This window comes from Hibiscus syriacus, unplaced genomic scaffold (assembly GCF_006381635.1).
Source record: "Hibiscus syriacus cultivar Baekdansim isolate YM2019G1 unplaced genomic scaffold, ASM638163v2 tig00021542_pilon, whole genome shotgun sequence".
Classification (NCBI taxonomy): domain Eukaryota; kingdom Viridiplantae; phylum Streptophyta; class Magnoliopsida; order Malvales; family Malvaceae; genus Hibiscus; species Hibiscus syriacus.
Window position 1 is genome coordinate 1 of NW_024062513.1, and position 59,525 is coordinate 59,525.

At 35.5% G+C, this 59,525-nt stretch overlaps 1 pseudogene; it reads right to left on the reverse strand.

Moving 5' to 3' along the window:
* Positions 1-23,741: 23,741 nt before the first annotated feature.
* On the reverse strand, positions 23,742-45,749 carry LOC120209991 (annotated as a pseudogene).
* Between the last annotated feature and the right edge of the window lie 13,776 nt (positions 45,750-59,525).

The following is a 59,525-nucleotide window of genomic DNA, read 5'->3' on the forward strand; positions in this document are numbered from 1 at the left end:
AATAGGATGTCTAGTGTGTTCCATCAGTATGATAAAATCATAATAGGTACACTAATCAAATGATAGTTCAGTAAAATCCATAAACCATACTGTAGTGGAGCTTTTTAAACTCGTATTTTTAAAACATCTTACAAAGAGTTACTAAGGGAACATCTTAGGGCCTGAGAGCCTACCCAAGAAAGTTTGGGGCCACGGGGCCTACCTAAGAACACATCTTAGGGCCGTAGGGCCTACCCGAGAATGATCTCAGGGCCGCAGAGCCTACCTAAGAGTCACATTAGGTCCATAAAAATTTTCCAGCTTGATCAGAGCTGACTTTACAAATCTGTATCTCCAAGATACAATTTATACAATGATACAAATCCATAAGCCATCACCGTTAAGTCGGTGCATCCATAAAACAGTAACCATGATTTCAGTGTACCACATATTAAAACAATAAAATAATTTTTCAAAATATAAGGAACACACTAGAGAATCCAAATATTTTTCAGATGCATTTTGTAGCTATCAATATGGATAACATGAACTTGTGCAATTTGATCAGATTCCAGGAATAAGATCTTATTGAAGATAATCGATTTCTAACCGATCTAATCAAACATTTCAGATTGATACTTTAGAATTCCACTAAGTTTCCATGTGCATCAGGAAAACGTTCAAGAACCTTTATACATAATAATTCTAAATTCATTTACAGCGAGTGATTCCATTACCTAAACAATTAGGGGTATTAAGGAATACTCTGAATCAGGATTTCAGCCCAATTGAACCAAATGAGGTATTCAGAATTCCTCTGCGTTACTTGCGTTTTCAAACATGACCAAAGTGATTTTAGATGAAAATATAGAATCGAAGATTCAAGTCATTTACAATCTATGACTATCGATCGTATTATCAACACTCGAGTTACACAACTCCCAAACTGACCATGTCAACAAGTCATTCATTATCCTTCCAGTGTATTCACTCTTTAATACCATAATGTAGATCCATAGATCATCCCATAATCATCGCTGAATAGATCTTCCAACGGTCTTTATTTCATTTCTACGTTTCAACGATATCAGGAAATACGGACGCACTTGATTCATGGTTCATAACCCATAAGGACAATTCATCATGTAAGTTTAACAGTGTTTCCAAACTCATCCAATCACCTATTTAATCCTCAGTCATTGAGGTTACTTAGTTCGTTTAGTAAGTAAGTCTATCCCGGTTACTTTAGAGTTTCCAGAATAATTCAGACGTTTCTGAATTTCAAATACATGTGTACTTCCTTTCAGTTCTATTTAGTCATATAATAAAGTCATTCTGGTATTCGTGGTTGATTTGTCTCACGAATATATATATTAGTATTGTATACGCTCTAGAGTTGAGCTGAGCCAAACACTCTCAGAATTATCATCGATCCAAATTTGAGAAGACGAACAAACATTCAAGTGGTACATATATCATTCAGGTAATGATATAGCACTAGCATTGGTTGATCACTTAAGTTGCGTTCCATAACTTTTACTGGTAGCACAACATCCATGTTTATTTGGATTTCTTAATTAATCCAAGACATTTACTTATTCTAGGTCATAAGGGCATTTTGGTCATTTGGTGCTCAATTTTTCTATTCATTCAAAACTTTGAGTATACCCATTTATTCTTGAGCTTGGTGACATTCTTGAGTCATTTCCATTCCAGGGGTATTTGGTCTTTTACAGATCCAATGTATTTCTATCTTTTCCTTACTTCTGATCTTATTATTTAATTTAATCTTATCACTTACTTCAGTCCTTTCAAACAATTTTGACCAAAAGAGAACCTTCGATAAATCATTCTTCATGTATTTACTCAATTCGGTAATTTCCAAGTTAAATGTCTTTTCAAATGTTACTAACGAATTTTCAGAAATTTTCCATACTAAGGTAGGATCTCAACAATCAAATCATTAATTTATCGATTTAAAAATAAATTCTCATGTTACTCTCTATTCAGAGTCAATTTGGACTATTTTCAACTCTTAAGGGCATTTTTGTAATTTTGCACCCAGTTACTTTTGGTATAACTCTTAACGAAATAAATATAGTTTAGAGATCCTATGCTTAATTGCTTACCGAACATTCTCGGATCTTGAAATGATTCCTTAACAAACTTCTAGTATCTTGCATAAACCCTATTGGGTTAAAAACCGGATATCCAAATTTTCTAAGCAAACTAGCATTTCTTATGCACATCTGTAGTTTTATCAAATCAATATCCTTTCAGAGTTATTAATCAACTTCCAGGGATTTTTTGTCGTCTTACAACATAAGGGTATTTCAATAATTTTACCCTACCAAAATATTCTCATAATTCTTATAAAAGTCATCTGAACCATAATCAGTTACCAAATTTTATCGTATTCGGATCGAGTGAGAAATTAATTAACTACACATATGAACCAATATTATCTTATTCAAGCATTTACCAATATCCACATGTTCCATAAAGCATAAAGAGGTAGTAAGTATTACCTCGATTTCCCGTGCTATACTGGTCGACCATTTAAATTTCATTCGAACGCCCTCTATCTTTAATTCAACCTCCAATATTTTCCTCACGATCCAGGCCATCAAAATTACTAACTCGTATCTAAAATTTCCCCTTGCCATAAAGATAGCTTATTAGAATTGAAATAATAATTTGGAAACCCAATTTGTATAATAGATACTTGTGGGGCTACTTTAATAATTAATCACTAAAATTAAGGACTGAACCGAATTAATTTGTACTATTGAGCCAAATTAAAACTAAAGGAACTATGAGACAAGGCCAAGTTCTTACCATTCCATGAGGACTCATGATGCGATTTTTCACTTTATTTTTTTTAAGTCACCTCCCACGTGATTTTTCATTGCAGTAGCTGCCACCTTGTGGAGAAGAACCATCTTGGCCTCCAATGGCCCCAAGTATAACACTTCCATTTGCACGAGGTCTCCAAGTCACCCAACACTCGACATATAGCACGGTATTTTACAAAGTATCCAGTAGTCGAACTCTCATCTCCATATATCTCAAGCCATGGACAAGACATATTAGCTACACAACCAGCCAACGGACCACCGTTTATAGCATAACAAAAATCTTGATCACATGAAACCAATTTGCCAGTGGAATTTATGGTCTAACACAAAGGCGTTTATAGAAGGAAGTTTGGGAACTAAAAAAAATGTGCAGCAGCTGGTGGTAGAACTTGATTGCTGGAATGTTGTGGAAGCTGTGTCCGAGGCTCTTTCCTGAGCTTTAGAATCCATCATCTTCTTCTCCAAAATGGCTTCAAACTGTTCCCCATAAATAGCCAAGGTGTTCGTCCCTTAATATCCCATGTTCCAAGTTTATAAAGACGATCGGGTTGAGAGACTCCGGGAACTGAAACGGTGCCACCATACGATGATTCTCAACTTGCCGTTCGATCCAAGGAAACACAGGTGTCTACCCTCACCTCGTCTCATATTTTGCTATGAAATCTTGGAAGAACCTATTATGACATAGATCAGTGGACATTGCTCAACTCAGCAATCATTCGTTAAATGGAAGAAGTAATTACCATGTCAATGACTCAAAATCAATTAGCAGTACATATTATGATGAAGAATCTCACAGCTTTCTTTCATTCTTACGCAAGTAAGCGGCTTGCCAAACATGTAGAATCCACAAAGCTAAATCCTTGGTCCTTGGATAAATCTCTATTCTTGAAACTGAAATCGAACGCAACCTGCTAAATAGTCAGGCGGAGTATGAATGAACATATCCGAGAAGAATTTCTGAGGACCTATCTCTAGAACACTCACATGGGATCTGTAATATCCCACATTAGCAGGTACCTGAAAAGAGTTGACAAGCAGCCTCAAGTGGGATGGTTCGGTGATGTCTCCAATCCCACTTCGTGAAAATCATGTCATTCCTTTGACGGCTAATAGTTCGGATCCACTGGAGATGTTGAAGGTATTGTTTTCTCAAGCTTTCTTAAGCAAACTGGTGTTGGATGAAGACCGATCTACCAAGATTTCTGGCTTGGCTTTCTAATCTCCTATTTATTAGTTTTTATAACCGGTTTATCTTTGAAAATATATTCCATTTGTATGGTTCTCTAATTTAAGTTATAATATTTAAAATATAAAATTCCCATCCATCCGAAAGAAAACTTTCACGTGAATTCCATAACCTCTTAAAGCTAAAAGAGTTCTGAATCTCTAATTTTAGTCTGTAAGAGATAGAGACACTATGGTTTAAGAACTATTATTTTTCAACTAGCAATAGCAAACAAAAGTGTGGCGATGGAGTGGTTGTACTACTTGCAGAAAGAGAAAAGAAGAAATGGATATGGATATATCAAAGCTGCATTTTGACTTTATGGGAACATATGTCTTATGTAGGAGTGGAAGTCCTCTGATACTTGTTGATTTAAAGAAGGGTAAATTTACACTTAGTTTCCCTTAATTTCTTCAACATTCCTTGGGCACCCAACATTGTTATTGGTATGTTATTTCATCTATATAAAAAAAATAACCCGAAATTTAGGGTGTGGCAATTCTCCTCCCCTTAAAAGAATTTCGTCCTCGAAATTCATTCATGTCACAGAATTATAGAAATGAAAATTCAATCAATTCGATCATATCTTCAAGTAGCTTTTATAGAAGTATCGGTCATCTATTAATCTTAAACAAGGTGAGTATACATTCTTATCAGTACTCTCCTCATACCAATAAAAGAATTAGAACGGAAATATCCTGGTAGAATCAATTCAGCCTTGTTTACAAAATTAGGCTCATAGAGCGATAACATATCCCAATTTCATTTCTGGAGTTGGATCAAAATTTTTCAGATGAGTAGCTCTTGCATGGCTCGTAAGAAACTTTACAGAATTCAAATAGATGTTACTGGTATTCTTTTATGCAAAGGAAGAGCCTTACAAGATAAAACTTAGATTTGGTCATTACAAAAATTTAGCCTTGGAGTTCCAGCTCAGAGAAATATGATTGTAGTCTAGGGGCATGTACTGATTACACATCTTTTTAAATTTGACCGGTCGGTCTACTTAAAAAATATTCGACTCAACCTAAAGCTCTGATACCACTAAATGTAACCCCCTCAGACCGATGTGGATAGCCCGATCCGCTCTAGAGTGTCACATTAGGGCCACTGGAGTGACCCACCGTAAAAAAATAGCGGAAAAATTAAAACTTTTCTTAAAACTTGTAAACTCATAAAGTTATTATGAGTACAAAATAAAAGTTATTAGTATTCGAAATAAACCAGATTTCCAGACTCATATATAAAACAAAAACAATTACATGCCCCTTAATCACATGTACCATACTTTGAAAACAACGCCGGAAGAGTTCCCTTACTGAATTCGATAGATGCACTAGTACAATTCTGTTACCTGTAATGGTGAGTAATAGAGTGAACTTCAGAAAGCTCAGTAATACAGAACTACCAGATGATGCTACATGTCATGCAGATAAATGGGAAGCCATAATTTCTTTATTGAATCAAACGTATACCAATTGTGGAATAATCTGGGGTTCCATTAGTAGTTCATCGAGTAGAAGCCATGAATCTCAGTTCATAATAAACCTTTCATACTATCACGTTTTCATGATGTCGAATAGGATGTATAGTGTGTTCCATCAGTATGATAAAATCATAATAGGTATACTAATCAAATGATAGTTCAGTAAAAATCCCAAAAACCATACTGTAGTGGAGCTTTTTAAACTCGTATTTTAAAACCATCTTATAAGGAGTTAACCTAAGGGAACATCTTGGCCTGAGAGCCTACCCAAGAAAGTTCGAGGCCACGGGGCCTACCTAAGAATACTTCTTAGGGCCGTAGGGCCTACCTGAGAATGATCTCAGGGCCGCAGAGCCTACCTAAGAGTCACATTAGTCTATAAAAATTTTCCAGCTTGATCTGAGTTGTTCTTTACAAATCTGTATCTCTAAGATACAATTTATACAATGATACAAATCCATAAGCCATCACCGTTAAGTCGGTGCATCCATAAAATAGTAACCATAGATTTCAGTGTACCACATATTAAAACAATAAAACAATTTTTCAAAATATAAGGAACACTAGAGAATCCAAATATTTTCAGATGCATTTTGTACTTATCAATATGGATAACATGAACTTGTGCAATTTGATCAGATTCCAGGAATAAGATCTTATTGAAGAATCGATTTCTAACCGATCTAATCAGACATTTCAGATTGATACTTTAGAATTCCACTAAGTTTCCATGTGCATCAGGAAAACGTTCAAGAACCTTTATAAAATAATTCTAAATTCATATTTACAACGAGTGATTCCATTACCTAAAAAATCAGGGTATTCAGGAATATACTCTGAATTCATAGGATTTCAGCCCAATTAAACAAAATGAGGTATTCAGAATCTTTTTCTTCTGCGTTACTTGCATTTTCAAACATGACCGAAGTAATTTTATATGAAAATATAGAATTGATGATTCAAGTCATTTACAATCTATGACTATCGATCGTATTATCAAACAACTCGAGTACGCAACTCCCAAACTGATGCATGTCAACAAGTCAATTCATTATCCTTCCAGTGTATTCACTCTTGAATACCATAATGCAGATCCATAGATCATCCCTATAATCATCGTTGAATAGATCTTCCAATGGTCTTTATTTCATTTCTATGTTTCAACGATATCAGGAAATACGGTCACACTTGATTCATGGTTCATAACCCATAAGGATAATTCATCATGTAAGTTCAACAGTGTTTCCAAACTCACCAATCACCTATTTAATCCTCAGTCATTGAGGTTACTTAGTTCATTAGTAAGCAAGTCTATCCCGGTTACTTTAGAGTTTCCAGAATAATTCAGACGTTTCTGAATTTCAAATACATGTTGTACTTCCTTTCAGTTTATTTAGTCATATAATAAAGTTATCTGGTATTCGTGGTTGATTTGTCTCACGAATACCCATATATTAGTATTGTATACGCTCTAGAGTTGAGCTGAGCCAAGCACTCTCAGAATTATCATCTATCCAAATTGAGAAGACGAACAAATATTCAAGTGGTAACTATATCATTCAGGTAATGATATAGCACTAGCGTTGGTTGATCACTTAAGCTGCGTTCCATAACTTTTACTGGTAGCACAACATCCATGTTTATTTGGATTTCTTAATTAATCTAAGACATTTACTTATTCTAGGCCATAAGGGCATTTTGGTCATTTTAGTGCTCAACGTTTTCTATTCATTTCAAAACTTTGAGTATATCCATTCATTCCTCAGCTTGGTGACATTCTTGAGTCATTTCCATTCCAGGGGTATTTTGGTCATTTTATAGATCCATGTATTTCTATCTTTTCCTTACTTCCGATCTTATTATTTAATTTAATCTTATCACTTACGTCAGTCCTTTCAAACAATTTGACCAAAGAGCACCTTCGATAAATCATTCTTCACGTAATTACTCAATTCGGTAATTTCCAGGTTAAATGTCTTTTCAAATGTTACTAACGAATTTTCAGAATTTTTCATACTAAGGTAGGATCTCAACAATCAAATCATTATTTATCGATTTAAAAACAAATTCTCAGGTTACTCTCTTATTCAGAGTCAATTTGGACTATTTTCAACTCTTAAGGGCATTTTTGTAATTTTGCACCCAGCTACTTTTGGTATTAACTCTTAACGAAAATAATATAGTTCAGAGATCCTATGCTTAATTGCTTACCCGAACATTCTCAGATCTTGAAATGATTCCTTAACAGACTTATAGTATCTTGCATAAACCCTATTGGGTTAAAAATCGGTTATCCAAATTTTCTAAGCAAACTAGCATTTCTTATGCACATATGTAGTTTATCAAATCAATATCCTTTCAGAGTTATTAATCAACTTCTAGGGATAATTTTTTTGTCGTCTTACAACATAAGGGTATTTCTGTAATTTTAACCTACCGAAATATTCTAATAATTTCCCATCCAAGTACCTTGTTGAGTTAATCGATTGACGGAATTGGCCAAGGGGGGGTGAATTGGCAACAACAATTTTGGTGGAAATTTTTGCAGAAAATTGAAATAAATTGCACAACGATTTAGAGTGGTTCGACTTTCTCAACCAAAGTCTACGTCCACTACCTTAGCTATCCACACTAAGGATTTTCCACAAATTCACTAATTTGTTTCTTTTGAGGACAAAGAGTAACCTTACAAACCCTCAAGAATTAAACCCCAAATTCTTGAGAACACTCTCTCCCAAAGAGAACAATAAAAATTTGCAAACTTACAAGGAAATCCTCACAAGGTAGATTGTTTGCACAATTCTAGAACAAAGAAAAGAACACTCAAGAATGAATACAATTGAGCACAATAAGTGTTCTTGAAAGAAAAATGAATATTGAATGAAAAATAGGCTTGAAATGCTCAAACTTGAGGTTTGATGCTTTCTCTTTGATTCTCTCTTGATTCTAATTGCTTGATGTTTCTTTTATTGATTAATGGCTTCTAAGCTTTCTTAAATACACCTTGAATCACTTCTGAACGTTGGGTCATTAATGAAATAATATCGTTTTAGTGTGAAATCAATTAATAAAACAATTTAGAGCGTGGGGGGAATCAGTACCCCTTAGGGGGAATCGGTTCCCTAAGTGTAAAATTCAAATATTTCGACCGTTACACAGGGGGAAATTGGTTCCCTCCGAGTATACTGGAATTCTCGGAGCCAAACCATTCAGGGGGAATCGGTTCCCTCTGAGCAATCTGGAATTTTTGGCTTTGAGATGGTTCGAAATATTTTGTAAAATCGTTTGAAATTATTTTAAGATTAAAACTTAATTTTACACTTGAGTAAGGATTAAAAATAACATTTGAAAGATTTGGAGTAATATTTGATATTCGAATAATTATATCGAATATACTTAGAAAATCTTTTTGGAAAATCTTAAAATTCATTTAACTTAAGTTGTTATATCGAAATATCAAATGTTTTCAACAATCTCCCCTTTTTGATATAACAAAATATTTTAGTAATTTTAAGATTTTGAAATTAAAAACGATGTTTTTGAAAAATTACTCCCCCTTACTTTAACACTTCTCCCATTTAAAATATTTAACACTTCTCCCCCTTTTTGTTAAATCAAAAAGATTCGTAAAAGATTTTAAACAAGGTTTTTTGAAATCATTTAGCCAATTTGATGATAGTTTAAGCTGCTAAGATCACAATCAAGAGAAACGTTAGCCATTAGTTTCATAATCAATATTTAATAAACAATGTGAAATGACAAAATTGGTCATAATGCAACTAATATGTAAATGATGCAAAAATAAACATTAAGCTCAAAATGAAAGTTAAAACCAAACCAAATATATAAGCATGTAAGTTCAAATATCCAATTATCCATCAAATTCAAACATCCAAAATAAAATAATCCATGAACATCAAAATGTTTCACAATTAAAAGTTTTGAGTTCGGGATGATAACCATTGACCCAAAGATCGAGTTTGATAAACAAATTACTAAGGAGACAACCATAAACCAAGGTTTCTATATTCTTGGAAGGAACAATGTTTATGGAAACTCACTAAAGATGATCTGTGGCAGATTAATAATTTTTTTTATGTTGGATACAATATATCCACCATATATCTATGTTCCTAAGGGAGGAGTACCTACCTCCGGATGGTCTAAACCACCAAGAGATCAACTAATGAAGGAATCTATCACGATGAGTTCTTACGGAACTCTCACTATCCTTAGACTATAGGGTGAATCCACAGTCTCTTTTTCATTAAACTTGAGTTATCTAGTCCAAAATGGGTAGCAATTGTGCCGGAATCAATAAAACTGAATTGTCCTAAAAGATAGGATCAAATTCCTATAATTTTCATATCGGCGCTCATTTTGGACACACACCACATTGAAATAGAAAAATGCGGACTAATTGATGATAAACCAAAGGTTTGAGTTTAAAGAGTTTATCAAACTTCTAGGATTTAAGAGTAGGAAGATATTGGAAGTCCATATCTTCTATAGCTTGAATCGAAGGGATACGTTTTCCCGATTTTGTATGACTCAAAAACAAGTATGGTACATATGATATAGATCTTTCTATGACTAGGTACATGAAACAAGAGTTCAAATGGTCATATTTGGGTTATTTGGATTGGGTGGAGGAATAAGAGGTCGGTTTTGACTTGAGCGACTAGACAATGTCCTAGGTCGTTTAGGATTTGACATGGTTTAAGAATCGAATAGAATATGTAACCTGCAAATTTAAACATATGTATGCAATATAATCAAATCCAAAACTCAAATGAGTCCTCAATATTTCAAGTTTCTCTAAACCGAATACTAAAGGGCAATGTTTTGAAAAACTATTTGGAAAATAATGTTTGAAAATCATAATACGTATAGTTTTTATGGAAACTACATAATTGAATCAAAACATCAATTAAAACAATATTTTTGATTTTTTTTAAATTAAAAGTTAATTTTGAAAAATTGAGTGTTTTTGACGAAATTGGTTGTAAATCATCATATAACCAATGCCCGATGTAATGTTAATCTTAGAACTAATCAAAACTTGTCCTAAGTTCAAAATAAATGAAATAGAGGATTTTGAAATATTATCTTGAAAATTTGGATTTTATGAGAATGTGATGTTGTTTGCAAGGATTAGAAGTTGAAGAAAGATCTAATTCCGACTTATATTTGATGATTTTGGAAAAAATGGAAATTTAAAGAGAAAGAGAGGATGAACATGTTTAAGAAAGAAGAGAGGGTTTTGAGAAAATATTGGGTTCTGCCCATGTTAAAACCAGAACCCCATGGGGGTATCGATTCCCCTACAGGGGAATCGTTCCCATTCAAGGGGGAATCGGTTCCCTTATGGGGGTATCGATTACTTCTGCAGCAAAATGCTAAAATCTGATTTTAAACACACAAATGCTAAATTAATTTTCTCTAGTGGTATTGGCAACTCATATATGAAAATTAATCATGCTCAAACAATCAAATTATTCTTTAAACGATATTTGAACATAAAATTAATTTTTCATCAAGAATCATAAACTCCCCTAACTAATAGCAATGAATGCAATAAAAAATTACTAATATAAGCATTTTTTCATTTTAAAAGTGCTAAAATTATTTTAAACACTAAGTGAAGATAGGTTGGTCAAACCTAATTCTCTCCTAAGTGTCCAAAATCTTTCCTTGTCTAAAGGTTTTGTAAAGATATCCGCTAATTGGTGCAAAGTATCAACAAATTCTAGAACTACATCTTCCTTAGTGACATGGTCTCTAATGAAGTGATGTCTTATTTCAATGTGCTTAGTTCTAGAGTGTTGGATGGATTTTTAGTGAGACAAATAGCACTAGTACTGTCACCCTTGATAGGAATGATACCTACTTCAATTCCATAATCAAAAGTTGTTGTTTCATCCATAAAACTTGTGCACAACAACTACCAGCTGAAATGTATTCGGCTTCAGTGGTAGATAATGCAACACAATTTTATTTCTTTGAAAACCAAGAAATCAGCACATTTCCAAGGAATTGGCAAGTACCGGAGTGCTTTTCCTATCTAATTTGCATCCTCCATAATCCGCATCAGAAAGGGCATGCAAGCTAAAGCTAGAGTCTCTAGGATACCAAAGTCCTAAACTAGGAGTGTCCTTAAGGTATCTAAAGATTCTCTTAACAGCTAGTAATGTGATTCCTTAGGGCATGATTGAAATCTAGCACATAAGCAAACACTAAACATAATGTCCGGTATACTTGCAGTTAGATAAAGTAGAGATCCAATCATTGACCTATATAATTTAGCATCTACACATTTACCTCCTTCATCTAAGTCAAGCTTTATTGAAGAGCTCATTGGAGTGTCATGAGGTTTGCCATTTTCCAGTCCAAACTTCTTAAGCATGTCTTTGACGTATTTAGCTTGATTGATGGAGATGCCATCTTTTCTTTGCTTGATTTGGAGTCCCAAGAAAAATGAGAGTTCCCCCATCATGCTCATTTCGAATTCACTTTGCATTACCTTAGAAAATTCTTGGCAAAGAACATCATTAGTAGAACCAAATATTATATCATCAACATAAATTTAAACTACTAATAAATTTTTACCATTGTGCTTTAAAAATAATGTAGTGTCAACCTTCCCTTTTGAAAAACCTTTTTCAATTAAAAAAATTGACAATCTTTCATACCAAGCTCTAGGAGCTTGTTTTAAACCATAAAGTGCTTTTGTCAATTTAAGAACATGATCTGGAAATTTTGAATCTTCAAAACCTGGAGGTTGTTCCACATACACTTCTTCCTTTATAAAACCATTTAAAAATGCACTTTTAGCATCCATTTGATATAATTTAAGTTCATGAAAACATGCAAATGCTAATAACACTCTAATTGTTTCCATCCTAGCTACGGGAGCGTATGTTTCATCATAGTCTATGCCCTCTTCTTGAGTATACCCTTGAGCAACAAGTCTAGCCTTGTTTCTCACTATATTACCACTCTCATCAAGCTTATTCCTAAATACCCATCTAGTACATACAGTAGATTTATTACTAGGCCTTTCAACTAATGTCCATACTTTACTTCTCTCAAATTGATTTAATTCTTCTTGCATAGCCATAATCCAATGTTTATCATTTAATGCTTCTTTAATATTTTAGGCTCTATGCATGAAATAAATGCAACATAATTACAAATATTTCTAAGAGAAGATCGAGTTGTTACCCCTTTGGATGGATCACCTATAATCTCACCATCCTTGACATAGTTGTACTCTCTTGGATAGATACTTCCCTTTCTTCAATGGTTGGATTCTCGAGGGGATCATGAGTTTCCTCATCTTTCGTTTCTTCTTTTGATGATGATTCTCCAACATCATGTCTAAAGTCATTTGTATTTATAATACCTACATCATCATTAACACAAGAATCCTTCCTCGGAAGGGATTATCATTGAAAACAACATGTATAGACTCTTCTACAACTAAAGTTCTTTATTAAATACTCGATAAGCTTTAGAATTTAAGGAATAACCCATAAAATTCCTTCATCACTTTTAGCATCAAATTTGCCAAGGTTTTCTTTACCGTTGTTCAAAACAAAACATTTACATTTACATCCAAAGGATGAAAATAACTAATGTTAGGCTTTTTATTTTTGAAAATTTCATATGGAGTTTTCTTTAAAATTGGCCTAATCATTACTCTATTTACAACATAACAAGCGATATTTGTGGCTTCCGCCCAAAAATATTTTGGCAAATTATTTTCATAAAGCATGGTTCTAGCCATTTCTTCTAAAGTTCGATTTTTCCTCTCAACAATTCCATTTTGTTGAGGGGTTCTAGGTGCTGAAAAATTGTGACTAATACCATTAGAATTACAAAACTCATTAAATCCAAGATTTTCAAATTCAGTGCCATGATCACTCCTAACACTAGTTATAGAGTAACCTTTATCGTTTGGATTACTTTTGAAAATGTGATGAATTTTTCTAATGCTTCATCTTTAGTACTTAAGAATAGAACCCAAGTATATCTAGAATAGTCATCTACCAAGACAAATGCATATTGTTTTCCACCCAAGCTAGTAGTTCTAGTTGGCCCAAAAGATCTATATGGATCAATTGTAATACTCTACTAGTTGATACGTCATTAATGGATTTAAAAGAAACTCGCTTTTGTTTTCCTTTAGCACAAGCATCACAGATTTTATCATTATCAAATTTAAGCTTAGGCAACCCTCGAACTAAATCACCTTGAGTTAGCCGTTGCAAAACACTCATACTAGCATGTCCTAGTCTCCTATGCCATAACCAACTATCATGTTCATCCTTAGCAACTAGGCACAAAGTAGTCATATTAATAGAATCTAAATGCACCATGTATATTTTCCTATTCTATGACCAACAAGCATAATTTGATTAGATGCAATGTCAATGACTTTACAACCATTAATATCAAACATGACATTGAATCCCTTATCACAAAATTGACTAATACTCAATAGATTATGCTTTAATCTATTCACATATAAAACATTCTTAATTGTATGGAAGTGGTATTACCAATAGTACCAATACCTTCAATGTGACCTTTTAAATCATCACCAAAAGTCACTTCTCCTCCATTTTTGGTGTTAAGTTCAATGAACCGGTTTTTGTCTATGATCATGTGTCTTGAGCATCCACTATCAAGGTACCATGAATTTGGATTTGTTTCCCGTGCCTTGTAGCAATGCTTCTTTTCCTACAAACATAGATTAATTTCTAATTTTTGGTACCCAAAATCTTTTGGGTCCATATTCATTAGTTTCCAAAATCCTAGTCCCCATAGGTATCCATTTGTGTAGGATATCCTTATCTTTAGTGGTAATGAGCTCTTTAGGAACCCATATACTTCTAACGATTTTTTTATTAGAGGTTCTTTGGGGACCTCTATGATTGTAGTTTTTAAAACTTTTTCTAACAAAGTTGGATTTTGAATTTTCTCCATTTTCAAAACGTTTTGTTCCAACTTTATCAAAAGAAGTTTTAAGATCATCAATTTTCTTTTGATGATCATCATTGACCTTTGAAAGTAAATTTTGCAAATCCAAAATTTTCTTTTCAAACTCTTCTAGTTTGATTTGCAAATCTTTGATTTTACTTTCAAGATCGTTGTTGGTTTTGGATATGAGTTTATTTTCAATTTTCAATTTTGAAACATCATTTTTATATTTTAAAAACAATTTCTCATAATCCATAGCCAACCCATTATATTCCTCTAATAACTCATCATAGGATAAATCATCAAAATCAGATGAGTTAGAGGTTACCATAGAATCTTCCCCGAATGCCATTAAGCACAAGTTTGCTACTTCTTGTTCCTCTTCATCGGAACCTTCTTCATTGCTCCATGTAGCCACATGAGCCTTGTGCTTATTCTTTGATTGACCCTTTCTCTTCAATTGTGGGCAATCATATTTGACATGCCCTGACTTTTTGCATTCATAGAAAATGATCGGGTCATTCTCTTTTGGTTCATTTTTGATGCCTTCATTTTGTTTGAATTTTCTTCCTCGACAAGGTCTCATAATTTTCTGAACCGTTTGGCAAACAATGCCATTTCCTCGTCATCGTCATCTTCATCCGAGTCACTCTCGTTTTTTGTGGATTTGAGAGCAACTCCAATGTTTTCTTCTTCTCCTTCTCCTTTGGTGTCTCTTCAATCTTATCAAGGTCCACCTCATCTTCAGCATCATTTCATGAGTGAGGAGTGAACCGATTAGCTCTTCAAGAGTTAAGGATGTTAGATCCTTAGACTCGATGATTGCCGTTTCTTTGATTGCCACGACTTTGGGAGGGAGTAGACTAACTTCCTCACAAGCTTTTCATTTGAAATGATCTCTCCATATGATTTGAGACCATTGACAATTGTTGAGAATCTATCCGTCATAGATTTGATATCTTCATTTGGTTTCATCCTGAAATTTTCATAGCTATGCGTTAGACTACTAATTTTAGATTTCTTTACCTCATCGGTACCTTCATGAGTGACTTGAAGTTTGTCCCATATTTCTTTGGCGGTTGTACAAGATGAAACTCTTCCGTATTCATCTGGTCCAAGAGCACAAAATATGATATGGATGGCTTTGGAGTTGAGCTGGAATATTTTTGTCTCTCCTTCACTCCATAATCTTGGATGAGTGAGAGGCTTGAAGTATCCTTCTTCTACGACATTCCATGCTCCCATGTCACTTGCTTGAATGAAGTACATCATCCTATTTTTCCAATAGGCATAATTAGCCTCATTGAAGAAAGGAGGCTTGTTGACGGGCATGAATCAAGACCGGAGTCAAAGTTTGAAGTAGAGGCCATTGATGACTTTGATTATCGATGTAACTCTTCCCGAATCAACTCAAGAGACGATTAAACCTTCAAATGAGTTAGTCTCTGATATCAATTGTTGAGTTAATCGATTGACGGAATTGGCCAAGAGGGGGGTGAATTGGCAATAAAAATTTTGGTGGAAGTTTTTGCAGAAAATTGAAAGAAATTGCACAGCGATTTAGAGTGGTTCGACTTTCTCAACCAAAGTCTACGTCCACTACCTTAGCTATCCACACTAAGGATTTTCCACAAATTCACTAATTTGTCTTTCTTTTGAGGACAAAGAGTAACCTTACAAATCCTCAAGAATTATACCCCAAATTCTTGAGAACACTCTCTCCCAAAGAGAACAATACAAATTTGCAAACTTACAAGGAAATCCTCACAAGGTAGATTATTTGCACAATTCTAGAACAAAGAAAAGAACACTCAAGAATGAATACAATTGAGCACAATAAGTGTTCTTGAAAGAAAAATGAATATTGAATGAAAAATATGCTTGAGATGCTCAAACTTGAGGTTTGATGCTTTCTCTTTGATTCTCTCTTGATTCTAATTGCTTGATGTTTCTTATTATTGATCAATGGATTCTAAGCTTGCTTAAATACACCTTGAATCACTTCTGAACGTTGGGGATCATTAATGAAGATAATATAGCCGTTTTAGTGTGAAATCAATTAATAAAACAGTTTGGAGCGTGGGGGAATCGGTACCCCTTAGGGGAATCGGTTCCCTAAGTGTAAAATTCAAATATTTCGACCGTTACACAGGGGGAATCGGTACCCCTAGGGGGGAATCGGTTCCCTCCGAGCATACTGGAATTCTCGAGCCAAACCATTCAGGGGGAATCGGTTCCCTCTGAGCAATCTGGAATTTTTGGCTTTGAGATGGTTCGAAATATTTTGTAAAATCATTTTGAAATTATTTTAAGATTAAAACTTAATTTTACACTTGAGTAAGGATTAAAAATAACATTTGAAAGATTTGGAGTAATATTTGATATTCGAATAATTATATCGAATATACTTAGAAAATCTTTTTGGAAAATCTTAAAATTCATTTAACTTAATTTGGTATATCGAAATATCAAAATGTTTTCAACATACCTTTGATGAAATAAATTATATGTTACAGATCCAAGTTGATTCCTTTATCACTATACACATAACTTGAAATTTTAATTCTAATAATCCATTAATTTCTTATAAAAAATTATATGAACCATAATCAGTTACCAAATTTTTATCGTATTCGGATCGAGTGTAGAAATTAATTAACTACACATATGAGACCAATATTATCTTGTTCAAGCATTTACCAATATCTACATGTTCCATAAAGCATAAAGAGGTAGTAAAGTATTACCTCGATTTCCCGTGCTATACTGGTCGACCATTTAAATTTCATTCGAACGCCCTCTATCTTTAATTCAACCTTCAATATTTTCCTCACGATCCAGGCCATCAAAATTACTAACTCGTATCTAAAAAAATTCCCTTGCCATAAGGATAGCTTATTAGAATTGAAATAATAATTTGGAAACCCAATTTGTATAATAGAATACTTATGGGGCTACTTTAATAATTAATCACTAAAATTAGGAACTGAACCGAATTAATTTGCACTATTGAGCCATAAATTAAAACTAAAGGAAACTATGAGACAAGGCCAAATTCTTACCAATCCTTGAGTACTCATGATGCGATTTTTTACTTTATTTTTTTTAAGTCACCACCCACGTGATTTTTCAATTGCAGTAGCTTCCACCTTGTGAAGAAGAACCATCTCGGCCTCCAAATGGCCCCAAGTATAACACTTTTATTTGTAGATTAGGTCTCCAAGTCACCCAACACTCGATCATATAGTACAATATCATTTATAAAGTATCCAGTAGTCTAACTGTCATCTCCATATATCTCAAGATATGGACAAGACACATTAGCTACACAACCAGCCAACGGACCACCGTTTATAGCATAACAAAAATCTTGATCACATGAAACCAATTTGCCAGTGGAATTTATGGTCTAACAAAGGCGTTTATAGAATGAAGTTTGGGAACTAAAAAAAATGTGTAGCAGCTGGTGGTAGAACTTTATTGCTGTGTCCGAGGCTCTTTCCTGAGCTTTAGAATCCATCATCTTCTTCTCCAAAATGGCTTCAAACTGTTCCCCAGAAATAGCCAAGGTGTTCGTCCCTTAATATCCCATGTTCCAAGTTTATAAAGACGATCGGGTTGAGAGACTCCGGGAAACTGAAACGGTGCCACCATGCGACGATTCTCAACTTGCCGTTCGATCCAAGGACAAACAGGTGTCTACCCTCACCTCGTCTCGTATTTTTCTATGAAATCTTGGAAGAACCTATTATGACATAGATCAGTGGGCATTGTTCAACTCAGTAATCATTCGTTAAATGGAAGAAGTAATTACCATGTCAATGACTCAAAATCAATTAGCAGTTCATATTATGATGAAGAATCTCAAAGCTTTCTTTCATTCTTACGCAAGGAAGCGGGCTTGCCAGACATGGCAAAATCCTCAAAGCTAAATCCTTGGTCCTTGGATAAATCTCATATTCTTGAAACTGAAATCGAACGCAACCAGCTAAATAAGTCAGGCGGAGTATGAATGAACAAATCCGAGAAGAATTTCCAAGGACCTATCTCTAGAACACTCGCATGGGATCTGTAATATCCCACATTAGCAGGTACCTGAAAGAGTTGACAGGCAGCCTCAAGTGGGATGGTTCGGTGATGTCTCCAATCCCACTTCGTGAAAATCATGACATTCCTTTGACGGCTAATAAGTTCGGATCCACTGGAGATGTTGTAGGTATTGTTTTTTCAAGCTTTCTTAAGCATACTGGCGTTGGATGAAGGTCGATCTACCAAGAGTTCTGGCTTGGCTTTCTAATCTCCTATTTCTTAGTTTTATAACCGGTTTATCTTTGAAAAATATATTCCATTTGTGTGGTTCTCTAATTTCCGAGTTATAATATTTAAAATAATAAAATTCCCATCCATCCGAAAGATAAACTTTCACGTGAATTACAGAACCTCTTAAAGCTAAAAGAGTTCTGAATCTCTAATTTTAGTCTTGTAAGAGATAGAGACACTATGGTTTAAGAACTATTATTTTTTTTATTGTAGGGTTCATTTTTGAAGCAACTAGCAATAGCAAACAAAAGTGTGGCGGTGGAGTGGTTGTACTACTTGCAGAAAGAGACAAAGAAGAAATGGATATGGATATATCAAAGCTGCATTTTGACTTTATGAGAACATATGTCTTATGCAGGAGTGGAAGTCCTCTGATACTTGCTGATTTAAAGAAGGGTAAATTTACACTTAGTTTTCCTTAATTTCTTCAACATTTCCTTGGGCACCCAACATTGTTAGGGTGTGACATTGCTGGTTACGCAGATGATTCGATTTTTTTGTGAAATTTGTACGATATTCATTAAATACCCAAGGCATCAAAAAGTACAAGGTTTTTTTTTATATATTTAGGTTCGTTTTGATAGAACCAAAATATATTAGACCTCGATAGTACCCAATGTGCAAGAGAGTGAGCAATCCTATTCGTCTCTCGCTTTGTGTAGAGTAAACCTAACCCGTCAACCCGATGTAAAATTATCGAATATTTTAGATATAAATACTTGATTTTATGGGTTAGATACATGAGCCGTTATTTCTGATGAGTTTTCGGGTCGGATCCGGATAACAAAATTATCCTTAATATGGTACCCGCCGACCGGTTCTCATTTTTATCATATTACTATATTTATTTTAAATTAGATTTTTCATTTATAATTTCAAAATTATTTCACCCTAACATTCTAAATCTCTATTTTTCTCAAAATTATTTCACATTAATATTCAAATTATTTCTTTTAATCTCAAATTATATAAGAGTTAGTTGTACTTTTATATTTTTATTTTATTTTTATCTTTTTAAATTTTATTTTTAGATTATATAATTTGGATTTATAAATTTTATGTTTATGTTATGTATTATAAAATTTTAAGTTTAAAATTTTATGTTTTTTCTATGTGGATTTTTTTTAAATTTATATAAATTAAAAAATAAAATAAATATTAACCGGATATCCGTGACCCAAAAATGCGAGAACTCGAATTTTATGGGTACTCAACTTACAAGTACTCTCCTCTTATGGGCCAGGCCACAGGCCAAGTTTTGATGACCCGAAAGTTAAGGGTACCTGGGATTTCAGATACCCGAAAATACAAGTACCCGAATTTGAACACCCCTAGTGTAAAAGACCTTGAAGTTCGAGTGGTGCGAAAGAGACTCATGGACGTCGTTCTATACCACTCCGTTAATGGAGATGTCTTCTTTACGATTTTTAAATGTAACATGGCTCCATTGCTTTTCAGCGGCCAAACGAAATCTTGAATGAAAGCTATTGCTTCCGTTGATTCGGCCGTTTGTGGGGACTCTAGTTTTCGTGCCACACCCCTACCACCATCCCATGATGATCGCGGGCTACCACACCAATTGTCGCTTCCCCATACTCTGAATAAAGGCGCCGTCCACAGATTTTGATGTTCCCAAATATAGGTCGCTTCCAAAATACTTTAGATACAGCATGTGAAGGGAGAGGGGGTTGCCTTGAATCGTTGTTGCTTCGGCAAACTCCAACGCAACGTTCCAAGCTACGTTGACCACCTCCCAATCGGATTACATCTCGTTGTGATGTACCCATATATTCCTCCTATTCCAAACATTCCATTGTAAAATTAGCATTGGTGAGAAGCCATTACAATCCAGTGACGCCCGTTCCATTCACTGCTTGCATGACGTTTTTGTGTCACAAATGATTCCATTATTCTGACCGGAGAGGGAGATGGAAGAGTCATTGTGCAATCTTTTAGAGCATGTAGCAAAGACTCCTTTTCTTTCAAGCACAGGGGACAAAAACCATCACCCATTCCAGTTTTTGCCATCTTTTCCCCGGTTGGTAGCGCGTTCTGACAGATTCTCCAGCCAAAAATACATATTTAGGGCAGCGTGGGGAGTTTCACCAAGGTCCTCCAAATCCTCGAGGTGTCTCATTCCGTTCTAGCCCACATAAGCAACCAATTATATCCTAATTTAGCAGGAAAGCAGCCCGTATTGTGGTGCTCCCGCACAAGATCTTCGTCGATGGGGGAAATAATCCTGTTAAGAATAAGCCTTTTATATGGTTAGCGATCGAGGAGCCTTTAACAACTAATGTTGAACGATGCCGGCATAAGTCAACTGCTAATCCTCTGCCCAATATGTGGAATCCCAGTGGAGACAGTTGTGCACGTTTTTCGAGATTACCGTGAAAAGGCTTTGGTCCCAGTTGGTTGCTCCTGGCTGACATGCCTCTTTCTTCTCGGCTCCCTTGCATGAGTGGCTCTCCACAAATATCCATGATTCACACTAACTTTCTAGTGTGACAATTATGGAAGCATCGAAATGTCTTCACTTCTGCAACCGATGGGGAGCACATTGACGCAATCTTCCATGGAGGGAGCAATCGTTTCCACAGTGCAATTGTTGCAAATCCTGCTCAAGTAATAAGGAGCTCAGTATGATTCAATGGGAATCGTCGGATGAAGGCTGGATTTGCCTTAATGCATATGCCTCGGTTTCTTCTGTTTCCTCCATAGGCACAGCTGGTGGCGTGCTACACAACAGCCATAGCACCTGGCTTGGGGGCTATACTTATGTACTCACAGCAGAACTATGGAGTATCTATATTGGCCGTGTATAAAACTGACTCGACTCAAAAAAATTCAAACAAAATTTGAATTATAAAATATGACTCGTCAACTCAACTAATTCAAAAAAAATTACTCGACTCGATTGTATTCATGAAATTTGATGATGATGCTTCCATGCATATTCTTAGTATAAAGGTATATCTTGTTCTTAAAGAATGCCTTGAATCCTTGATTTCAATTTACTTATAGCTAGGCATATCCTTACTGTAACTCTCACCTTACACCAACTTATGGGTCTTTAGAATATAGATATCTGCAGATGGCACATTTTTAACAAGTTTTGGACTTCAAAATCCAACTTGTGGAGACAATTGTTGCACCAAAGGTAGTTTCAACTTTCAACAAAACTAGAGAGGGAGAGAGTAGAAAATACCTTTTATGATATTGGGTTGGTACAGTGAGGTGTCAAAGCCTATCACCATCCAAAATATGTGGTCAATGTGTTCATGAGAAAGAAACCATCCACATGCTTGCAATTCATTGAACCAACATCCGATTCAGCTAAATCTTGGTTTTAAAAAGCGTAAAGCGCCCTAAAGCGCCTAGGGTCCTAGACGCCGAAGCGTTAAGCAAAAGCGATCGCTTTATGCACACGAAGCGCTAGAAAGGCCGAAATTCACAAAAAAATACAAAGTATTTATAAATTATCTTATAAATACTTAAATATCAAAGTGTCTATGCATATATTCAAAACTTATAAGTACTTAAACACCAAAATATAATTCTCAATTTACTTATAAGTTATAAACACTTAAATACTTATATACCATTAATCATACGACTATACGAGCATATTAATCTCAAAAGATGGTCTACACCAAAAGTAGTCTAAAGTGAGATGAACAAAAGTATTTTTCTAAACCCTCAATTCCTTATAACTAAAATCCTCTAAATCGTCATTGTCATCAACTCGGACAATACCATCTCCTTCATCACTAGACACTCCAATATCTTCTTCCATCTCATCTTCATCAACTAAGCATCTCTACGAGATGGTCTACTAGAGATAGGATTATGAGCAGGAGATTTTCCTTTATCATTTCGCGATGGTCCGACTCCATCATTCACTACTTTTGATGCTCTAGTTAGATAACTAGGCTCATATGCACCGAAAGCGTTAGCAACATCACTCCATGTCAAATCCTCACCAACAAACATCGTCTCATCATCAACTTCCATTCTTCCCATGAACCACTCATTGCTCTCATCAATATCTTGTAAAAGAATGGGATCGATCTCCTTACTTTTAGCTCGGCGCTCCAAGGCACGATTGAATTTCACAAACACCATATCATTCAATCTAAATTGTGTGAATCTATTTCGTTTCTTACTGTGAAGCTACAAGAAAAAACCAAAACTGGATGTTAGCAACATTATGCATATATATATAAAAATTTCCAACAATATTATTAAGAAAAAAACATGTAAAAATAACTTGTTGAAATACACTCCAGTTTCTCTCACAACTTGTAGCAGCAACATGACTCGAGTGAGATAAGAGGAAAATGATGATCAAAACTTGAGTCGTGAGTCAGGAGTCGTGAGCGTAAGGCCAAAGGCCAGAGGCGACATGCGTGGAAGATGATTGCTCTATGTGAATTTTTTACCGCTCAACCTCAATCGTTCTCTATAAATTCTTCGATTACCGCCTATTTCAATCGCACTTTTTACCCTAGCCCGCCTAAACTAATAGCCGATCTAAGCCTGATAATCTAATAGCCCACTAAACCCTAAACAAGCCCAAAAATCATATCTATTAAAACCCAAAATTATATCTTTTAAACTCGCGATTAAACGCCGATTACTACCGCTTAATGAATTCGTAGTGCTTTTGTTATGCTGAAACGCCAAGAGCCTCACTCGATTCACTTAGCGCTTTAATCGCGCTTAAGCAACGATTTTTTAAACACAAAGCTAAATGAATCAAGAAGACGACGTGGTCTTTTGGAACGCTATTGTTGGTTGCCATTTCTGACTTTTTTTTCCCCAATCTCAGTTTCAAACGGGCATAAATAATCAAGTAAATAAAATGTATGATAGAACCCGGAACTTATCTCAGTAAAATCATATGGCAAGCTACAAAAATTATAAATATCACAAACATATATCTCATTTCCATTGTGATTAATGAACTCTAAACAATCTTTTGTCCTAGGTAGGACCTTTTTTTGTTCTATATATATATATATCCTTTTGATTCTTTATCTACAATCCCCGTTTGTTCCTATCTATCATAAGGGAAATCGAAGTCATTTTCAGTGACTTTGAAGTGTTGGGGCTGCCGCCCCGAGCAATACAGATTCCACATTTTGAAGTAAGACCTATCCAGATTCCGCACCTGCCATGGTTTATAACTCAAATTGTCAAGCATTTATACTGACAGATAACGCAAAACATAATAACCAGCGGTGTTAATTAAGCTTTACCCAGCGTGCTGTGTCAAAAGAGGGCATGTTAAACGAGCTACCTTGAGTTTAATGGTAAGAGTCTGAAGCTTCTGTCTATTTAATGCCAATGTGACGGCCCTTTCTTCGTATTCCTTCATACTGTAAAAAGCAGGAAGAAATTTCAATAACATAAATTGATTAAAAGAACTATTAGAAATGCCAACTTGACCATGACTGAACATAATATTGCTGCATGCATATACCAATAATATTTACATAATCGCCAAGGACAACGTTAAACACCTACCTGTTCACAATCATCTCCTCCCCCAAGCCAGTTGCTAGACAAAGTGAACCAGCAACCCTTGCAGCCATTTTCTCAAGAGGTAGTGTCACCATAGGTAGACCAGCCCATAACACATCCGTGCCAGTAGTATGTGAATTGCATAAAGGGCTATAAAGAAAAGAGTAATGCAACCATCATTACGGAGCTGCACATAAAATAAATATTGTTAATGAAAGAGAGAAGGGAAGACAATACTTACGTGTCAAGACAGAGATCAGCTAAAGCACTGCGCCTGATATGTTCATGTTTCATTGCAACATCAGTGAAAATTATTTGCTCTGGCTGCACCCCTTGAGCAACAGCATCTGAAAAGATCAACATCAATAAAAGAAATATGAATATATAACAAAGGCAATATTTTGAAGGCTTAGTTCAGAAAAGAAAACAAAAATGCAGAAACTACATGCTCGCAGCCTCATTTCTCCAGCAGCTGGGAATCTGAGGAGCCAAAGGGCACTATTTGGTACACGCTTAAGAATATTACACCTGAGTGGAAAAAGAAGCATGTAAGTTCAATGAAAAAATATGGAAATTACATTCACTGAACTCGGGGATTATCCGCATATTACCAAGTATTAAAGATTTCAGGATCCATTTTATACAATTGGTTGAAACATGCAAAAATAAATTTATCTTCAGGAAGGCCATAATCAGATCGCTTGTGCTGACAATTTGGATCCAACACATCACGATTTTTCTGAAAGCAATAAAAGTTATAGAATCAGGTCTTTACTGTTATAAGAGTCTACTGCCAAATAAATAAATTCTGTTATACTTTACTAAAGAAAAAAAAATCACCTGCTTATAATCATTCACAAAGTAGCAATGAGGGAGATGGACAAGTTTCTCAGAATAAATATGTGCATAGCGCAAAGGTGAGACGAACTGAAAGCAAATAAATAGCAGTTTAGTTCAAGAACATATACATAATTGTAGGTTAACTTCACCTCGAGCATCAATTATTACCTCATCAGTGACCAAGTAATCAATGTAATCTGCACCAGTAGTCCCAGGGAATCCCATATAAGAAACCTGTATAGGTGCTGGTTGCATGGCGAAAATCTCATTCCTCACACCCTTGTATTATTGAGCAGAAATTATCTCATATCAGGATTTCATAAAGTTGATAATTCAGAAATGTAAAAATATAAAACTTTTTGGCACCTTGTGTTATTAATAAGACAAGCCAAAAAAATTAAAGAAATGAACTTGGATTCATTTTTAATTATCATATCATAGTATCACATTACTCGATATAGCCAGCCACTGAAAACAAAATTTGGTTCCTCTAAGATCTAGAAAATTAATCAAATCAACCTTTGTATAACCATTCAAGTTGATAAGAATCTGTATTCCGTCATTGTTAATCATTTTGGCAATCACATCTGATGTCATGGCAGAGACATCTATAAAATGCTCAGTTTCAGACCGGATATGCTGTCTCCATCCAGTGCCATCATTTTGACTCAAGGCATAGCAAAATACCTGCAAACATCATGTTAATCATGGCCAGAAACTTCTAGCATAATAAAATTAACCCCTAAAATAAGTAAAGAGAACAGCCTCTACATTCTCTCTATTATGCATGCCAAATACTGATCCCATCAGGTGTGACAGGGGGTGATTGCCAAAGTCACTGCTCACATAACCAACTTTGAGCCTCTGATTTCCATCATCACGCTTAATAGGAATTGGAACAGGATGGTTAAAAGGAGGAAGATCAACACGAGATGCAACCAAGGAGGAATGAGCAGCATATTTACGGCTGCAAGGTAAGAAATGTTACTAAAAAACTCTAGTTCGCCACAGAAAAATTACATAAGGCGAGTGCAAGCATCGGATCAATGGGATATGCAATAGCATGGAAAGGTTGCACACTTGGAAGAACAGACATCTGAGATAAAGGGATTTTTGTAGTTAATTGCATTGGGAAACAATACAGGATAGAAATGAAATAAGATGCATATCAATACTCACATTAATCTGCCTTCGGATAATGCCCTCAACTTCTGTAAACATTTTATCACGATCCTCCCAGCTGCACAAACACTGAAAATATAAAATCAAATTAGATCAGTTAATCCCAATTCAGTATGTTTCTCTACAAAAAGCCAGTTCATCAGTAAGACCAAGTTCCCTGGAAATAAATCCCAAAAGATAATCAACGAAGAAAACTGCAATAATCTTGGCCTCAGTTCACTCAATAAGTGATCGACTCTAAGAGCTAGGAGTAAACGGTAAGAATATGATCACATTGAAAGGTTAAACGCCAAGAAAGAAATCGGCACATCCAAGAAATACATCTAAATGTAGCTTTTGCCCAGATATGAATTCCATAGTGCATCAAAATTCAAGCCATAATACCTGTAACTTATGTAGACGGTTACAAGTAGCTTCAGGAAACTCTGGCCGTAGAAGCAAGGCCTGCTTATAGCTTGTGACAGTAGCCTCTGGACGCCCACTGAAATAAAATTCACAAGAAAAAAAACAACTCAAGAATCACCAAATTGCTAGTAAAAAGGCCTTTCCTTCACCCCCCCCACCCCAAAAAAAAAAGAAAGAATCTCAAATACATCATAAAATTTACATTGACAAGAGTAGGCATCTAATTCATTTTTCCTCATTTTGGATGAAAACCAACCGATGTTCTTGTATTTTGAGCTAATATGGTTGATCAATAAAAGATTGAAGAAATATATTTTAGGAGTTACTATTTAATATTTTAACACTTAGTGCAGGGAATGCAAAAAATTAAAATGACAAAAATCTACACAAAACAAAGAATATGAAAGTAAACAGCAAGGCATCATTGTTCATTAGCAAAGAGCAGGGGTCAGAAAGCTCAAAGATACTGCTATGAGCTCAGAAAATAATTCCAAAATGGAACAACATTTCAATTTAGGGAAACAAACTCCTCTTTTTTCCGAAGTACCCCAAAAAAAGATGCCACTGATCCTTGCAAAACCTTTTGACAAAAAAGGGTGCCAAGGAATGTTACGACTACAAGAAATTATGGAAACCAAGAAAATTACCTATCCTTATAAGCAGAAGCCAGATTTGCATGGGCCTCAGCCATATTTGGCTGAATATTAATAGCACAAATATAATCTTGAATTGCTTCACTCACACTACCAATCTCCTTGTAAGTATTACCCCTATTTACAAGTCCATCAGCTGCCACTGGATCAATCCGCAAAACCTCATTGTAACAAGATATAGCTTCCATGTAATTCCCCTATGGTATAAATAAATAAATAAATAACCATAAATATAGGGGCAAAAGAGAGGGCACTTAACACCCATTTAGTATCAGAAGAAAAAAAAACAGAAATCAAACACCATAAAACAACCTGTTGCTTATAGATTACTGCAAGGTTACTGAATGGAGCAGATAACCCTGTTGTGACAGCCAATGTAGCCTTGTAGTAAGAAGCAGCTGCAGCAAACATGTTCCTGAGAATTCCAAAAAAAAAATGGTCAGAATATCATTCACTAAAAATTCATCACAAATTAAATTTTAATCTTCAGGGATATCATACCATTCCATATTTATGTTCCCAAGGTTGGTAAGAGCTTGTGGATGGTTGGGTTGTAATGTGAGACATTGCTTCGCCAGTGAAGAGAAATGATAAGTTCAAAAGATCAATAACAGTAAATGAGAAAATAAAACTTAAGACAACCAGAAGAAAACCTACATTATAGCATTGAATTGCCTCATCAACACGACCCACATCTTTCAATGCATTTCCCTTCAAGACAACAATTAAAAGCAAATCCAAGTTAGCAAACAAAAACTGTATAGGAATGTCTATGATCTGACACAAATTTAGAAAACCAACCAAATTGTTGTAAGCTTCCACAAATCTTTGATCATAGGCAATAGCTTGCTTATAATGGAGGATTGCCAAATCCAGCTGTCCTCGCTCATAGTATGTACTAGCCAGATTCCCTGCACCATGGAGTCACAAAACTTGGTACCGCAATAACATAAATTTAGAATATCTTTAAAGTTCCGGATATCCCTAAGCATAAAAACACATACACAACTGTTGGGTCACGGTAAGGCCTATATATCACACTTTATCAACGTTGGCTGGCACCCAAACTTTTATACATGCAGTGACTTTGAGATTAATATGTAAGGAAGATAAAACATGTATCCCCCCAAACCCGGTCTGTAAGTTAGATCCAAACCTAAGTGGTCACATATCTCATTCAGAGGTTTTTTTTTTTTTTTTTATCTTACAATACATTATATTAACACAAACCAAAATTTTAATAATACAGATATATCCAAAACGATAGCAAATACATGTCACCAGATACAACGGAAAACATGTAGAGATATATGTTCGTACAAAATAAGTAGTTGATCTCCCTTGATGCCAAATCTGCTAGCTTACGGTCTGCTGTTATCTGAAAAAGATAAAAATTACAAAATGAGCTAAAAGGCGCAGTGTGCTCCATACAGTGTATAAAAAACATATTAACAAAATATTTTAATAAAATTTGTTTATGAAATATGTTTTGAAAACATGAACACTACCCCTATCCTTTCACAATCTGTTTGTGTAGGTTCCCCAGAACCATACACCCCGCACAACCAGTAAGGCTCTGAGCACACAGCCGAGGAACCTGCAGATAATCTTCCTCCAATAATATTCCCCCAATGATAGTAATGAACATGAATGTATGCGCGTAAAACAATGAATAATTCTTTAAAAACATAAGAATGTTTCAAGCTTGAAAACCATAAACAGAAATACAGAAATCAAAAATCAAACCAGTAATGTATGGTAATTCAGATGTTGGGTAATCAGTATTCAGAAAACGGTATAAAATACCGTAACCAGAAATCATATCAAAAATATACAGTAAATCAAAAATCAGATACACAGTATTCAGATATTTATATACTTTAAAACAATAATATAACACTATCAGGAAACACACCTGTAACAATCTGAGAAATCAGATAGGGAAGCCTATTACTGGTTTTGTTGATCACGCTCTGCTGCAGCACAAGATCCTCTTTATTGGAAACCTAATATAAATAATATAAATATTATTTAAATAATATACGAAAACCTACGGGTAATTCTCGTAGTACGCGGTTCAGGCTGATCTAACGAACGGACAACACCGGACCTAAATGATCTTTGCTCAGGTGAAACACGAGTAATTTCATAAAATATTTTTATTGAATCAATTCCTTAACCAAATCTCAATTAAATAATCAAAATATTAAAATATTAAGCCTTTTGGGTTTACAAGCTCGATTCGAGAATTTCGAGTCAGAATTTGACAAAACGGACTTCGGAATTAGATTCAAGACGTCGAAAAACATAAAGTATGACTTTCTGAAAATTTGAATTCTTGGTTAAAATCAAAGTCAACGGGTTTGACTGACGATTCAAAGACTTTCGGGTTTGAATTTTGTGAAACTGACCCCAAAAATAGATTTGGAACGTCGAAAAACGTCAGGATAGGTATTCTCGGAAAAGATTAACGATTGTTTAATGGCCGGTCAAAGTTTTGGTCAAAAAAGGTCAACAAACTGTCAACCATTTTACAGAAATAACACCCTTTTTAAAATAATTACTAAAATAGCACATTGTTCGAATTAAATTCCCACAATAGCACCCATTTCATATTAATTCCCAAAATGTCACCCGGTCAACGGTCAACGGGTCGGGTTAACGGGTCGGGTCGGTCAACGGGTCAGGTCGTAACCGGTCAAACCGGTTAAAAAACGATTAAACCGGTCATTTCGACCTTCCCCACGCGCAGTGGCAAAACGTGGGGTGTCTTCTGACTGCGTAAAATTCACGAAAAAATTTCTATAAATTATTTTGAGCGATTTCGAGATACTTACAAAGATCGGTTCAAATTTTTGAACGGCGGAGAGCTCGATTTTATCAAATCGGAAACTTTGACCACTTCACCTCCCCACGCGCCGCCGTCGACGGAGACCGAGGATAGCACCGACGGACTCGAAACGGCACAAGAAACACGATTGTGCGGGAGGTGTCGTAAATGGAGCAACGATCAGCGATGAATTTAAGATTTTCTCGGCGATTGAGCTAAAAAAAACGTCGAGGTTTTGACTTAAAATTCACGACGTTTGGCAGCGTTTCGCTTCAATTAATTTGAAAGGTTTGTTCCTCGCTCGATGATGATCACGATGGTATTTTTAAAACGACGATCGGAAGTCGAACGGCGTCGGAATCGAGGTTGGAAGTTGAGATGCGTGGGGTAAAAACTTAACAAATTGTTCTGTTATGAAACCAGAATCAATTTGCACGCATATAAGAAAAAAAATCTACCGACACTCCTTGAAAATATTCAGTGATTGGTCATTGAATTACCTCCACTTTTTAAAATAGGCTAAAAGTTTTAAAACTTCCAATTAAATCCTCAAATTTCACCAATTAACTTAATTAAAACCTCTAATTACAATTATATATTTTTTTCCATTTTCCGGGTTGTTACAATTCTCCCCCTCTACAAGAAATTTCGTCCTCGAAATTTAGCTTATGAAAATAGATGCGGAAATTGAAATTCCATTGACTCCAACGTCTCCCAAGTAGCTTCTGAGAGGCTACGATTACTCCATTGAACTTTGATCATTGGAATACGCCTATTCCGAAGAACTCGTTCCTCCCTCTCTAAAACCTGAACAAGCTCTTTATATGACAAATCAAATCTCAGTTCTACCTCGTCAACCTGAATGATGTGATCTTGGTCTGGACGATATCGCCTCAACATAGACACATGAAAAATATCATGAATACGACTGAGCTGGGGAGGCAACTCAAGCTGATAAGCAACAAGTCCAACTTTCTTCAAAATACGATACGGCCCAATAAATCGCGAACTCAGTTTACCCTTACGTCCAAATCTCAATACCTTCTTCTATGGAGATACCTTGAGAAAAACCTGATCTCCAACCTCAAACTCGATATCCTTACGTTGGTTATCTGCGTATGATTTCTGCCTATCAAATGCCTCTTTTAAGCGATCACGGATCTATCTGACAGTATCTTCAGTCTCTCGAATCAAGTCTTGACCCAAAGTTTTTCTATCATGCAACTCTGTCCAACATATAGGAGTACGACATCTACGTCCAAACAGAGCCTCGTACGGTGCCATGCGAATACTTGTCTGGTAACTATTATTGTAAGCAAACTCAGCTAATAGCAAGAAATCTTCCCAACTACCATGAAAATCAATCACACAACTCCGTAACATATCCTCCAACACCTGAATTACTAGCTCAGACTGTCAGATGAAAAGATGTACTGAAATTCAAACGAGTACCCAAAGCCTCGTGCAAAGCCTTCCAGAACCTGGATGTGAACCTCGGATCTCGACCAGATATGATAGACAACGGAACACCATGAAGTCTAACGATCTCAGAAATGTACAACTTAACCAGTTTGTCCAAAGAATAAATAATCCGGATAGGAATAAAGTGCGCTGACTTGGTGAGTCGATCAACAATCACCTAAATAGAATCCTTCTTAGAATGAGTCAGAGGAAGACCAGTAACGAAGTTCATTGTAATGCGTTCCCATTTCCACTCAGGAATCTTAATTGACTGCAACAATCCAGATGGATGTTGGTGTTCTGCCTTAACCTACTGACAAGTCAAACAACTCGCCACAAAATCTGAAATATTCTTTTTCATACCAGTCCAGAAGTAGCGCTCTTTGAGATTATTATACATTTTGTCTCCGCCAGAATGCATAGCATAAGGACTACTATGAGCCTCCTAAAGAATAACTCGCCTCAAATCATCATCTTTAAAGCAAAAACTACGACAGCTAACTCTAGATCGTGAATAGGATAGTTACGCTCATGCGGCTTTAATTGACGCGAAGCATAAGCGACAACCTTCCTATCTTTCATCAAAACTCAGCAATCCAGAGTGAGAAGCATCACTGTAGACAGAAAAATCCTTCCCAGATTCAGGCTGAATCAGTACTGGGGCTTGAGTTAGAACAGTTTTCAGTTTCTCAAAGCTAGCTTGTTGGTTCTCAGACCAGACAAATGAAACATCTTTCCTCGATAGTTTCGTTAGAGGAGCTGCAATAAGGAAGAACCCCTCAACGAAACGACGGTAGTAATCAGCTAAGCCCAAGAAACTAAGAATCTCAGAAACGTTCCTGGGTTGCTTCCAGTTCAGAATAACCTCCACTTTGCTTGGATCCACCCGAATACCATCAGCAGAAACAATATGTCCAAGAAAAGTCACTTCGCTGAGCCAAAACTCACACTTGCTCAACTTAGCGTATAGCTCATTCTCCCTTAGAGTCTGTAAAACAATCTTTAAATGCTCCTCATGTTCTTCTTCACTTCTAGAATACACCAGTATGTCATCAATGAACACAACAACAAACTGGTCCAAATAAGGTCGAAACACCCTATGCATCAGATCCATAAATGCAGCAGGGGCATTTGTTAACCTAAACGACATCACTAAAAATTCATAATGCCCATATCGAGTACAAAAAGCAGTCTTCGGAATATCTGAATCTTTCACCTTGAGTTGATAATACCCAGACCTCAAGTCTATTTTTGAGAAGATAGAAGCCCCTCGAAATTGGTCAAATAAATCATCGATTCTGGGCAAAGGATATTTGTTTTTAACCGTGAGCTTGTTCAGTTTCTTATAATCGATACAAAGTCTCAATGTCCCATCTTTCTTCTTGACAAAGAGAATTGGGGCTCCCCACAGGGATACACTGGGTCGGATAAATCTCCTGTCCAACAACTCTTGGAGTTGGACTTTCAGTTCTTTAAGTTTTTTTGGGGCCATACGATAAGGAGCCATTGAAACTGGAGTGGAACCAGAATAGATTTTAATCTCAAACTCAACTTCTCTATCCGGAGGTAATCCAGGCAACTCCTCGGAAAAAACATCGAAAAATTCCTTGACAATCCGGATACCTTCAATATCAGACTGAGAACTCCTAGTATCCAAACGCCTCGGACCTTTCCTGATCATCTTCTCAGCTACCAAAACAGACACAACTGTTAGTGTCTATGGAGTAAGGGAAGCAGAGTAAAGATTGGATTAGTAAGGGGAATGTTAGTGTATGATGTATGCATGTATTTCATACATGTGCATGTGTGCATGTGTGAAGAGTGTGAGTTGGTTAGAGCTGTTAGAGCTAACAAACTCTCTCTCTCTCATCTCCAACGTTCTTTAGATTCCTTCCTTTTGTGTATATAAGTCAGTGAGTGTTTAATGTAATCAATGAGCTTTTCCTTTCATGAAAGAATGCATATTGTTTCCACTTTATTCATTCAATACTTAGTTGATTCGATACTCTAACATGGTATCAGTCGCCAAGGGTTGGGAGCTCCAGCGTCGTTAGTCTACTGCTGCGTGTAGTTGTGTATAATGGAGATCTCCTCCGTGCAACACATACCTAAACAAGATGTGATTAAACTTTCTGAGGGTACCTATTTACTATGGAAACATCAGGTATCTCTTATTATTGATGGATATGGTTTGCTTCGTTTTATTTCGGATGATGGAGAGCCTCCTGTGACTGTTACAACAACGGAATCAGGTCATGCTGCGGATACTTCGACAATTAATATCTATCAGAAGCAAGATAAGCTGTTAGCATCGTGGTTGCTCACTACGGTTAGTACTGAAATATTACCTCATCTTACTGGACTTACTTCTGCTTATGCTATTTGGACCACTATTGCTCGATTATTTGGTACTAGATCTAGTGCCAAGATATCATCCCTTCGACATAGTCTTCACTCTCAGCACAAAGCTGGCCAGACAGTGAGTGAGTTTCTTGCCAAAGTCAAGTCCATTTGTGATTTGTTATGTGCTGCAGGTAGTCCAATTACTGAACACGAGCAGGTCAGTGTCATTCTTGCTGGTCTGTCCATGGAATTTGAATCTGTTATTGCTATTGCTTCTCGTGATAGTTTGTCGTTAGATGTGCTCACTGAAATGCTGCTTGATTGTGAGACACGACATAAGGCTTTTCTCACTGAAGGAATTTCAGCTAACCTGGTCTCTAGATCTACTGATACTACGGAGCGTGACGTTGGATCTACTGAGGTTACTGTTACTACCAAGCAAGATGATGCTATGCGAGGACAATCTGGTAATACTTATCGTGGGCGTGGTCGAGGACGGTTTGATAATTCGAATCGTCCTAAATGTCAGCTTTGTGGTAAATTTGGCCATACAGTGCAAAAATGCTATCATCGCTTTGATAGAAACTTTACTGGTGTCTCCACTGAAGATCGAAGCAGTGAAGAGTGGAGGTCATCACAAAATTCTGGAAATAAGCAGCAGTTTTCTTCGAATGCTCAAGCATTTACTCATGCAACGGGTGCATCTTTTCCCTCTCCTCATGGATTCTTTTATTCTAATCCGCATTTCATGATGCCTAGTTCAGGATCTTTTTGTCCAGGGGTACCATGGTACCCTCCAATGCAAGTTTATGGTGGGCTAGAGTTGGTTAAAAATTCTCAAGGATTTGTGAATCCATCAGCTGCTTTTGTTTCCACTTCTCACGCACCTCAGACAACTATGTCCACTGGTAATAGTCATTCAGTATGGTATCCTGATACGGGGGCAACACATCATGTTGCTAATGATGTGTCTCTTCTTAATACTAGTATGGCTTATACAGGTAATCATTGCCTTCATATGGGGAATGGAGAAGGAGTTAAAATTTCTAATGTTGGTCAAAGTTGTTTGCCCTCTAAAATGAAGCCATTAGTTTTGCAAAATGTCTTGCATGTGCCTGATATTCAGAAAAACTTATTATCTGTTTCTCAGCTTACTCGGGATAATAACGTCTTTATTGAATTTCATCCTTTTGAATGTTTCGTGAAGGATGCTCGGACGCAGACCGTGTTACTGACAGGGAAGCTCACGGATGATGGATTATATCAGCTTCTGTCACCTAATATAAAGCACATGCAATTAAATAATATCTCCAAGTCATGTGACCTATTAGACCTATGGCACAAAAGATTAGGGCATGCAGCTCTTAGTGTGGTTAAAACAGTAATGAAATCATGTAATATTGCTGTCAATGAAAACTCTTTATCTTCTGTTTGTAATGCCTGTCTACAAAGTAAAGCTCACAAGCTTCCTTTTTCGACATCAATTACTGAGTACACTGCTCCTTTCCAATTAATTGTCTCTGATGTTTGGGGACCATCCCCTATTATTTCAAGTGATGGTTTTGCCTATTATGTATCATTTATTGATGTTTACAGCAGATTTACATGGCTCTATTTGGTTAAGCGAAAGTCAGAAGTTATGGAATGTTTCCTCAATTTTTATAAACTTGTTGAGGTTCAGTTTGGTGTCAAGATTAAGATATTACAGAGTGATGGTGGTGGAGAGTATCAGGCGTTGAAAGGATGGTTTTTAGCTAATGGAGTTCAGCATCGAATATCTTGTCCAAGTACATCTGAGCAAAATGGAAAAGCTGAACGAAAGCATCGTCATATTGTTGAAATGGGGTTGGCATTACTATCTCAAGCCTCTTTGCCTTTAAAATTCTGGAGTTATGCTTTTACCTCAGCTGTGTTCCTAATTAATCGATTACCTACAGGAGTATTACATGGAAAGTCACCTTTTGAAGTCTTACATCAACAACCTATTGATTATTCAATGTTAAGGGTGTTTGGTTGTGCATGTTTTCCTTTGATACGACCGTTTAATCACCATAAACTTGAGTATCGATCTAAGCAATGTATTTTTCTGGGGTACAGTCCATCACACAAGGGGTATCGTTGTCTAGATGATGATGGGAGAATGTTTATTTCTAGACATGTTATTTTTGATGAGGGAAAATTTCCGTATGAAGCTTGCAGGTTAAAGAGTCATGATCGGGCAGATTCGCACGTTTTAACGAGGGAGTTGCCACTTGTTTTTGCACCACAAGTTCGAACTCAGCAAGGATGTGGTGATTATGGTCTGGCTGGAAATGATGTATCACCTACAACTAGTGAGCACAATGAGGAAGGAGCTGGTAGTTCTCATGTTCATGACGAAAATAGTGTAGGTACTACACAATCTGTGTCAAGCTCTACTGGTGTTCCTACTAATATTCCTAGTCAACCAGCTGCTGCAGTTGAATGCGACTCTAATTTGAACGTTCATCCAATGCAAACGAGGAGTAAGAGTGGGATTTCGAAGCCCAAAATTTTTCAAGCTATAGCTTGGACTAATGAAGAACCACATAACATCAAGCAAGCTTTAACTAGTCCGCATTGGAAAACTGCTGTTCAGGAGGAGTATGAAGCTTTGATGAGAAATAAAACCTGGTCCCTCGTGTCACTGCCGCCTGATCGAACAGCAGTAACGTGTAAATGGCTGTTCAAAATAAAGAAAAATGCAGATGGTTCAATTGCTCGCTATAAGGCAAGATTAGTGGCAAAAGGTTTTCTTCAGCAGCCAGGTGTTGATTTTCATGAGGTGTTTAGTCCGGTTGTTAAACCAGTAACGGTTCGAGTTATTCTGACCTTGGCATTATCGAAAGGATGGCAGCTTAGACAAATAGACATTAATAATGCTTTCCTAAATGGTGTGCTTAAAGAAGAAGTTTATATGACTCAGCCTTCAGGTTTTGAGTTTGGTGGTAATCAATTGGTTTGCAAATTACATAAGGCCATTTATGGATTAAAACAAGCACCACGTGCTTGGTTTGATAGTTTGAGGAGCTATCTTGAAACTGAAGGTTTTGTGATATCAAAATCTGATTCTTCTCTTTTTGTTCGAAAGAAGGAAGATTGTTTGATTTATCTACTTGTCTACGTTGATGATATAATACTCACGGGTGATAAAACAAGTGAGGTGCAGGTGGTTATTGACAAACTGCATGAAAGATTTGCCTTAAAAGATCTGGGTTCTCTCAATTTTTTCTTAGGCATTGAAGTCAGTTATAATTCTGGTGGTGTTATTTTGAGTCAGCAGAAATATATAACTGAGCTACTAAGTCGCAATGGTTTTCAAAATGCGAATGGTCTTCCTACACCTATGGTTACCAACTGTAAGCTTTCTGCCACTGATGGAAATCCTGTTGAGAATGTTTCTCAATATCGCAGCATTGTGGGAGCACTACAATATGTTGTGATCACTCGTCCAGACATTGCATTTGCTGTTAATCGTGTGTGTCAATTCATGCAAGCTCCTCTTACAACTCATTTTCAAGCAGTAAAACGCATCTTACGTTATTTACAAGGGACAATTGATTTTGGTTTGCATTTCTTGGCCTCTTCTAGATTGTCTTTGACAGGCTTTGCTGATGCGAGTTGGGGAGCAGATGTTGATGATAGAAGATCTACATCTGGGTACTGTATTTACTTTGGAGGAAATCTAGTTGCATGGAGTTCAAGGAAACAGCAAGTTGTAGCTCGTTCAACAGCTGAAGCAGAATATAGAAGTGTTGCATATGCAGCTACTGAAATGATATGGCTTGAATCCTTGTTGAGTGAACTGCATATTGTTCCTCATGGGAAACCTAAGTTGTGGTGTGACAACTCAAGTGCTGTTGCTGTTTGTGTCAATCCAGTTTTACACTCGAAATTCAAACATGTAGAACTTGATCTTTTCTTTGTGTTCGCGAAATGGTTGCAGCAGGGAAACTACAGGTTCTTGAGGTCCCTGCATATGAACAGGTTGCTGACATTTTAACTAAACCTCTGTCAGCACCGTTGTTTATGAAACATAGACAGAAACTGTTGATTGTTCAGCTACAATGTGGAGTTTTAAAGCATGAAGTTTGAAGCAGTATGGGAAATGTTAGTGTCTATGGAGTAAGGGAAGCAGAGTAAAGATTGGATTAGTAAGGGGAATGTTAGTGTATGATGTATGCATGTATTTCATACATGTGCATGTGTGCATGTGTGAAGAGTGTGAGTTGGTTAGAGCTGTTAGAGCTAACAAACTCTCTCTCTCTCTCATCTCCAACGTTCTTTAGATTCCTTCCTTTTGTGTATATAAGTCAGTGAGTGTTTAATGTAATCAATGAGCTTTTCCTTTCATGAAAGAATGCATATTGTTTCCACTTTATTCATTCAATACTTAGTTGATTCGATACTCTAACAACAACATTCGTTAGAAATCCACGGCGTTTCCCAATCATTACAATCTTTCGATTATCTGGGGTCTTCAGAACAGCTCTCTTAGTCTCAAAATCAATATTTACTCGATGTTTGTCCAACCAATCTACGCCGAGAATCAAATCAAACTCTTACAAAGGTAACTCAATCAGGTCGACCAGAAAAAACTCTACATTGATCCCAATAGGGCACTCTCTATAAATACGATCTAACACAATGGTCTTGCCTAAGGGACTTTGAACTATCACCCAATGCTCAGTATTCTCAACAGGAATATTTAAACCCTCAGAAACAGAATACGATACATAGGAATTGGTAGAACCACTATCAAACAATGAAAAATAGGGAACTGAATGAATAGTAACAATACCTGAAATCACATTAGGCCCATCGCGATCCTGTCGAAGTCTAACAGTGTAAACCAATGCAGGTTGTCTGGCCTCAGATCTGACTGGATCCCTGCTCTGAGATGCTCGGCCTCTACTTGCTGATCCAGGTACTCTCTCTTGAGCACGACCCCCTGCTGGAGTTTGGACTGTACTATGAAAACTAACGGGAGTACGAGCTGGTGTCTGAACTGAAGGAGTTAACTCTGAACAATCTTTTACAATATGGTCACCTGAACCACATCTAAAACATGTTCCCAATTTCTTCATGCATTCGCCATAATGAGGTTTCCCACAATAATTACATGACTGCAAAGATTGCGACCCAGAAGATCCACCATGTCTAGAAGGCTGAAAAGTTGAAGAACCAGATGCAACAGGTCTGACACTCGCACCGCCTCTCCGAAATGACTCACCCCTACCTCTCTTGCTAGGGTGTGTAGAAGAATCAACAGAACCAAAAGGCCTCCTGAATCGATTTTGGGCTTGATCACTATCTCTCTTGTGCTCCATACCCAATCGTTTTATTTCCTTAACAGTCGTGGCTATTTCAACCAATGCATCAAAATTCCTCTCTCGGTGGGTAGCGACTCGACTCCTGATCTCATACCGAAGTCCATTTTTGAATCTCAAGCATTTATCTGTCTCTGTGCCAACAAGTCCAGGAACATAACGGCTTAATCGGATGAACTCAATCTCGTAGTCCATAACAGACATATTACCCTTCTCCAGATCCTGAAACTTCTGACGTCGCTTCTGCAAGTATCTCTCTCCGATGTAGCGACTCCGGAAGCGAGTCCTAAAAAGATCACATGTTAACTGATTCCTCGGAATACTACCAGAAATTGATTGTCACCATCTGATGCTCTCTTTCTTCAACATAGTTAGGGCATCCTTCAACTTCTGCTCAGGTCTGAGGTCCATCTCATCCATAATCCTCTCTGAGTCCTCCTGCCAATACACAGCGTCTGTCGGGGGTCCACCATTAATACCCTCAAATGGAACTACACCAGCAGCAACCAGAGAATTTGAAATCTCCACTGCAGTCATGTTACTAGTGGCTCTGGTAGCTCTCTGAAACATGAGGAAGATAGCTCTATTAATGGCGTCTTCATTCATCTCAGTATCCTCATCTTCAGTGACGGAAGGATCTCTCATAGGAGTAAACTGATCATGAGAAAGAGTCGGATCTACTTGCGGAACAGGTGGATCACGTGGTGACATCGAATTGTCGATCTTAACAGAAGGTCGAGCAACTCGCCCTCGACCACGTCCACGTCCTGTCCTACGACCTCTAGCAGCATTCATCGTTGGATCTATAAAGCTCTACAGAAAGAATTTGAAACATATGTCAGATTAGCATCAGGGATCTCGAGAAACTTTAAATCATAACATAAGATGACATTTTTTTTAAAAAAAAATTCTTAAAAATCTAAAGTTTAGGACCCATATACAGTCCGAGTGTTTAAAACCGAAAGCTCTGATACCACCAAATGTAGCCCCCTAGACCTGATCTGTAAGTTAGACTCAAACTTAAGTGGTCACATATCCCATTTAGAGGTTTTTTTTTATCTTACAATACATTATATTAATACAAACCAAAATTTTAATAATACAAATATGCCCAAAACGATAGCAAATACATGTCACCAGATACAATGGAAAACATGTAGAGATATATGTTCGTACAAAATAAGTAGTTGATCTCCCTTGATGTCAAAGCTACTAACTTACGGTCTGCTGTTATCTGAAAAAGATAAAAATTACAAAATGAGCTAAAAAGCTCAGTGTGCTCCATACAGTGTATAAAAAACATATTAACAAAATATTTTAATAAAATTTATTTATGAAATATGTTTTAAAAACATGAACACTACTCTCATCCTTTCACAATCTGTTTGTGTAGGTTCCCCAGAACCATACACCCCGCACAACTAGTAAGACCCTGAGCACACAGCCGAGGTGCCTGCAGATAATCTTCCTCCAATAATATTCCCCACAATGATAGTAATGAACATGAATGTATGGGCGTAAAACAATGAATAATTTTTTAAAAGCATAAGAATGTTTCAAGCTTGAAAACCATAAACAGAAATACAAAAATCAAAAATCAAACCAGTAATGTAAGGTACTTCAGATGTTGGGTAATCAGTATTCAGAAAACGGTATAAAATACCGTAACCAGAAATCATATCAGAAATATACAGTAAATCAGAAATCAGATACACAATATTCAGATATTTATATACTTTAAAACAATAATATATCACTATCAGGAAACACACCTGTAACATTCTGAGAAATCAGATAAGGAAGCCTATTTCTGGTTTTGTCGATCACGCTCTGCTGCAGCACTAGATCCTACGAATTGAAATTTTTTTTATTGGAAACCTAATATAAATAATATAAATAATATTTAAATAATATACGAAAACCTACGGGTAATTCTCGTAGTACACGGTTTAGGCTGATCTAACGAACGGACAATACCGGAACTAAATGATCCTTGCTCAGGTGAAACACGAGTACTTTCATAAAATATTTTTATTGAATCAATTCCTTAACCAAATCTCAATTAAATACTCAAAATATTAAAATATTAAGCCTTTTGGGTTTACAAGCTCGATTCGAGAATTTCGGGTCAGAATTTGGCAAAACGAACTTCGGAATCAGATTCAGGACGTTAAAAAACATAAAGTATGACTTTCCGAAAATTTGAATTCTTGGTTAAAATCAAAGTCAATGGGTTTGACTGACGATTCAGAGACTTTCGGGTTTGAATTTTGTGAAACCGACCCAAAAACGGATTTGGGACGTCGAAAAATTTCAGGATAGGTATTCTCGGAAAAGATTAACAGTTGTTTAATGGCCGGTCAAAGACGGTCAAATTTCTGGTCAAAGGAGCTCATCAAAATTTCAACCATTTTACAAAAATAGCACCATTTTTAAAATAATTACTAAAATAGCACCTTTTTCGAATTAAATTCCCACAATAGCACACATTTCGAATTAATTCCCAAAATGTCACCCGGTCAACGGTCAACGGTCAACGGTCAAAGGGTCAGGTCAACGGGTCGAGTCGGGTCGGTCAACGGGTCGGGTCGTAACCGGTTAAACCGGTCATTTCGACCTTCCCCACGAGCAGTGGCGGCGCGTGGGGGTGTCTTCTGGCTGCGTAAAATTCACGGAAAATTTTTATAAATTATTTTGAGCGATTTCGAGATACTTACAAAGATCGGTTCAAATTTTTGAACGGCGGAGAGCTCGATTTCATCAAATTGAAAACTTTGACCACTTCACCTCCCCACGCGCCGCCGTCGATGGAGACCGAGGATAGGACCGACGGACTCGAAACGGCACAAGGAACTCGATAGTACGGGAGGTGTCGTAAATGGAGCAACGATCGGCGATGAATTTAAGATTTTCTCAGCGATTGAGCTAAAAAAAGCATTGAGACTTTGACTTAAAATTCACGACGTTTGGCAGCGTTTCACTTCAATTAATTTGAAGGGTTTGTTCCTCGCTCGATGATAATCACGATGATATTTTCAAAACGACGATCGAAAGTCGAACGGCGTCGGAATCGAGGTTGGAAGTTGAGATGCGTAGGGGTAAAAACTTAGCAAATTGTTCTGGTATGAAACCAGTATCAATTTACACGCATATAAGAAAAAAAATCTGCCGACACTCCTTGAAAATATTCAGTGATTGGTCACTGAATTTCCTCCACTTTTTAAAATAGGCTACAAGTTTTAAAACTTCCAATTAAATCCTCAAATTTCACCAATTAACTTAATTAAAACCTCAAATTACAATTATATTTTTTCCATTTTTTCGGGTTGTTACAAAACAAGGAATTAAAAGATGAGAGGAGAAACTACTGCAGAAAACAAATCATAGCTTCAAAGAAAAATAAAACAAGTCTTATTTAGTCATTCACCTAAACACAACAGCAGGAAAAAAAACATATATATGTATATATGAGCAATCAAGCATCCCATTTCAATTCATCTGAAGATTTTGACCTTCAAAAAGTGAAAAGAAAGTGGATTCATGTGGTGTAGCAGCACTTACCCAAAGCTATTGGATTGTTTGGCCTAGTTTGAACAGCTTGCTGGTAATAGACAATAGCCTCCTGAGGCGTTGCCAAAGCCTGGAAAAAACAAAAAAAGAATATATTGTTTTGCTCCAATACAGAAACACCAGTCCAATTATTTGCAGCAAACTGACATTAAGAGCACAAGGCAAGAAGGCTTACCTTATAAATGTTCCCAAGATTTAATAGGCATCAGGAAATGTTGGCTTGTGTTTAACAGCTTCCTGCCATTTGAAATTTACAAATATAAATCAATATAACTGCATAAAAATATCTCTAGAATTGAAAACGACAAGAACACGGATGAAGGTAGATTATATCTCACATAACTTGTCAAAAAAAGAATCAGCACATGAAAAATGTGTTGTGCAAGCAAAACAATGAAAATTACGGCATTTGGAAAAGAAAAAAAAAACATCAAAAGAAATGATGATGGAAACAAGATTCAGCATACCTTGTAATACTGAAGGGCTCGATTTAAGTCACCTGAATCCATGAAAAGACCAGCAAGGTTTGACCATGCAATAGCAAACGTTGGTTGTATCCGTAGAGCCTCAAGATAGCAACTGTATGCCTGCACAAAATGTTAGATTCTGACAATTTGAGTCTTTGAAGATGGAAGTAACAACAAGAGCAACCATCATCTGATCCCCTGGCCTGTGGAAAATAACTTGATATCTGTCATGAACTGCAATATCGACACAGTTCCACACACATGAATTACTTCCATCAGTAACTTACCTAATAAAGACACGGTAGAAAAATCTAGATCTAGGAAGGATGATTTCCACTAACATTCTGTTTTGGCAGGATGGTAAGAATCTAGGACAGGTTAATCTAGCAATGAGCATACAAACTCATGATGTGTAAGATATTAGACCACTTCCTCCTAAAGAAGGAAAGATGGATGGAATGAGAACCAACCAAAATTCAAATTGCAGATGTTCAACATTGGAGTTGCCAAGAGCATGAATCCATCAGTTTAATAATTCAGCCCAAGAAATCAAATTTCTTCTACTACTTCCGTAGATGGATATCAAACAGTAGAAACATTTAATCCTGGACACTTACTTCTTGCACCAGCCCTTGAGCCTTCATTAGATTTCCAAGGTTACTATGAGCATCAACCTGTAGAGCAATCAAAAAACATTTGTCAGAAAATCTTATTGAAACGTGATGTGCTTTAGTTGTTATAAAAGTGAAGTAACCAAAAAAATAAATTGAAATGTAGAACTTCCTGTTAATTTGAAAATTAGAACATTTATGATTTAACCGGATTAAAATAACATATAACCAGATCAAAATATACCAAATGATGATTTAATTGCAGAGCCTGACGGCAACACTGTGCAGCCTCATTAAATCTTCTCTTTCGCATGTAAGCAGTTGCTAAATTTGACCATGCATCAGCAAAGTTAGGCCGAAGCTGCACCAATACAAGTTCAAACAAAGATCATGAAACTAACTAAAAATTTCAGTAGCAATGGAGGGTAACAAAAATAAAGTTATACAACCATATATACAAACCTCGATTGCAATCATGTAATACCGAATGGCAACATCACTATCGCCTTTTTCCTACATGTTAGGGGAAAAATACACCGTTATCAATTCTTCAAAAACCCTTTCTAAAATTCAACTTTACTTAAACTGTAAAAGATTGATGCAAAGATTAATGAGAACCTTCCAAGCGTTTGCCATGTTTCCATAACACTCAGCAAAACGAGGCCCAATTCGAAGGGCTTCTTCATTTTTGGCAATGCACATATCATAATCATGCAACTGAACCATAGACAATAGGATCATAATACTACAAAATCAGGATCCTATAAAAAAGACCAAAAGAGCGACTTTTTTAACCTGATAATAAATAGCACCCAAAAGAAGTAGATTATCAGTGCGACGCGGGTTTTGGTCATAAACAGCATTGCTATGATCCAATGATTGTTTGAAGTTTGCAGTTTTGTACCATTGGTGAGCTAGAGCCAACTGCATATCTTCATTAACTGCACCGAGACCAAATCAATAGTCGCACAAGCAGTTAAAAAACGATCATACTGATCAAAATTTCCATCAATTAAAACTTATGGTAGAAATTATACAATAAAATCTTCTAAAAGGCCTGAAGTCATTAATTTTATTTTAATTTTGAAGAATTACAATATATGTATGTATAATGATGATACAACAAAAACCCTAATTTTTTTTAAATGTGCATCGGAAGACGATTTTTTTATAACAAAAAAAGGCAAACCTGACTGAAAATACATTTTGCAATTAAACAGAAACTTAATATACGAATTTTAAAAGCCAGTTTCTTAAAAGGGAAGGGGAAAATACTGAATACTGATATAAAAACAACGAAGAAGCCGAACCTTCAAGTGAATCATGTCCTTTATGAGGCACAATACCAAGGGAAGAAGCAGGCTCCTGTTTGGCCCCATAAACGGCGGCTTTTCCGGAAACCGCCGAGGAACCGTCATAGATAACATCAGTACGATCGACGACGCCGCTTCTGTAGGAGGAAGCCCTAGAGATCCCGACTCCGTTGTGCAACGACAACATCTCCGATCTCCCTTCCTCAACAAAACCCAATCATCTAAAAATGGGGGAAAAATAGAAGTAGAAAATTGATGAGATCAAAGGGGAAAGAAATGAAGAACAAATGAATAGTAAATGAAGTGGATCAAACGCTATCCTTCTCCTTTCTTGCTCTCTTTTGTTTCCAGCTGAGAGAAACTAGTAATTATATAAGAAGAGGGGAATAATCATAGCCGTACAGGTAGAGATCCATTAGGTGATACGGGTAGAAGGAGAGGAACAATGAAGACTGGGACACGTCTGCTGTGCTGTGTGTGCTTGGGGACCTCCGAGATTTTCTTTTTGACTTTTGTTTGCCCAATGTTTTACCATCTTCCATCATCATGGATTTGGTAAATCTCTACGTTATTCTTTTTGATAAATTAAATATTTAGTTATCTAATTATTTTCGTAATTTTATTTTAATTATTTAACAACTTTAAAAAAAATCATCCATAAATTTATATTTTGGTTCAGTGGTAGATTCGACCTTAATTTAGAGTAAATACATGTCCATTTCATATAAATGTTTTATGTTAATAATGTACGTATGTCAAATTTTTAAAATATTTATTGATTTGATACTTTTTTAATTATGTTTTGGTGACTCATAGTTGAAAAAATAATAGAATTGTTGTTGTAATAATTTTTAAAAATTTTCAATGATGATTTGACATTATCTTATGCACCAATATCGATTTTTTAACGACAGATAATCAAAATAAAACTAATACATAAATTTATGTATGATTTTAAAAAAATAGTTAGTGACTAAAATGGAATGATATGAATAGTTGGTGACTAAATATGTAGTTTGTCCTTTTTAGAAAAAAGTACATGCTTAATAATTATATAGATAAAGTATACAAATGTTCACCGACTATATGATATTGCTTTGTTAACTACTCAACTATTAAAAGTTATAAAATAGTCATATGACTATTCCTTATGTCTTAAACTTGTCTTTTTTGTTAAAAAAATAACAGTCGTCTGAGCTGGATGTTAACATGTTGATTAAGATATGATAGTCGTTTGAGATTACGAGATCAAATTTTATCATATCTCAGTCAGTAAATTAACATCCAGCTTAGACTGCCGTCAATTTTTTAACGGAAAATGACAAGTTCGGAACATAGTGAATAGTCAGGTGATCATTTTATAACTTTTAATAGTCAATGGACTCAACAAAATAATACATTATAGTCGAGGGATTATTTTATGATTTTTAATAATCGGAGACTCAACAAAATAGCATCATAGAAGACCATTTGTGTACTTTCCTAATTATTTTAATCATCAAATATTAAAAAATAAAAATAAGTATTAAATTTATTAATTGATTATAAAATAATTATCATACTTATTAAATTACTATAAAATAATTATTAAATTTATTCATTGTCATAAAATAGTCATAATATTTATATTTTTCACGAAGCTTTTTTTATTGAGAAATATTTATTAAATTTATTCATTGTAATAAAATAGTCATAATATTTATATTTTTCACGAAAGTTTTTTTATTGAGAAATATTGCTTCCAGCTCAAAATATTCTCCCAATCCTCGACCCACATGCTATTAGAGCATTACATAAAACTTTAATTTAAAAAGAAGGCAACTAATCGTTTGCACCAAAAATGACAACGCAAGTAATCTTCTTTTTACATGATTGATCCATATAAACTATTTAATAGGGAATTTGGAATTAGGAAATAAAATACAGTTTATATTTACTCAATATTATATCAATTCATGTTTGAATTAGGGATAAATTGAAAGGGGATTTGAAAGTTTTAAACTATCATATATTTTAGATAATTTTTGTGTTTTCTGTTCATAATTTACTTTTGCTCTTAAAATTTTATAAGTTCGTTATTTAATATAACATCATACTTATATCCTTTGTCCTTTGAGTTGGTGACTAAAGTTTAAATTATTTAGTAGGGTTTGTATTTTAAAATGGATAAATTATAGATGATTTTAAAATAAAATAATGGTCATGGTTGGTTTTAATATGGGTTTTAGTTATAAAGGAATAGAAGAATGAAAATTACTTTACTGAAGATGTATTAAAAATTAAATTAATATCCATAGTCTTTTTATTATAATTGTTAAAGAAATTGATGATGATTTCAAACTCGAGAAAGTGATTGCAGGGTTGGTTCAAGTGGTAATCAGCTTGATATCACTTAAGCATGTCTTGAGTTTGAAGCCTTGTGTATACAGAAAATCCTTGTTGGGAGACTCACCCAACAAAACTAGTTGTGCCACGTGGGTCGGTCCAGATTAATGAATGTGAAACTCTGAAAACTGGAAGGACAATATATAACACCCCAATCATCAGGTCAATGACCAAAATGTAAGAATTCAAAACTTAGTGGTTAATTGGAATAACTTGAAAAGTTTAAGGATTTATTATGGAATATTATTTAGGACTTGATATTAAAATTTGATTATAGGAAGGGAATTATGGTATTTTCACAAGAAGGATTTTTATCTTCACTTTTAAGGGATATAAAACACGTGGATTAAAGGGAGAAAGGAAAGAGAAAAGTCTGGAACCATTTATTATATTCTTCCTCGTGCCCGTGAGCTCTATTTCAAAGGTAAATGATTTCAAATTGTTTGTTTGTTCAAAGTTAGGTTTGGTTTTGAATATATGGGGGTTATATAAGCTTAAGGAAAGCATTGAGTAAAAATAAAAGATGATTGAGTTAGTGATGAATTGGTAAAATGGGTTTTTAAGGGAATTTTTTATATGATTTAGTTTTTGGAATTCTAGTGATAAATTTGACTTGTCAATGGGATAAATAAGGAGTTAGGAGTATTAGGATGGATTAATAACATACTTGAAAATATGTTCTGATTTTTAGATTCAAATATTCTAGTGAGATTTTGGATATTTAGAAGTACATAAGTGTGATAAGTTGGTTTTAATGAATGAAGTGGAGTTTAAGGGCTTAAAAGGAGATATAAGTAGGAGATTTTGGGAATTTTTGGTTAAATTTCGAAATGGAAATGGTAATTTCTGGGCAATGGTATCGGTACTGGAAGAACAGTACCGATACTTCAAGGCAAATTAGTTTGAGTTCGAGGATTAGTATCGGTACTGATTGTAAGAGGTATCGATACCAAGAGTAGGGTATCGATACCATTATCAAGTTAAAATTCCAGAATGTCGAAATGGTATCAGTATCGAAGTGGTTATTGATACCATAGAAGGGAAGTATCGGTACTGTAGTGGGAGTACCGATACTAATGCGCTTGAAATGATAAAATAAGAGTTTCTTTCAGCTTTAAGTTATTATGATTGATTATAAGTGATTTGAATTGCGATATTCATTTTCGATTGTTCTTGTGTAGACATTGAACAAAGTCAAATTTCAGACACTTCGATGTTATAAGTAATCGATCAAAAGTGATAAGGATTTGTTTAAGACTTCGGTGAGGCAAAAGTGAGTGCAACTCATGTGTTTTATATTAAATTCGAGGGCGACTTGCGATAAGTCAACCTCAGAGTTTTTGATTGAAAACCTTTCAATTTCTTTTATGTTATATTTTTACAATGTTTTATTCAAGTTATATTACTTAAGATATATTTTAATGGTTATGTGTACATGATTATGCGAATGTGGATATGTGAATACGAAAATACTCGATGTGAAAGTATCTATATGAACAAGATATCCTTTGAATAAAAAAATAATAAATAATTATATGGTTAAAAGCCCAAGGTATATGTATGAGGATTAAAGGTATAGTTGGCATGCCAAAAGTCGAGGGTTATATGTGGTCCTTCGGGATAAAATTATGGTTAAAATTATGTTTTATTTTGTAATCAGTGCTGCTTTATGGGAAAGGTGTTTGTTTGGTGATGTACAAGATTTAGAAGCAAGGAAAAGAAAAAAGGAAATGGGTGACATAAGGAGACTACTGAGCAGAATACAAATGTCGAACTATTTACAATTTCGAGAGCGAACAAAATGAAAGAAGATATTTTAGAGTCAGTTGTCCCTATCTTCACGTGATCTATATGCGTGAGGAGACACCTGCCTGGAGGGGACCACGCCCTGTTACTGCTGATCCCGTCAAGCCTCGACCTGCTGCAGTATGATCCTGTCGAGTACTCAGCCAGCCACCCAGGCTGGACCATTGCCAGCTGCCCAGGGGAACCATTGCCAGCTATGCCCACCCTCACGTGAATGAAGCATGATTTGGGGTATACTAAGAATTTCAACACAAATTCATAGGTTAATTCTCCCCCTATAAATAGATGATGAAGCCATAATGAAAAGAAGACTTTACACACGTCGGCTTGAGCTTATTTTCAAAGAGAAAAATATCTCTCATTTTTTCGTCAATCCTATTTACCGTGGCATTCCTCTATTGACAAGCTAGAGGGAGTGGCGTTCTAGGCTTCCCAGAGGAGATAGTTCGCTGGGACAATCCGTGGTGGCCGAGGGAAGCTCCAGCAGTGTACGTCGAAGGCTTTTCCTCCTTTCTTTTTCTATTTTCTTTCATTATGTATCATTTGAGTTGTAAGCAACGAATTAAATTGCTTTGTGCTTGCTATATTCGAACCCCACCATGAACTAATCTTATTTGGTGGGAGTTCATTTTGGATATTTAAGATTTACTTTACTGAATGGTTATTTTTGTATGTTATTATCTGTTTTATTTATGGAGTTTAATACCTTAAGGTTGTAGGATCTATGAGAGTATTCATTCTTTACGAGATTACTTAGTGTTCGAGAGAATATCTAAGTAGCACATCCTTAGTGTTCGAGAGAAACTAGGGAGGAACCACATAAGCATGGGGTTCTAGATAGTAACTAGGCCTAATACACCTTAGAGATAAGGCTAAGATTTTATTTGACTAAAATGTGTTGTGCATGAACGATAGGTTAGATGTTAATGCTGCCGCAAAAAAGTATTGCCGAGACATATCATATTATCTACACCAATAGGATCACTGCAGGGGCTTACGCTAACCGGTTTGCCAATGCATCTTCAATCTGTCGAGTCCATTAAATAAAGATAGCATATGGCACCCTTAGTAAACTCTGTCGGGCAGATAAGGCATAGAAGTAAGACCATTCTGAGAAGTAGGCTTAAATTTTCCTAAGTGACTCCTGTCATTCATTCCCATAGTAGCTTGTCATGTGACGAAGTCCAAAGTCCATATAATCAAATCTAGTATTTACATTTTGTTTTGCCTTTACATTTTCAATTGATTTCACTATACTCAATTTACTTTTCCCAAGACATTTCTATCCATTTTGCCACATTATTCTCATTTGTGAATATCATTAGCTATACTTAGTTACTTTAGAATAGTGCATAAACTTTACTCAAGATCTTTCCAATCCCTGTGGATACGATACTCACTCATCACTGTATTACTTGTTCGATTATGTATACTTGCACATATTTTCGAATCCATATATAGTAGTCACAAACAACGGACAAGTTTTTGGTGTCGTTACCGGGGATTGGCAATTGACGATGTTGAGTTTAGTTTTTGCATCATTTTATTTCTTCTCTTTGTACATATTTACTTGTTTTTGTGTTTACCTTTTTCAGGTGTTACGTTGTCGCACGACCTGTAATAGACCCAAAGAACAATTATTTCATATTGAACCTGAGGCTCATGCTGTTCAAAATCAATTGAATGATCCTGCATATTGAGTTAATCGATCGACAAAACAGCCAAGAGGGGGTGAATTGCCAATAAAAATTTTGGTGGAAGCTTTTGTAGAAAATTGAAAATAATTGCACAGTGATTTAGAGTGGTTCGACTTTCTCAACCAAAGTCTACGTCCACTGCCTTAGCTATTCTCACTAAGGATTTTCCAACAAATTCACTAATTTGTTCTTTCTTTTGAGGACAAAGAGTAACCTTACAACTCCCTCAAGAATTATACTTCAAATTCTTGAAAACACTCACTCTCAAAGAGAAATACACAAATTTGCAAACTTACAGAAAAACCTCACAAGGTAAGATGTTTGCACAATTCTAGAACAAAGAAAGAACACTAAAAAATGAATACAATTGAGCACAATAAGTTTTCTTGAAAGCAAAGTGAATATTGAATGAAAATTTGGCTTGAAATGCTCAAACTTGAGGTTTGATGGTTTCTCTTTGATTCTCCAGTTTCTCTTCTTTATTTATGTTGATCAATGGCTCCTAAGCTTGTTTAAATACACCTTGAATCACTTCTGAACGTTGGGGATCATTGGTGAAGTCAATAGAGTCGTTATGGTGTAAAAGCAATTACAAATCTGGTTGGGAGCGTATGTGTATCGGTCACTAGGGGTGCATCAGTACACTAATTACATTTGATGTTTCAAAAAAGCCAAGAGTGCATCGATGCATGGTTTGTGCATCGGTACATAAAATGCATTCTTATTTTATAATTAGTTCTAAAATTCTAAAACTACATCCTTTAGCGAGATGATCTCTAATGAAATGATGTCTAATTTCAATGTGCTTAGTTCTAGAGTATTGGATGAGATTTTTAGTGAGACAAATAGCACTAGTATTGTCACACTTGATAGGTATGGTACCTACTTCAATTCCATAATCTAAAAGTTGTTGTTTCATCTATAAAACTTGTGCACAACAACTACCGGCTGAAATGTATTCCGCTTTAGTGGCATATATTGCAACACAATTTTGTTTAATATAGTAAGAGGGAGTAATTTTCAAAATTTATTTCAAAAATGGTTTTCAAAGAACATCTTAAAATTACGCAAGTGTTTTGTTATATCAAAAAGGGGGAGATTGTTGAAAACATTTTGATGTTTCGATATAACAAATTGAGTGTTATTGAATTTTAAGATTTTATAATCATTTTTAAAGTATATTCGATTAAATTATTCGAATATCACAAATATTACTCCAAGTTTTTCAAAGGTCAATTTCAATCCTTACTAAAGTGTAAAATTGTGTTTTAAACTTAAATTATTTTTGAAACAATTTTTATAAAGTATTTCGAACCTTAATCGAGCCAAAAACTAAGTTTTCAAAAAGATGTACTGATGCACTATTAAATGCATCGATACTTAATTGAACATCGAATGCATTAAGTGTACCGATGCACAGACCATGCATCGATGCACTCTTGGCTCTTTTGAAACATCAAATGTAATTAATGTACCGATGTACCCCTAGTGTACCGATGCACCCCTAGTGTACTGATGCACTAAGTCTTATAACGGGTGAAATATTTGAATTTTAAACATAAATCAATTTTAAAAATACTCCCCCTTACTATATTCTTCCCCTTTTTGTTAAATCAAAAAGACTCTAAAAATGTTTTTAAACAATACTATGTAAGAATATAACCAATTGATTTAAAAATTTAAAGCTTAAGCTGCTAAGATCATAAGCAATAGAAAGATTAATCATTAGTTCCATAAATTAATATTCATAAATAATGTGTAATGGTAAATTGGTCATATTTATCAAAAATGTAAAATGATGCAAAAATTAATAAACCAATTAAGCTCAAATTCAAACAATCAAAACCAAATATATGAATATAAACATTTAAGTTTAAACATCCAAACATCCATATCTAATTCAAACATAACAATTCAAAATCATCCAAAATGTTTTAACAATAAATCTGAAGTTCAATCCAAGAAAACAAAAGCAAGAACGGTCTAATCGTCCATCGATGGTGCAGGAGGTGATAAATGTGCCCATATATTGGCCACATCACGTGTAAGAGCGTCGACCCTCTCGTCTATAGTATCAAAATGATGATTCATCGCTTCGTTGTTTGCAGTGATATGCGACTCGATGGAGGCAAACCTCATGTCAAGAGTCTCCATAAACGATCAAAAATATGGAGGCATCTGACCATCTTGTTATGTCAGTTTGTCGTCAATATCGTCGATATTTTGAAATAGTTCTTGAAGTTCTGGATCATCGTCTCCTGCTGGTGCCGGAGGAGCTTGTGAAGAGCTAGCTCCCAGTATTTTCTCAATGGATCGAACCCATTGACCCTTGTCCTCCTTCCATCCTGATTTCTTTAAAGATGTGAGATTTATTTGTTTTTGGAGAGGGATGAGAATATCAAGCAAAACCTTAAGCCCGAGTTTGATAAACAGATTACTAAGGACACAATCGTAAACTAAAGTTTTGACATTTTTGGATGGGACAACGTTTACGGTATCTACTCACCAAAAATGATCCGCGGCAAATTTATTTTTTTGTTATGTTGGATACAATGTATCCACCATAAATCTATAACTCTAAGGGATGAGTACCTACCTCCGGATGGTCTAAACCACCAAGAGATCATTAAGTGAACGAATCGCTCGTGATGAGTTCTTAAGGTACTTACATTATCCTTAGCTTTATAGGGTGTAGCCACAATCTCTTTTTCATTATCTAGGCCTATGTTATCTAGTCCAAAATTGGTAGCGATTATGTCAGAGTCAATATAAACGAAGACCTAGAAGATAGGATCGAATTCCTATGGTTTCGATACGAGCTTCATTTTGGACACAAACCGTATTAGAGTAAAAAATACGGACTAGTTGATGATAAACAATAGGTTTGAGGTGAAAAAGTTTATCAAATTTCCAGGATTTAAGGACAGGAAGATATTGAAAATTCATATCAACAATAGCTTGAAGTGAGGGAATATGCTCTTCCCGGATTTTGTATGACTCAAAGCAATTATGATACCTATGGTAGAGATCTTGTCTACGACCAGACACAATTAAACAAGAGTTAAGAATAGTCATATTTGGATCATTCGGGTTTAGATTTGGATTGGGTGGAGGAATAGGAGGTCGGTTTTGACTCGAATGACTAGAGGATGTCCTAGGGCGTTTAGAGTGAGACATGGTTCAAGAAATCGAAATAAGATAGATACATGCAATTTTAAAAACATATGTATGCAACAATATTAATCCCAAAACTCAAATGAGTCTGCAATATTCAAGGTTCTCTAAACCGAATCCTAATTAACAATGTTTAAAGATTATTTTTGAAAACAATGTTTGAAAAACAATATGTAATATTCAAAACAACATAATTAAATAAAAAACATCAAATTTTAAAATCAAAGAAATAATTTTCGATTTTTTTTCCTTCATCACTTTCAGCTTCAAATTTGCCATGATTTTCTTTACCGTTGTTTAAAACATTTACATCAAAAAAGATGAAAATAATTAATGTTAGGCTTTTTATTTTTGAAAAGTTCGTATGGAGTTTTCTTTAAAATTAGCCTAATCATTACTCAATTTATAACATAAAAAGCGGTATTTGTGGCTTCCGCCCAAAAATATTTTGGCAAATTGTTTTCACAAAGCATGGTTCTAACAATTTCTTCTAAAGTTCGATTTTTCCTCTCAACAACTCCATTTTGTTGAGGGGTTCTTGGTGCTGAAAAATTATGGCTAATACCATTAGAATTACAAAAATCAGTAAATCCAAGATTTTCAAATTCAGTATCATGATCACTCCTAACACTAGTTATGGAGTAACCTTTTTCATTTTGGATTACTTTTGAAAATGTGATGAATTTTTCTAATGCTTCATCTTTAGCACTTAAAAATATAACCCAAGTATATCTAGAATAGTCATCTACCAATACAAAACAATATTGTTTTCTACCCAAGCTAACAGTTCTAATTGGCTCAAAAAGATCTATGTGGATCAATTGTAATACTCTACTAGTTGATACATCATTAATGGATTTAAAGGAAGCTCTTCTATGTTTTCCTTTAGCACATACATCACATATTTTATCATTATCAAATTTTAGCTTTGGCAATTCTCTTACTAAATCTCCTTGAATTAGTCTTTGCAAAACACTCATGCTAGTGTGTCCTAGTCTCCTATATCATAACCAACTATCATGTTCATCCTTAGCAACTAGGCACAAGTTAGTCATGTTTATTGTATCTAAATGCACCATGTATATGTTTCCTATTCTATGACCAACAAACATAATCCGATTAGATGCAATGTCAATTTGTTTACAACCATTAGTTTCAAATAAGACATTATATCCTTTATCGCATAATTGACTAATACTCAATAGATTGTGCTTCAGCCCATTCACATATAAAACATTTTTAATTTGTATAGAAGAGGTATTATCTATAGTACATATACCTTCAATGTGACCTTTTGAATTATCACCAAAAGTCACATCTCCTCCATTTTTGTCGTTAAGCTCTATGAACCGGCTCTTGTCTCTGGTCATGTGTCTTAAGCATCCACAATCAAGGTACCATGAGTTTGAATTTGTTTCCCGAGCCTTGTAGCAATGCTCCTTCTCCTACAAACATAGATTAATTTTTTTATTTTTAGTACCCAATTTCTTTTGGGTCCATATTCATTAGTTTCTAAAATCCTAGTCCCCTTGGGTATTCATTTGTGTAGGATATCCTTATCTTTAGTAGTAATGAGTTCTTTAGGAACCCATATACTTCTAATGATTTTTCCATTAGAGGTTCTTCAGGGACCTCTAAGATTGTAGTTTTTAAAACTTTTTTCTAACAAAGCTGGATTTTGAACTTTCTCCATTTTCAAAACGTTTTGCTCTTACTTTATCAAAAGAAGCTTTAAGATAATTAATTTTCTTTTGATGATTATCATTTACTCTTGAAAGTAAATTATACAAATCATTATTTTTCTTTTCAAACTCATCTAGTTTGATTTGCAAATCCTTGAACTTACTTTCATGATCAATGTTGGTCTTGGATATGAGAATATTTTTGTTTTTCAATTTTAAAATATCATTTTTGTATTTTAAAAATAATTTCTCATAATCTGAAGTCAACCCAGTATATTCCTCTAATAACTCATCAAAAGAATAATCTTCGAAATTAAATGAGATAGAGGTTACCTGAGAGCTTTCCCCGATGGCCATCAAGCACAAGTTTGCTACTTCTTGTTCCTCTTCATCGGTTTATTCATCATCACTCCATGTAGCCACGTGAGCCTTGTGCTTCTTCTTTGATTGACCATTTTTCTTTAATTGTGGCCAATCATATTTGACATGGCCCTGCTTTTTGCATTCGTAGCAAATTATTGGGTCTTTCTCCTTCAGTTTTTTTTTGAAGCCTTCATTTCGTTTGAATTTTCTTCCTCGGTTGGGCTTCATCAATTTTCTGAACCGCTTGGAAAATAATGTCATTTCCTCATCATCGTCATCGTCATCAGAATCACTCTCATCCTTTGTGGATTTGTGAACAACTCCAATATTCTTCTTCTTCTCCGTCTCTTTCTTTGTCTCGTTCATATTTTCGAGGTCTACCTCATCTTGAAGCATCATTTCATGCGTGAGCATAGAACCAATTAGCTTATCGAGGTTTAAAGATTTTAAGTTTTTAGCCTCGATGATCGTCGTCTTCTTTGATTGCCAAGATTTTGGAAGAGAATAAACTAACTTCCTCACAAGCTTCCCATTTGGAATGATCTCTCCATATGATTTGAGACCATTGACAATCGTAGAAAATCTATCCGTCATAGCTTTGTCTTATTTGATTGCCAAGATTTTGGAAGAAAGTAAACTAACTTCCTCATAAGCTTCTCGTTTGAAATGATCTCTCCATATGATTTGAGACCATTGACAATCGTGGAAAATATATCCGTCATAACTTTAATATCTTCATCCGATTTCATCCTGAAATTTTCATAGCTATGAGTTAGAAGACTAATTTTATATTCTTTTACCTCGTTTGTGCCTTCATGGGTGACTTGTAGTTTATCACATATATCCTTGGTAGTTGTACAAGATGAAACTCTCCCGTATTCATCTGGTCCAAGAGCACAAAAATAATATGGATAACCTTTGAGTTGAGCTAGAACATTCTGTCTCTCCTTCACTCCACAATCTTGAATGAGTGGAAGGTATGATGTATCTGTCTTCTATGATATTTCATGCTCCCATGTCATTTGCTTGAATGAAATACCTCATTGTATTCTTCCAATAAGCATAATTAGCTGAATTGAATAAATGAGACTTGTTGACGGCATTGAATTAAGACCAAGGTCGAAGTTTGAAGTGGAGGCCATTGATGACTTGAATATCATATAACTCTTCCCGAATTGACTCAAGAGGAAATTAAACCTTCAAATGAGTGAGGCTTTGATACCAATTATTGAGTTAATCGATGACAAAACAACCAAGAGTGCGGTGAATTGACAATAAAAATTTTTGGTAGAAGTTTTTACAGAAAAATTGAAAATAATTACACAGTGATTTAGAGTGGTTCGACTTTCTCAACCAAAGTCTATGTCCCTACCTTAGCTATCCACACTAAGGATTTTCCAACAAATTCATTAATTTGTTCTTTTTTGAGGACAAAGAGTAACCTTACAACTCCATCAAGAATTATACCCCAAATTCTTGAGAACACTCTCTCTCAAAGAGAAATACACAAATTTGCAACTTACAAAAAAATCTCACAAGGTAAGATGTTTGTACAATTCTAGAACAAATAAAGAATACTAAAAAATGAATACAATTGAGCACAATAAGTGTCTTGAAAGCAAAGTGAATATTGAATGAAAATTTGGCTTGAAATGCTCAAACTTGAGGTTTGATGCTTTCTCTTTGATTTCTCTAGTTTCTCTTCTTCATTCATGTTGATCAATGGCTCCTAAGCTTGTTTAAATACACCTTGAATCACTTCTGAATGTTGGGGATCATTAGTGAAGTCAATAGAGCCGTTATGGTGTGAAACAATTAAAAATCTGGTTGGGAGCGTAGGTGCATCGGTACACTCTCAGGGTGCATCGATACACTATGTAAAATTCAATATTCGACCGTTATAAGACTTAGTGCATCGATACACAATTACATTCGATGTTTCGAAAGAGCCAAGAGTGCATCTATGCATGGTTGTGCATCGTATATAAAATGCATTTGATGTTTAATCAGTGCATCAATGCATGGTATGGATGATACTTAATGTTGATGTTCATTTAAATTAGGGGTGTACAATCATTATTGCATCAGTACATCTTTGAAACTTAGTTTTTGGCTCGATTAAGGTTCGAAATACTTTGTAAAAATTGTTTAAAAATATTTTAAGTTTAAAACAATTTTACACTTTAGTAAGGATTGAAATTGACCTTGTAAAACTTGGAGTAATATTTGTGATATTCGAATAATTTAATTTAATATACTTTAAAAATGATATAAAATCTTAAAATTCAATAACTCTTTTTTTATATCAAAACATCAAAATGTTTTCAATACTACAGTTCTAAATGTCACGACAATTCCAAATGCTGGGAATATTGCTTGACCATGAACTATTAGAGATCACTTAACTCCCATATTGGACGACCTAAAACCTGATATTGTAGCTCCAAGATTCAGGCAACCCACTTCGAGCTCAAACCGTTATGTTCGACATGGGACTTATTTGGACGTTTGGTGGTGCTCCTCATGTGGATGCAAGACAACATGTTCGATTTTAGAGGTCTGTGACTCCTTTCGACAACAAGGCGTGCATGAAGATGTGAAATTGAAGTTATATCTATGCTTTGAAAGATCACGCCAGGGCATGCTCAATGGATTACCTTCCGGCTCGATAATGTCTTGGGCTGACTTGTGCAAATTTTTTTTACTACGGCATAAACTCATATAAACAACCATCTTAGAAATGCATAACATCTTTTCACCAAGGCGAGAAGAGTCTATGTATGAGTGCTGGGATCGATACAAAAGTTTGCTTCGCAAGTGCCTCAATCATGGATTCCACTAGACTCAAGTTGTGATGTTCTACTATAGTTAATGCACCCACGAGGATGATGCTAGATGTCGAAGCAATGGGTCATTGCTTCGATAAATCACCTACAGAGGCATTTGACATTCTGGATAGGATTTCCAGTAATTATTATCAGTTTTCATCTTCAAGGCTTAGATTCGGCGAAAA